General features: G+C 39.1%; 1 long non-coding RNA gene across 1 annotated transcript; it reads right to left on the bottom strand.

Moving 5' to 3' along the window:
* Positions 1-6,457: 6,457 nt before the first annotated feature.
* On the bottom strand, positions 6,458-49,319 carry LOC309838963. The gene is made up of 3 exons (XR_014298430.1): positions 49,260-49,319; positions 6,757-6,950; positions 6,458-6,482 (listed from the first exon to the last, which is right to left on the bottom strand). It is a non-coding gene; the product is annotated as an uncharacterized lncRNA (long non-coding RNA).
* Between the last annotated feature and the right edge of the window lie 16,879 nt (positions 49,320-66,198).

Genomic DNA, 66,198 nt, shown 5'->3' with positions numbered 1-66,198 from the left:
GACATTCTCTATTACCTCTTTTAGGGTATGTCTGAATACTGGAAAAATTAATACAATTGTTGGTGAGAAGCCTGGTTTACAAAATAGCGAAAAGTGGTGAATTTTATTCCGTTTGTCTTAGGAATGCCCACAATGCTTGTTTTTCTGACAGGTGACTAGCAACTTCCTCCACTAAAGACTAAATACCTCTTTATATGCTGTAAATCATTCTAAAATCATTTTAAAGTCTCTTAACCAAATGTGTGTCTTTCAGTGCTTTCTCTAAAAAAGTTCCTTGGTATTATATCTTTGTGTGATTCTTTTTTTTTTTTTTTAACATTGCCATTGAACGTTGAAAATGTTTGCATGGTTTATCTAGTGAGCATGCCTAGTGCCACGGAGTGGTAATTATTTAATTATTTTTCTAGGTCCACATTTGAATAATTATTGGGGGTAATAATAATCGATATGTGTTGGTGTGCATTTCCATTCACAGGCGCTCATATATTTTACTGTATGTGATCCTCAGTAATCTAATGAGGTAAGTAGTGCAAATGTTAGCTCTTTGCAGATAAAGAAACAGACCCAGAAGTTTGTGGAATTGCTTCAAGGTTATTACATAGCTAGCAAGGAAGGGTGTTAACCCTTGAACTCAGATCTGATTCTTTAAGCATATCCTTTTTTTATACCTCCGATTACAGACTAGTCAAAATTCACTTATATAATTTTTATTATATTTTTTATTACCCTGGATGCCCTTTCTATTACCTAGAAGAGATTTCCTATCCTGTGTGGAAATGACTAATTTTCAAGTTGCCAACAATTTATATACAGGTTAATATTCTCACTCATTCTCTGCAGAAGTTAATTATACTCATGTTAAAAGTATAAGAATCCAAATGTATGTAAAAATTATTTAGAGCTTGATTATATGATCATATTTAACATGATTCTTTTCTACAGTGGGCAAATAAGCGTCCTCAAGGGAAGCAACTGCAAATCAGTCCCCCTAAGAGCAAGACCACACACGTAGGTGCGTCATCAGCAGTAACCAAAAAGGGCTAATATCTTCTAAGAGTAGCTTACATTAGTGGCTTAACATTTGTTATACTTATTTCATATGAAATACATCTCCGTTTAATTGCATTGGTTGGAACAGCTCTTACCTGTAAGGGTGTGTGTTCTGTGAAGGTTAGTTGAAGGTCAGAAGTACAGTATCATGAATGCTAGACTGGGTTTGGATCCCAGCTTTTTCATTAAACTTTTCAGGGTCTCCGTTTCTTTATCTGTAAAATGCCAGAGTTGGACTAGTTAGCTTAAATAGTAGTTCTTTTATACCACACACGTCTGTAAAATTTGTTGGATCCGTTTGGCAGAGAGATTGAACAGAAAAGCACCTCAGTAATGTGACGGCAGCCAGATGATTGAAAGACAAGTCAACACATAATTCATATTGATCTGACTTTACTTCTGTTAGATTTTACACCTAGAAGATTTAACTTCTTACATAGTTTGTACAAACTTAAAATCTGTCGGCATCAAAGCTTAAAAGTTGGGTGTGTTCTCCTTGAGGCGGGTACACGTAAGAAGCGTGCAGCCTTAGCCAGACCCGGGGCTGGTTTAGGTGTTCATGGGCCTCTGCATGCGTGGATCTGTGTTTGCTAGAGATGAATGTGGAAATTTACTCCAGTTCCTGTTCAGTCCAGGCCCACCCACTTTTTGGAGTTCAGTGAGAAAGGGGAGTAGAAAGGCCCCCTAGCACAATGGATGCGTTTGCTTTTACTCACTAGCTAAGGGAAGCTGCTCAGGACAAGAATGCGCCAACACGGGAATAAGAAACCTCCCTCTCAGGAACTCACTTTTGGGTATGCACAGATTTGTAAGTTCACTGTAATTCTGCACGAAGAAGATGGACCTGTATTCAGTTGATAACCATATCATCAACCTCAGCGTCAGTGTTTTCAAGAAGTCTTAGAAAGTCTCCATAAAGACCCAAGGCTTCACACTTTTTTTTTTGTTTTTGCGGTACGCGGGCCTCTTACTGCTGTGGCCTCTTCCGTTGTGGAGCACAGGCTCCGGACGCGCAGGCTCAGCGGCCATGGCTCACGGGCCCAGCCGCTCCGCGGCATGTGGGATCTTCCCGGACCGGGGCACGAACCCGTGTCCCCTGCATCGGCAGGCGGACTCTCAACCACTGCGCCACCAGGGAAGCCCCCGGCTTTACACTTTTAATTAGAAACATCGGAGCCCAGGGATGATCCTAGGAAGAGAATAATTGCAAGACACTCATCTAAAGTAATTATGTTTAGAAATGAGTTAATTTTAAGATGTTGTGCTTACATGCTCCTTTTCTCTAGCAGTTTAACCTAGACAAGCAGCTGTATCAGTGATCTATTCCCCCAGTTGATTACATTTGGTTCCTTTATGCTGAAAGGAAGATAACAGAAAACTTCAGAAATTCCTTATGGTGTAATAGGAAAAGGGGGTTATTTTGAGCTTCTGATTTTGGAAGTATTTTACAGCTCTTTGGTGGGTCTGGCAACTAAGAGAGAGGCTTGAAGGCCGCAAGGAACGTTTGTTCACTGTTCTATCTAAAGCTTAATGAGCTAAAGCTTTGGGTCTTTGGGGGTATAGGTTAACGGAGGTGTTATTTTATAATGCTTTGACTTGACCTGAAATGAGTTTATGGGGGGGAAAAAACCATAAGCTGTGAATTTTGGTAGTAAACGTGTCCATTTCAGATGCTTCCCTTGCTTTTAGCAGGCAGTCTGTGTACCTTTTATGTGACTGCCAGTGGTTTAAAGAGATTTGTTTCAAAAAGTGGTTGCATGTTTTGATGCAATTTGGGAAACTACAAATACAGATTCATAAGAAAAAATCCATGAAGATACTGAAGATATGTTTGAGGATTTTCTTAATTGCAATAAATATTCAGCATTTTTCTAATGAAAGTGAATTTTGTTTATGAGTAAAAGTATGCATTTTACAAGGCTTTCCGATTGATGCTTGCTTTTATGTGAAGCTGCTGCACTCAGAGAAAATGGCTGAAACCAAGTCTAGTAACCTTGAGGTGGTTTTCTTCCCCCCCCCACCCCCTCTTTTTTTTTTGGTGGGGTGGGTCAGGGGAGGTCAATCACACCTAAAAGATCTTCTCCAGAGACTGCACTCCTATACTAGACTGTAAGCTCTCCGAGGGCAGTCTTGTGGGTTTATCTTTGTATCTTGCCCAGCGCCTAGCAGAGTGCTTTGCACATAACAGGTGCCCAATAAATGCTGATGGTGAACGAAGTCATTGTCTCTGTAATGTGGCCAGACGGTGGGGACTGCCCCGCAGTGAATGCTCTCTGTAAGGGCCGCCTTTGTCATTCTTGAGCTCCTGGTGACCTTAGATCTGATTCTTCTTCCTTCTTTTCACGCCTTGGGACAACCTGGGCCGGGCTAGTGCCGCTCTGGTTGCCAAGACCTGGGTTCTCCCAGTGCCAGGCTTCTGGTGAGAGCCAAGGGGTAGTGACTGGTTGAGAAGATGGATAAAGTAACACTAGAAAGTCACCACACAGACCTGAGTTTAAAAACTCTCAAGATGCCTGTGCAGCTCATGAAGAACCGGGTCAGAACAGACAGCTGGCTCCATTTGAAAGTGTGGCGGGCCCGGCCTCCCAGCCTCCCGGGCGTGTCGGCGGTTTTGGGTCGCTGCCCTCGCACTCCTGACCCCTGGGACGACCCTGTGAGCCCACTGAGTTGTGGGAACCCTGTTTTTTCTTTCTGTTTCTCAAAAGAATGTTTCCCAGTGAACTCAGACAACTGAAACGATAGAAATACTCCCTCAAAAGAACATGAATTTAGAGGGCAACTTAGTTATATTGAACCTCAGTGTATTTTATCTGGGACGACACAAGAGGTGAGCTGGGTTTTGGTTTTGTTCTCTCTGAACCTGGGCAATGCTGTGTCAGAACTTCAGTCCTTACACATATTCTCTCGGCTTGATGTGTTAAAGCGAGGATTCTGGCTCCTGTAGCCTGTTGCCTGATGAGTGCGTTATCCCTGTAGAAGGAAAGTGGCCCTGTCCGTAGGTGAGCCTCAGTCTAGCTGACCTCAAGTAGCTTTCAGCCAGGCCTTTCCTTCCCACTGGAGAGGGGCAGAGAGGTATTTCCTTGTTGGAATATGTGTGGTTGATGCATATCCCACTGGTACATCTGGTGAGTGTGCTTGGGAATAGGGACCTGGGTGTTGAAAGGTAGTTAGTGGTAAAACCCATATTCAGACCCTGGCGTCTGCACCGGAGCTGAATGCCCCTCCGTACAGGCTGTGCTGTTTCGCCAGAAACACGGGGTGATCATAACTTTCTTCCAGAAGTGCTGGGAGAAGTAAATACATGTGGGAACAGGACCTCCTGGGATTCCTGGCACATGGCAGGTTTTTATTACTTCTGCGAAATGTAGGGCATGTAGGGGAGTTGAGGGAACAGGGCCGAACAGTTCACAGACTTTAAAGTCTCTTAGCAAAGATGCAGGGTTTTTTTCTTTTACCTATAATGGTAGGACAACTTAGGTAGTTATTTCATTTGATGCAAAACACTGAGTCTTGCGCCAATGTTTTTCACCTAAGAATGGAAAAAGTCACTTAGCTTCATCATGAAGATTAGTTGATTAATGATTGTGAAAAGTATAGAAAACTTTACCCTCATTTTAACCATCTGGAATAAGAAAGGCCAGGGAAAAAACAAGGAATAAAGCTGACTGGAAGTTGGTGTGTGAGACAAAACGCACCGACGACGAAGGGGAGGTGGATTTATTCTGGCCCTTGCAATGGGGAGAACGTCCATTTCTGCAGAAGGGTTTCTCAGAAGAGGAAGGAGGCTTGGGTTTCTTAGAGACAGAGAGATAAGAGAGTCCTGCGGAGGTGGGGTGGATGCTGTTACTTCTCAGAACATGCGGGCTTGGTGGGCAAGGTTCTGCTCTCAGAAAGTCCAAGGTCGGGGGCTTCTTGACCACTGCTTCCTTCTGGGCGCACAGGGCGCAGGAAGGATTCCGCACTGTCATTGGTTTGGGGAGAGCTAAGAAAACTGCAGAGTCCTCTAGTGGAACAGCATCACCGTGTGTCAGTATCCAGGAGGTTACAGAGGTCAGGGTAACATGTCAGAGGCCTCATCAGGAGAGGAAGCACCCCCAAAGAGATGCGGAACCTGAATCAGGTCTATCTTCCATTATTTGTCACTTTCAACTTAAAGACTGACAGTTCACTGACCGCCAGCTCTTTACACTTGATTATGCTGTAGCAATCAAGAAATCAAACATGTATTTACTCAGCATCTTTTCTACCAAGTTCGAAGTATTTATTTTTATTTGAAATCAGTGCATTGTATATTCTTATTTCTCTCCATTAGTCATTTGTCTACTTAACAATCCCTGATCACCCTTCTGGTAATGAGCTACTCCTCTCATTATGTAGACTGCTCACAGGTTCTAAAAGTTGTCCTTTGCCTGCCCATCCCTGCTAATTAGAAATACATTTCTGGTAAGTAACCTAACAGTCATTCCAGTTTTGCAAAGGGTTAGGAAGGAGGCTAAATATATTGTTTAAAGGCCTTTATTAATCCTTCAAAAAATTATTACGGTTCACTGGAAGTTTCAAAAATAGCACAGACAAGTCCTCTGTACCCTTAATCTCAGCGCCCCCTTGTGGTGACATCTTACATAGCTATAGGTCCGTATCAGAGCCTGGGAACTGGCACAATCCGTAGACCTTACTCAGATTTCACCAGTTTTACTTCACTGATCTGTGTGCATTATGCAGCATCTGTAACGGCCAGACACCGCGCTTGCTTACACCCGGGGGTGGAGTGATGTGGTCATACAGACAGCATCTCAAACACTTTAAGTGTTCTTGGGAAGTTTGTTTTTGTTTTGTTTTTAGAGTAAAGCCGGGAGTCCTCAGCCCTGCCTTTAAAATTTTTCCGGTTGTAGAGTCAGGAGGTAAAATATTGTAATCGCAGTGATTACTCATGACAGAATAAACACACTAAAGTGGGTGGGAGGCGGGGGAGGGGTGTGGGGGGCACACGGCACACGTCACGTTGAATCACGCAGCCAAGATTCTCCTCCTGACGGTGCAGTGGGCCGGGAACCGCACTGCATCTGCGGAACCGTGTCCAGGCTCAGCGCAGCTGGCTGCAGTGCAGCGGCCGACCCTGGTAGGACCCCTCAACCAGAGACATGCTCGGACTCCAAGGGAAAACGTAAAGTCATCCACATAATTTCTGGAAAAACAGATGGTTTTATCCAACAGGTGATCTTACCTGTCTGTTTCTGTGACATAGTCTTGGAGCTGCATCAAGTGCTAAATCTGGTGATGCTGAAGGGCTTCCAGGATAAAATGTGAGCTGTATTATCTGGCTGGGATGACTCCAGGAGGCCAGAAGGACCGATCTTCCAAATCCAAGGCCTCCTGTTGGTCAGTCCCCTTCCAGGAAGGCACATTCCGTGAGAAAAGGTCTCCAGGGCAACCTATGAAAGGCAGTGGGTCTATATCGGTACCTGTGCTTTTATGACACACTCCTGCCACACACATAAAATTGCAAGTGAAGTTTCACAAAATAATACTTTGGGCTATAGGCATATGCTCACTTACCCTTCCATGTCATTAAAAGAAAACAAAAAGATGGTCATGACCTAGTTAATCAATTTCAAGACTCCTTGTTTAAAAAAAGTTCAAATTGTAATAGGAATCAAGAAATTGAGTCTACAATATAACAATTTCATAATAACAGCTACAGTTTACCTGTTATATGCTAGGTGATTTATAAACATCAGCAGCCGCCGTAACATTCCTGGGAGTCATTCATCACTCAGCAGACGTTTACTGTGCTCCTGTTGGCCACAGGCACTGCTCTAGTCGCTAGAGATGGAGCAGCGATCAAAGCAGAAAGAACAATGTCCGCTCTCATGGAGCTCACCGTCTAGTGGGGAGAGTCTCTAGGAAACACATGAAGTAAGATGCATTTTGTGTCATAATAAGTACTATGGAGAAGAAGAATCGGGGAAGGGGGATAAGTCTGATACCTGAAGGAGATGAGAGAATGGACTTCAGGGTGTCAGATAGAGGAGAAATCCTGACCCCGGGAGTAGCAAGGGCCAGACTCCGAGACAAGGATTCTTGGCTCATCCAAGGAACAGGACTGATGTGGGATACAGATGTGGAAAAACAGGTTCAGGAAACTTAGCTCAAGGTCAGACTAGGAGGGGTTCTGAACACAGGTCTAGCTGGCTCCAAAGTCCATTACAATGTCCATCACCAGGACATAGAGAACACTCGTTACTGCACATCTACTACGTGTCATCCATCCTCTTACTCAGCTTTATCTATGTGATGGTTGCCTCTCATTTTCTGGTGAACTACAGGAGTCAGGTACCCCTGGCTAGAAATCACACAATAAAGAGCTTGTTAATAGAAGACACTCAGGCCCAACAAGCTCTACGAAGATTAATAGGGGAAAGAAGCAAATATATATCCAGTGCATCACTGTTTTAATTATTTAGTGAGATGGCATAAGAGAATAATTTTCTATATATATTCATATATTTTCATATAAGAACTTAATATAACTCATTCATATAATTTCCTATATATTTATTCATCTTCTACGTGACATAGTTTTAAGTTCAGTGTAACCTATGAAATCACTAGAGAGGGAAGTAATTTTCATCAGTACAGTTTTCCCAATTTCTTGGTTTTAAAGTTAATTTTTTACAGTAAGAAGTTTTCATGTCCAGTAATTTCACAGACAGCTTTCAGCTGGGCACTGTGCTCTATGCGAGGTCTACACCTTGGTGCCTGGTTTTTCTCAAATGAGCCTCTTTTGCTGATTACTGGGGCTTTGGTGCCCCCTGGTGATAGAGCCGAGAAAAACAAGTACTAGGTCTCCCGCATTCCATGCTGCCTCGTGTTGCGGCCTGATGGGTACGAGATTTACAACACGGAAACGCATAAAGAAAAATGACCCACAGGAAAGTGCACTTGTGGGTTCCTTTAGTCTTGCGTCACACAGAACTTGCCAAAAGCTGTGAGAGGGTTAAGGTAAGAGAAAGCAATATCTAATCTCATGAACAGACGAGGCTCGAAACCAGTGGCGTGGAAAAAAATAACTCTTAAGAGTGGGACTAAGGGAAATAAATCAGTCTTATCGCAAATGTGTGCATACTGCCGATAAATCCACTCCTTCTGAAACAAGACAAGTAAATTTTTAAAAGTTATTGAAAACCAGATGAAAAACAAACCCACTAACAGGATGAAAAAATGGTATTTTCTGGGCAATCTGAACTACAAATTGTTTGGCAACAGTAGATGGTGTGGCTCCACAGTAGACAGTTTCCAGTCATTTTGCTTTCATCCTTATTATGTCCTTGTGTTTAACGATGTCTCTTTTAAATAGCATAAAGCTGGATTTTAAAATCCAATCTCATGCTCTACATCACGAATCATTAGAGAAATGCAAATCAAAACTGCAGTGAGGTATCAGCACACCAGTCAGAATGGCCATCATCAGAAAATCTACAAACAGTAAATGCCGGAGAGGGTGTGGAGAAAAGGGAACCCTCTTGCACTGTTGGTGGGAATGTAAATTGATGCAGCCACTAGGGAGAACAGTATGGAGGTTCCTTAAAAAGCTAAAAATAGAACTACCATAGGACCCAGCAATCCCACTACTGGGCATATACCCTGAGAAAACCATCATTCAAAGAGTCATGTACCACAATGTTCACTGCAGCTCTATTTACAATAGCCAGGACATGGAAGCAACCTAAGTGTCCATCGACAGATGAATGGATAAAGAAGATGTGGCACATATATACAATGGAATATTATTCAGCCATAGAAAGAAACGAAATTGAGCTATTTGTAATGAGGTGGATAGACTTAGAGTCTGTCATACAGAGTGAAGTAAGTCAGAAAGAGAAAGACAAATACCATATGCTAACACATATATGGAATTTAAGAAAAAAAAATGTCATGAAGAACCTAGGGGTAAAACAGGAATAAAGACACAGACCTACTAGAGAATGGACTTGAGGATATGGGGAGGGGGCAGGGTAAGCTGTGACAAAGCGAGAGAGTGGCATGGACATATATACACGACCAAACGTAAAGTAGATAGCTAGTGGGAAGCAGCCGCATAGCACAGGGAGATCAGCTCAGTGCTTTGTGACCACCTAGAGGGGTGGGATAGGGAGGGTGGGAGGGAGGGAGACGCAAGACGGAAGATATATGGGGACATATGTATATATATAACTGATTCACTTCGTTATAAAGCAGAAACTAACACACCACTGTAAAGCAATTATACTCCAATAAAGATGTAAAAAAAAAAACAAACAAACAAACAAAAAAGAAACGAAATTGAGTTATTTGTAGTGAGGTGGATGGACCTAGAGTCTGTCATATAGAGTGAAGTAAGTCAGAAAGAAAAACAAATACCGTATGCTAACACACATATATGGAATCTAAAAAAAAATGTTTCTGAAGAACCTAGGGGCAGGACAGGAATAAAGATGCAGACATAGAGAATGGACTTGAGGATACGGGGAGGGGGAAGCGTAAGCTGGGACGAAGTGAGAGAGTGGCATGGGCATATATACACTACTAAATGTAAAACAGATAGCTAGAGGGAAGCAGCTGCATAGCACAGGGAGATCAGCTCGATGCTTTGTGACCACCTAGAGGGGTGGGATAGGGAGGGTGGGAGGGAGATGAAAGAGGGAGGGGATATGGGGATATATGTATATGTATAGCTGATTCACTTTGTTATACAGCAGAAACTAACACACCATTGTAAAGCAACTATACTCCAATAAAGATGTTAAAAAAAAAAGCCAATCTGATAATCTCTATGTTTTAATTGGTGGTTATCATGAATATCAATTTATTTGGAATTATTCTCTCCTTTTTGTACTTTATATACAATCTTCTGTTTCTATGCTCATTTCTTGTTTTATTTTGAATTGATTGAGCCTTCTTGTTTGTTTTTATTTCATTTTTAATTCACTGATTTTTTTCTTAAAAACTTATGTAAACCTTGAAATATTGCCATACATGTGTAACACATTTTTAAGTTAATGATTCTTAAATTAATTCTTAAGAATGCAAGTTTCACGAGAGCTGGGATTTTTTGTCTTTGTCTACGGCTGGGCTGTATTTGAGTTCCAGGTGGCACACTTGGGCCATTTTCACCTGCTCATGACCTACATGCTACTGTGATCCATTACTTTAGCTTTTTTCAAATTAAATAGGACAAATCTGACATCACCCCTCATCATCATCATCATTATAAACGTCTATGTTTAGGTTTACTCATATATGTACCATTTTCCTGACTTGCCACTGCTTCCTGCTTTGCCCATCTTTCTGAAGTCCATCTCTTAGATGTTCCTTTGATGAAAAAATTATGGTGGTAATGCTCTTAGGTTTTGTTTATCAAAAAATATGTTGCTTTGTCCATGTTGTTGAAACGTTTTGCTGAGTGATTAATTCCGGATGGACCGTTATTTTCTCTCAACTCTTTGAAGATATTTGCTATAGGCTGAATGTTTCAGCACTGCTGCACCCAGCCCCCAATTCATATGATGAAACCTGAGTGCCCAGTGTGATGGGGTTACCTTACGAGGTAGGGCCTTTGGTCCTGAGATCAGGTCCTGAGAGCAGAGTCCTGCGAACGAGATCCATGCCCGTATAAACGAGGCCCCAGTGAAAGCTCCCTTACACCTGTGCAGAGGTATGGACACAAGAAGAAGTCTGCTACCTGGAAGACAGCCCTACCTGACCACGCCGGCACCCGGATCTCAGATTTCCAGGCTCCAGAACTCAGAGAAGTAAAAATTTTGTTCTTTATTAGCTACCCAGTCTGTGATGGTTTGTTGTAGCTGGCTGAATGGACGAAGGCATATTATTCCTCTATCTCCTGCCTCATCTTTTAGCTTCTGAGAATATGTATCAGTCTGATCATTTTATCTTATTCTGTATTTTCTCTGTTGGCTGCTGATAAATTCTTTTCTTTCCTGTTTGATATAAGTTGTATTTTCTGTGTCTGTGGATTGATTGCTTTTCACTCTGTCTTTCAAGGCTCTTTAACTTTTCTTTCAAATTTTGTTCTCTTTGTTCCCTCTGTATATTTTCTTCAGATCTATTTTCCAGGCCACTAATTCTTTTTTAAGGTGTGTCTAATCTGATATTTAACCCATTTATAGAATTATTATTTTTTTATTTCTTAAAGTTCTACTTTGTTCTTTTATAATTTCCATGACCCCCCCCCTTTTTTAAATAGATCTTTATTGGAGTAGAATTGCTTCACAGTACTGTGTTGGTTTCTGTTGCACAACAAATCGAATCAGCCGTATGCATACACATGTCCCCATATCCCCTCCCTCTTGAGCCTCCCTCCCTCCCACCCTCCCTATCCCACCCCTCTAGGTCATCGCAGAGCACTGAGCTGATCTCCCTGAGCTATGCGGCTGCTTCCCACTAGCTATTTTACATTCGGTAGTGTATGTATGCCGATGCTACTCTCACTTCGCCCCAGCTTCACCCACCCACCCCATGTCCTCAAGTCCATTCTCTATGCCTAACTCTTTACTCCTGCCCTGCAACTAGGTTCATCAGTACCATTTTTTTTTTTAGATTCCATATATATGTGTTAGCATATGGTATTTGTTTTTCTCTTTCTGACTTACTTCACTGTGTATGACAGACTCTAGGTCCATCCACCTCACTACAAATAACTCAATTTCGTTTCTTTTTATGGCTGAGTAATATTCCATTGTATATATGTGCCACATCTTCTTTATCCATTCATCTGTTGATGGACATGTAGGTTGATTCCATGTCATGGCTATTGTAAATAGAGCTGCAATGAACATTGTGGTGCATGTTCCTTTTTGAATTAATTATGGTTTTCTCAGGATATACGCCCAGTAGTGGGATTGCTGGGTCATATGGTAGTTCTATTTGTACTTTTTTACGGAACCTCCATAGTGTTTTCCATAGTAGTTGTATCAGTTTACATTCCCACCAACAGTGTAGGAGGGTTCCCTTTTCACCAAACCCTTTCCAGCATTTATTGTTTCTAGCTTTTCTGATAATGGCCATTCTGACTGGCATGAGGTGATACCTCATTGTAGTTTTGGTTTGCATTTCTCTGTTAGTGATGTTGAGCATCATTTCATGTACCTCTCGGCCATCTGTATGTCTTCCTTGGTAAAATGTCTATTTAGGTCTTCCGCACATTTTTTAACTGGATTGTTTGTTTTTTTGATATTGAGCTCCATGAGCTGTTTGTATATTTTGGAGATTAATCCTTTGTCTGTTGTTTCATTTGCACATATTTTCTCCCATTCTGAGGGTTGTCTTTTTGTCTTGTTTATGGTTTCCTTTGCTGTGCAAAAGCTTTTAAGTTTAACTAAGTCCCATTTGTTTATTTTTGTTTTTATTTCTGTTACTCTAGGAGGTGGGTCAAAAAAGATCTTGCTGTGGTTTATGTCAAAGAGTGTTTTTCCTATGTTTTCCTCTAAAAGTTTTATAGTGTCTGGTCTTACATTTAAGTACCATATTCTTGGACTGGAAGAATCAATATTGTGAAAATGACTATACCACCGAAAGCAATCTGCAGATTCAGTGCAATCCCTATCAAACTACCAATGACATTCTTCACAGAATTAGAACAAAAAATCTTACAATTCATATGGAAACACAAAAGACCCCGAATAGGCAAAGCAATCTTAAGAAAGGAAAACAGAGTTGGAGGAATCAGGCTCCCTGACTTCAGGCTATACTACAAAGCTACAGTAATCAAGACAGTGTGGTACTGGCACAAAAACAGAAATATAGATCAATGGAACAGGATAGAAAGCCCAGAGATAAACCCATGCACCTATGGTCAACTAATCTATGACAAAGGAGGCAAGGATATACAATGGAGAAAAGACATCCTCTTCAGTAAGTGGTGCTGGGAAAACTGGACAGCTACATGTAAAAGAATGAAATTAGAACACTTCCTAGCACCATACACAAACATAAACTCCACGACCCCTTTTTAAGTCTCTTGGTCCTTGTTCATTTATTAAGGTCCATCTTTTATTTTTAAACATTTCATATGTTGTCATCTTGGGCTTAGGAGGCAGCATGAACCCATTGTGGTGTCTGCTCCAACCCCAATGCTGAATAACCTGGTAACTCAAAGGCTGAGAGCCTGAATGGGGCCCAGAATAAAAGAAGATCCTTCTGTTCAACACGTTTGCTATGCAAGCAATTCTGACAATGTCCCGGTGGATCCAGTTGTGCTTCCAGAGTCTGCACCTGACTGGGCTGCTGTGTGGAGTCTGTGATGAGCTCTGATGGGTGAAACAGAGCGAATACCCTTAGGGTTTTGGAACAAAGCCATGCTCTCTTCAGAAAGTAAATATTGCTTTGAGAATAATTCTTGGTTCACTCTCGGGCTCTGAGATGCCAGTAATCGTGCAACTTGAGAGGCACGTCAAAAATAAGTTCTGTCTGATCCTCTAAGCCTCAAGTCATTACAACTCTCCAACATTTAATTGAAGGGATTATATGGGATCAGACAAGCCCTGAATGCACTGGTAAACTCATTGCCACCTGTCCCTTTCTCAATCCACATCTGCGACCTGACATGGAGTTATCTGAAGAAGAAAACAACTGCGTTTGGCTTATAGATGGCTCCCCGTGACATTCTGCATTAGGCAGGGGTGATGAACTGTAGAACTATAGTGACCTTCAGGATACTGGAGAAGGAAATCTCTGGGACCGGGTGTCTAAGTAGTATGTCTTAGGATTCACTTTTCCTGGAAAGAGAGATTGCAAGAAGTGTGGAGCGACACCAGTTCTTGGGAATTGCTTGTAGTTTGGGTGATTGGTCAGCACTTGGAAGAAGTAACCTTGGAGACAAGTAAGCTTGGGGAAGAGTACAGGACAGGATATCTAGGAACGGGCCCAGGATGTGAGAACATTAGTGACTCATGGAAGTTCTCACCAGAGGGCTCTCCCTGAGGAGGCAGCTCTTAATAACCAAGTGGAGAAGGTGACTTGTCCTGTAGATGTTAGCTTCTGTCTTTACCTCCTCTGGTTCTTGTTCACTGACTTCAGGACAGAGTGACCGTGTTAGCAGGGATGGCAGTTCTCCGTGGGCTCAACCATGAAGATCCCCGCACTGGCCAAATCACAGGTGGCATTTTTTAACACCTTATGACCAACCGGCACTTTTTGTCCTTGTCACCTCTGTTCTCGTGACTTGGGCTATGCTACTCTAAAGACCTTGCTTTCCAGGAGAAACAAAAATGGCTCCACTGACCTGAAAGTTGAAACAGCAGCCTGGCTCTTTTGAGAGTCTCTGCCATTAGACACACAAGCTAAGAGGAAGTTTCCTCTTTTGATAGAGATTATTTGTCTTAATTATCAAGCAGAAATGTGATGAAGCAAGGGAGGAATCTGAGGTCAGAGAGGGAAATGTGCATTGACTCGGGAGGCCTTTGTTCCGTGGATGTGCCAGCAAGTCTCATGTCACACATGACGTCTACAGTGTCCCAGGATATGACGTCTACAGTGTCCCAGGGTATGACATCTACAGTGTCCCAGGGTATGACATCTACAGTGTCCCAGGGTATGACATCTACAGTGTCCCAGGATATGACGTCTACAGTGTCCCAGGATATGACGTCTACAGTGTCCCAGGATATGACATCTACAGTGTCCCAGGGTATGACATCTACAGTGTCCCAGGGTATGACATCTACAGTGTCCCAGGATATGACGTCTACAGTGTCCCAGGATATGACGTCTACAGTGTCCCAGGATATGACATCTACAGTGTCCCAGGATATGACGTCTACAGTGTCCCAGGATATGACGTCTACAGTGTCCCAGGATATGACGTCTACAGTGTCCCAGGGAAAGTGGGAATTACACAACACAGAGAGATGGGCAAGACCTTCTGTACTTGCTTTCAGCCTGTAAAGATGTCTCTGTTCATCCAGGTGAGTGGATTTATGAGCTGCCTTATCTGTTTCACATTGAGCTAATCATTTGTTTCCCTCAAGATTGGCTGGGTTATGCTGCAAGCACAGGCAATCCCAGAATTTCAGTGGCTTAATAACAATGCATATTTATTTTTTGCTCGTGATCCAACAGGGTCCAAGGAGGTGGCAGGGGCTCTAGGTTTTGTAATCAGATTCTGTGACCTAGGCTGCTAGAGTCTCAGTGGCAGCACAGGCTTCTAGGATATCTGAGCTGGAAAATAAGAGGGGGAAAAGGGAACATAGTGAATCATGCAATGGCAGTCTTTCAGACGATCTCTGAGTAGGAGAATTACTTGTAATCAATACACAGATAACAGTGCAAAGTGACTGCAGCGTCAACCAGGTAGCCTGGATAATTCAGGAAGCAACAGTAGTAACAAGAGCAAGAAAGAGGAAGTTGGTGTAACATGGGGTTCAGTTTAACGTCTGTCACAGAAGTGTAAACAGAGCACGGGAGTTATGCAAGATTGCAGAAGTAGAAAATAAAAGAAACTACAAATTAAGTATGTCTGTTAATAAATGAGTGAATGAGTAATTTAAACACACACACACACACACACACACACGCACACACACACATAGCACTCAACTCCTTTTAAGATCATTTATCCGCATCTTTTATGATGTGAGATAGGTTGTTAAGAATAAGCTCATAATTAGATACTTACATTTTTAAAATAGTAAGGTAAATTGTTTGGTATATTTCATAAATGGGGCTTTAAGTTATTCTCAAGCAAATGACATTTTTGTTGCTAAGAAGTACCTGTTGCAGGGAGTCTCCCACCACCCTGAAGGCGAGGCTGAATTAGCTGTTGCTGGGCCCTGGGACCAACAGCCAAAGAAAACAAGCATTTCTGGTTTATCTTCACTAGATGGTGCTATTGAGTTCAAGATTCGACCTGCTGTATCTTAACGCAAGAATTTGACTAATTGTAGAAGACATTTATATTGTTACTTTCCCCTTCTACATTAGTATTTAAAACAATATTAAGATCACTTTTATTCATTTTGGAAGTAAAATAATAACAATTGTAACCTCAGGAAATTTGAAAACCCTGTCAACTACTTAAGGAGCTGGTATGCTATTATCTGATGTTTTTCCTGTAATTCATAGAAAGGATCTTTTTATTAAAAAATATAGTTTTGGGGTCATTTGTACATGTGTCGTGAATTTTGATCACAGCTATTTTCCTTTTTGGACGAAATAAAGTTTTCATTTTCAGATGACTGAAAGAGTAGGGGCTATACTTTTTCAATTTTTTAGTCGGGCAAGAAAATATCTTGAGCGGCCTTGTTTGTGAGTAAAAATAGACTACCTTTGAGTACATAGTTTCACTTGAGTTGTCATGAGATACTGTAAACAAAAATAAAAATTCTAAAAGGTAAAAAGCACTTCTTTCAACAACGGAATGAGGAGTACAATGTATATGTACTGACTCTGAGAGTGGGTGATTACAGAACAAGAAGGAAACCAGCAACTCGGTCTGGGTTTATTTTCTGTGTATACACAGCTGGAAGAGCTCTTAGGAATTACCTAATCCATGTCCATCACTGTAAAAATAAAGAAACTGAGGATCCAGACCATATTTAAAAATGCTCTTGAGAAAGAAAGATGCTGAGTGCAACCTAACTGGCCTGAGCGTCTTTGCAAAGCAATTGCTTACAGACAATGTCCAAAGCAGGACTAAGTTATGAGTAAAGAATGAAGGTCTTCGGTCAGTGTGTATGGACAATTATCTGTTGTCTTTAATAAAGGCTGTACAGTTAAAAAGTGGCATGAAATGGCATTGGCACTGGAAGATACGAATATACCATATCCCCAGAATCAGCTTGTAGAGTGAAAAGTGCAGACCTGGGGTCAGGTAGAACTGAAGAGTGAGTGGCAGATCCTTCCCTTCCAGCCTGTGTAACCTCTGACACTCAGCTTCTCTATAAAAGGAGTTAAGAATACCTACATCATGGAGGTGCAGGACAGCCTAAATGAAATAACAGGATAGGCTCTCAATAAAGAGTTATCCTGTTACCTCATTAAGAAATAGCTTTTAAAATTGAAAAAAGAAAGCGCAACTTAAGGGATGACTGAGCAATGTCTGATGCCGTGTGTCTGCCCATTTGGGGGCTGAGTTTTGTTTTGATCCTTCTAATGATTGGTTTGGGTGAATTTCTTGGTCCTAGATTTGCAAAGCTCATGTGATTGCTTGCACAGACCCAGCCAGAGTCAAGCCTATGGAAAGCCACAGATTACAGAAATCAACAATAAGATGTAGAAAATCACAGGCAACAGAAACACGGTATTTATAGAGGTCGCATGGCTGCTCGGGGGCTGAAGCTCCCTTGATTGGACCCACAGTACTACAACCTACACGTTGTACTCCTCCCATCACACCCCGTTACCCTTTTGTTCCTGAGGATTTATACCAACTTTGTTATGTTGTTACAGATTTCAGACATCAGTGGGTTCTAGGATGGTGAAATGTGAGCATTTACATACTTGAATTTTTTTCTTTTCATTTCTCTTATCATCCAGCAGATGTCACTCATTCTCTTTAGTTAGTCCCTGTTTATTCTCACCTGCCTCGGACCAGCTGAAGAGAAATCACCTTTAGTTATTATGTCAAAGTGATATGTTTGTTGAACTGTAACGATAATCATTCTCCCCATTAGCCTATTGGGGACTCGAGGATTCACTGTACTCAGGCAATGATGAATTTTTATTTTCTCATTTAATTAAAAAAAGAATCTCCATCTCAGTTTCCAAAATGTGTAACTGGGAGATAAATGAGAAAACAGAGAAGACATGCAGGGAATTTAAATTTGCATTTGTGGTAAAATAATTTGTGGTTTCATGAGAAAGGACAAATCCCTCGTTGATGCCGATGTAAGGTTGTGATTTCACTCTATAGTTTTGAATAAAAAGATGTCATGCGGTTTATGGTGTATATTTGTGCAGATGTGTGAAATAATGTGCTTTTTAATCATTCCTGTTGCAATAACAAATAATCATTATATCCAGCCATTGGTGCCGTCTTCGGGCTTGTTAGCTGGGGCAGATTTTATAAAAACAAGCTTAACTTATACAAGGTAAGTTTTCGTTAGTTTCTAAAAGTGAGGAAGTGCCTCTTTAAAAATATATATACTGCAAGCAAGAGTCTATGTATCCTTAGATGTTTCTCACACTGTCTTTGTGTTTTCAATCTATTGATACTTTCTCCTTTTAATAGGGATTAGTTGTTGACCCTCAGAGTATATTCATTAAAGGGAGCAACATTACCAGTCTTTCTTTGTCAGCAGATGCTGAATTTATTATGGGAGAATGGGTCATCTCTCTGCAAGGCTGTTTTTGACTCCTGTACTTTCAATTAGCTTGTTGAAACAGTTGGACTGGATGCTATACTTCAATATAGGCATTTATGTTCCTAGCTGGTGGCTCTTCCTGATGGACTCTTGAGGTCGAATGCTTCCCAGGGGATCTCAGCTTACCCTGCTTTTGCCCCTGACATAGATCCTGGTCTACAGGCCATTTGCAATCAGAAAAACAAAAAACACACAATTTCTCTCCATTTTACTTATTTAGAAATTTTTGGCTTCTGTTATTATTTATGCAGCTTTTGAATACAAAAAGCCAGTTTTAAAGTACATGTATCAAACAGCAGCTATTCATCAGGAACACAGAAACAATCAGTGAGAAAGAAATGCCAAACTAATAAAGTTCAGGAAAGAAGAACTGAGTTGGATACCGAACAACAATTGAATGGCTTTATGGAAAAAACAGCATACGGCTTAGTAATCTGAGTAGGAAAATAGGCGATCATTAAACTTTGAAAACCTGATATGCAAAGTTTTACAACATAACAGTAGTATGCAGAATAGATTTCTAAAGACTTTTTTATACCAGGCGGTTTCCTCATGGACCCCAATGATACCCTAAATGTTTCATTACTGATGCATGCATCAGTAGTTACGAGAACAACACTCTTGTCTCTCCTTGATTCACATTTCGTTCACTTTATTTATTTATTTAATTTTTGGCTGCGTTGGGTCTTCGCTACTGCACGCGGGCTTCCTCTACTTGCAGCGAGCTACTCTTCGTTGTGGTGTGCAGGCTTCTCACTGTGGTGGCTTCTCTTGTTGCAGAGCACGGGCTCTAGGAGCAGGGGCTTCAGTAGCAGTGGCACGTGGGCTCAGTAGTTGTGGCTCGTGGGCTCTAGAGCGCAGGCTCAGTAGTTGTGGCGCATGGGCTTATTTGCTCCGTGGCATGTGGGATCTTCCAGGACCAGGGCTTGAACCCATGTCCCCTGGATTGGCAGGCGGATTCTTAACCACTGCGCCACTAGGGAAGTCCCATGCTTTGTCCACTTTAGAAGTGACCAAGTACTCAGTTCTCTAACCTGTAGGCCAGGTGGGAAAGTGAACAGATCATAACAAAGGAAGAAGCAAGAAAAGATTGTGGAAATGACAATGTCGGCCCAGGACAAGATGCAACTTGCAGGATGAAGCAGGGGAGGGGGAGATGCATGCTCCCTGGGAGGACACTGTGCTAATGAGCTGCTAGCGTTTGAGAAACACTGATTGATGAGCTTTTCAGGCAGTTGCTCTGCAGCAATATTCCCATGAAAAGTCACAACTGCTATCACGGTATCAATGCCCAGTGAAGTAAGCACACTGCTTTCTGCATGAACTTGAATATTCAATGCCAGAGACGTACAACAGAGGTAAGTAAACCCCCTTCTTCCCAGGTTCCCACATCACTACTTTTAAAGAGATGTCAGGTATTCAATCAAGTTGTGGGAGACTTTAGGTCCCTATAGTTTATTATTTTTCAGGATTATTTTTAAAATACAATAATGTAGAGATCTCTTGACTTTTGAATTTACATTACAAATGCTAGTAATATGAAAGTTTTGTTCAAATGAGTCCATGCCATGAAATATGGGTTTTTGTGTATTGTATGTAAATGCGAAAGTTATTTTTCATTTGAAATACTACAATGATCATTTTTTAAAGAATTGAAAACAAAATTTTATATATTCATATGCTTTTTACAAGTGTTTTGCAAATACAGTGTATATTTCTGGTGACTTAGAAGGTAGGACATTTGCTCAAAACAAGAATGGCAATCAGAACTGGGGTCTCTTCTAAATTCAACAGTTTTTTTACTTCCCTCCGCCACCTGTCAATCACTTATAATAGCGCTTGAAAGAGTATAGATAGATTTTTAGTCAGAAGTGGAGTCTTTACTATCATCCCATTTTGGGCCACCCATCACGTCATTTTGGGATTACGGGATTCCTCTGCTCTCCGAAAGCAGAGTGTCCCTGTGAAACTTTTCCTAAGCCAACAAAGCATAAAGTTACGAAGCAATTACTTCAGGATCCACCTTGCTAACTATGCACAAAATAAAAGGAGATAAAGTGCAGATGCTCACAGACACAGGTCGAAGCTCTGGAGGCCTGCTGCTGAGAGGCCTAGGTGCTGAGCGTGGCCCCCGGGAAGGAGCTGGCGGGGGGTCCCGGGTCTACCTCCTCACCATGACCTTGTGTATCTACGTGCCCTCGTGGGCCTCATCCTTCTGTCAGAGAGGCTTTGATCTGACACCTAGCGTGACACTTTGGTTCCCGCTTTTCCATCATATGACTGAAAGTGACACAGTTTTTCCTCTCTTACGAGGTGCCAGTAAGGTATAGGTGTCTATATTTTAAAAGTTAACCCAAGCATCATTGTTGGTTTATTGATTTTTAAGTCAAAGCTGTCACAATTTGGGAGTCAAATAAACAAGTTATAGGGGCTACCCGTCTCTTCAAGTTCTGGACATATTTTTTAATGTACCAATGCTATCACTGCTATTGTGATTTTAAAAATATTCAACAGTTTTCTTCATAGCAGATATACAAAAAGACTCAAGCATATACATTCAGTAAGAGTAGAAATAAGAGAAAAATCTATAGTCCCTTTCCCAAGCCCTAGGAGAGGGGGAAAAAAATGAAAGTGTATTAATCATTTTATTGTGTGAATAATGTAATTCTGTACTTGAACATCAGTTATGTATGAATTTCAAAATATGTGCTAATGGAAAAGTCAAAGCAAAATTAGAGAATTTACCTTAGTCTATTTCTCACTATGTATTTAGTGTACGTTTTAAAGCAGTGATTTTTCTCATTACTGCTTTTTATTCTTGAGAAAAGGGAAACGATGCAGGACGAGATGGTGAGGAAAGTTAAAGGAAACAATAGTAATGAGTCACAGTGTGAATCTAGGTTTCATAGATTCCCATGTTTAGCAAAAGTGCTTGTCGAGGGAGATGAGAGGGGAAAAAAAATCCCAGCTGTTTCCAAAAAATATTACAGTAGCCAAGAAGAAAGTTCAAATTTATAAAGCAAAATGAATGTCCACGTCATTACCTACCGCCCCATTTCCTTGAATTATGGCCGTGTGAAATTGATTTCTGTGTAGATTGGACTCACTGGCAGTTTCCTTTCCTACCAGGTCCCACAGTTCCTTTTCCTTTTTTTTTTTAAAGAGCAAAAGTACCCCTCAGATTTATTATAAGTCAGAATGTCCATCCTTACAGCACGAACCGAACTGATACGGCATTTGCTTTGCTCAGCAGAGGTGGGCTTTTGAGATTTCCCATTTTCCTTTTTCCCTTGTCCGTTTCTGATAAGAGAGGCTGCCCCTGCTTTAAAACAATGTAGCCCCAGTTTACACTGGCAAGTGGCTTTTCCTTATTGGTGTGGAAACGCAGCCGCAGTCTCTGTTTACCAGGGTTTTCCACCAGGAATCTCTGCAAGTGCAACCTTGCTAACAAGCACTTCTACGGATGATAAAGAGAAAATTTCCTTGTGCTACAAAATGAAAGCAGGCTTTCCTTCTGAGAACCTGGACCTTGACAAGTAGATTTCTTCTTTCTGTGGCTAACCTTTCTGCATGTGGATCTTGTTAGGAAGAAGCATAGCATTGAAGACGTTTATTTTCTAATAAATATGATAGCTGTCATGCTAAAAAGTAGAGTTTTGAAAAATTATCTTCTCATGTTAGTCATTTCCTAGTGCTTACAAAGACATATGAGCAAGGCTGCCCTTCTACATTGGCTAAATCTACCGTCAAGTAGGATACAGATCTACCCGCCATTTTCCTATTAATGCATCACTACTCTCTCACAGTCTTACTAAGCAACTTGATTCTTTTAAGAAGAGAGAAACGACTCTGGTTTTAGCTGTAGGCATATTACTGCTTGCAGGCCTGACTCTAACATTGGCAGGGTCTGGGGCAAAAGTACAGAGGTAGGCCCACATAATATTTGGCTAAATATCTAGAAATTGTAAATTAAGCTAATAGCATGTTACATCAAATATGTTCTATTCTCCTGTCTCAACAAATTTACCTTTATTATAACTGGGACATGCAAGTTTGAATTTAAATGTCTTGGACCATTGCAAGTTCTTGCATGGAGATCGTTGGCAGGAGTTCGAGCTGGCCTCTGGCTAGTGACTGGGCATTTCTTTTCTCATCTTCAGCTCTGTCCCCCACCTGAGAGGCCTCAGTATGGATACTTCAGCCCAGATGCATTTCCAAGCTCCATCCAAACGTTACACATCCAACAAACAGATGGCCCTTGACCACCCCCAGGACCTAGGAGTGTAGATACCAATGGCTTATTGACCCTTGCGGGGTCCAAACGAATCCTTGAAGCGGGTTTAGAGCCTTTAAGACGGGGTTTTGGAGCTGGTATATCTGGAGCATTATTGTGAAGGGTTAGTGTGGGCTCAGTTGGAAGAGAGGGTAATGTCTTTCTTCAGTCCTTAGGAGGTCATAGACTGGGAGACACAGGGTCCAGGAAAGAGTACTGGTTACGCGAATCTTTTTTGCACAGATTTTATGAAATTCTGTATTGAGAAGAGTTGGTAACATACAATAACAACCATAAGGTAAGCATACTGCTTAAATTTACTTTGATAAGGGGAGTAGATATAATAAGTAGCTACACACATGATATTATATAGAAACAAGATATCCTGTCCTAAATATGAATCCCGTCTCTATGACAGATTCAGCTTTCTAATCAATTGCTATTTTTGAGACTGGCATACAAAGAACAGAACTTTTTTGGATATTGCCTCTACATCCTCAATAACCAATTAGCCATCTGTAAAAGACAATGACTGAACATCTGTGCTGTGCCTGACACTGCTGGGTGTGAGTACCCTGAGTGCTTTAAACATGGAAATGATATCAGGTGACTTCCTGGCTAATGTGATAATTTGTCATTGATAATGAAAGATAATTTGAATGACCTGCAACTCATGTATAGGGGACCCATTTAATTCTAAATGTTGAGGGTAGTGGTTGTACTCCAGAAATCAACCTTCCCCTAGCAGGAAAACAAAGGCGTCAGCTGATATGTAGGTTGCATCCCCTGTGATCCCGTGGCTATAATGAAAGTGTGCCATGTTTATTTTGCCGCCTGAGTATCATCTCCTAACGCATGGCTTCTTTCTATTGTAATCCCCAAATTCGGATGGTATCCTGAGGATGAACTTCCATGTTTATGGCTGTTTGGAGTTTTATCCTTTCCCATAGGGAAGTAGATGAAAATAAATTCCATGTAGTTCTTACAGTGGACTTGCTCTAAGTACACAAGAATGCACTTCTTGATATAACATCTTCCTCAGATATTTCTGAGGGTATTTTAAGTGCAAGTTAGTGAGCTAGGTAGTATGCAGGGGAAAAAGATATAAATATAAAAGGTTGTAAGTAAACTAACCATTTCATGCAGTTACACAATTTTTCTAATTCACATGGGTCCTGTGTACTCTATTTCATCCTTAGCTCAGACTCTTTCTTGTAATAATTCTGTAAAATAATTTCCCAGTCTTTCCAAGTATCTGTTACTTCCCCCACTTCCCATGTCTAATGTAAAGCTAAGTTGTTTATTTAACAATTATGAGTGGATTCGATGGATTAGTACAACAGTGTAAGGCTGGCCCAACTATTTCCCTAAGGGTGTGTATCATAACATGAACATTTTGGCAGTCAGTGTAGTGCTACTGTTTTTAAAGACCATGTTTTGATTTTTAGAACACTGTATTTCAGAAATCTTGGTATATCACAGAATGGTTTAAAAAAATTTCTACATGTGAAATTTCTCACTGAAATCGATCTAATTAAAAGCCTAAATTTATGTGCTTCAAATCGTAAACGTGTGTAACGTCCACACATGCGTACACTGCGCGTTTACGTGCATGATTGTGGCCGACAAGGTGGAAAAACTGGTTTAGCAACTTTGACTGAATTGTCCTAAGTAGTTGGTTTGGGTTTCTTTATGACGTCCATTATTCTTTAACTGAATTAATTTTATAGACTAAATATTGTGGTGTTGTGAAGGCTATGGCCATACCACCCTGAGCGCGCCCGATCTCGTCTGTAGTGCTGTGAATAAACTCTTGTCATATATTTTTATACTTCTTGTCCAGAGTAGAGACAACGAAAACTCTATCACAGCCATCCGAATAGGGCTCTGCCACACCTTTACAATTTTCCTTCTGCTAGACAGACTTCTGAGTATCTTTCTTCTCGCCAGTGCTATAGCTGTGACCCAAATCTAGTTATCATATGAGGTAATTTCTTAGTAATCCCCTTAGTAATCATATCCCTTACTTTTCCAGCAAGACCAGTTTGCAGGTACAGTTTACAAAGTCTTATGGGTATGGGACTTGAATAAAACTTAAGGAAGACTTAACCAGTTTAGAATTTAGAAATAGCCGGTGGCTGTCATATTAAAAGCAGCTGATAAACCATAATGGGAAAGAATATAAAAAAGAGTGTGTATGTTTTACATATGAGACACAGACAGGTTAATTAACTTGGCTATGTCCACTTAGTCACCATGAAAGATGCCCACATGCGATATTACTTCTGCTGTTTATATGCCTCTGTGATGGTGAATTGATCAGTCATGATTCTAGAGATCGAATTTCACATGATTTTCTTAGAGCAAAAATAAGCTATATCGTCCCCTTTGGATGCTATAACATATAAAATCCAAAGAGCAAACGCAGATTACATTAAGCATACATAACAGCAGTGCACGGCTTACCGGGAGTCACTCCTTAATTTTGATTATTTAACTGAATAAGAAAGAGTAATATTTTGGCCAAAACTGTGCTGAACACTGTTATTACTAAGACTTTAAAGGTTAGGTTATATTTTGTTTAAAGCTGTTTGTGAAATTCAGCAGTCTTGAGGTTTTGTAATCCTCAAATCAGCTTTAATTAATTTACCAAATCCTTTTAGCAGAATTTGTTTCAGTGTTTTTGTGCACCTACCAAAAATAGAGCCATATTAGTTTTCTGTAATCTTTAAATTAGGTTTGCTCATGTGACCTAATACTCCATGTGAATAATCTAATTTACAGCACCACCAACTGAAAGGGGAAACTTCAATCCTTTATTTTAGTTTCTAGTGTGACCCATCTCCTCTGAAATATGTTATATTCATACACATTTTCTCTCACTAGTAAATGAAAACCATTGATGCCATAAATTTATATGAATAACGTAAGATATAACCTACAAATATGCCAAGATTAAGATCTGATTGCCACTTCACCCAAGGACATGCCCAATAAACATTGATAAAAGCTGATGCTTTTGCTTTAAGATGGAGTCCGCTTAGGGTTGTTTTAATATCCCAGATTAATTCACCCAACCCTGGGGGTAAGTTTCTTATAATGCCTTAAAAAAAATTTCTGATTTCAGTTCTGTGATTATGCTGATCAACTTTTTCTTCATATAAAAGAACAGAGAATGCTAGATTATATTTACAGTCAGATACATCACCCCTAAAAATTCACAAAAGTTAAATAGAAAGACAAATACAAGGCAACAAACAGTTTATTTTAGACTTTTCTTCTGACATCGTAGACTCACTAGTCAAAATTTAGTTAGAACTAAACTTTTAAAAGATCGTATACCTACAGTCAAATAATACTTTTCATGAGTTGATTAAACTTCAAAGGAAAGTGGTATTTGCCATATAAAGAAAAAAAGTTATTTCAGATAAACAATATGCTGAAATGTTGATTTGATCATATTGAAAGATTATGGCTCATTCAAGAATTATTTATGTGTGTATTTGAAATAATGGGTTATGGCTTCTAGGCTGAAAAAGAATGGAGTGATGACTAGAGGCCGATCTCTTGAGAGAACAGGAAAGCATTGAAGAACTTATGGTTGTGGGAGCTTTAAGAACATCTTTAGAGGGAGCAAGGGGGGGTCTAAGAATTAGGAAAGGAAGTTATTTTAAAAGAGTTTAATTTCAGAATATGCCATTGTAGATGGAGACACTGAAGAAGATGACATGATATACCATGTGACATGTGAGGGTTATAGAAGTGATGGCAACTCATGTAGAGGAGGACAAGAAAGTATGACATCAAGGTTTGTGTGGTTCATTCACATGGATGTGAAAATCACCAAGAAGGATTGTAGGAAAGGAAAATGATAAACAGGGAGTCAGAGCCCAAAAGAAATCTAGGAGTGCTTCAACGAAGTGTTATTGATCCAGTGTGCTGAAAATGGCAGAGCATAAGGGAAAACACTGAGCTTTTGGAGGATGTGGGTAAGTTTGCAACTTCTGTCTGAGAGAGGAAAAGGAAAGTAGTCAACAGGTGAAAGTTATGTTTCAGAAAAATGAACTGGAGGGAAGGTATATCGATTAATAAATAAAAGTTTTAAAATTAAAGGGTTTTCGTGGGATATAGCTGTTATGAGACAAGATTCTTGACCATGTAAATCTTGCATCCAGTGAATTTGTTGATTGTTTCCTTTTCTGTGTAGAAGCTTTTTAGTTTGATGTAATCCCACTTGTCTGTTTTTACTTTTGATGTCATGTCCAAAAAATAATCGTGCACAACCATGTCAAGATTTTCTCCTATGTTTTCTTCTAGTAGTTTTATCGTTGCAGGTCTTACATTTAAGTCTTCAATCCATTTTGAGTTCATTTTTGTATATGGTGTGAGATAAGGGTCTAATCTCATTTTTCTGCATGTGGACATCCAGTTTCTCAACACTGTTTATTAAAGAGACTATCTTTCCCCCACTGTGTGTTCTTAGCACCCTTGTCAAAGATCAGTTGACCATATATGTCTGGATTTATTTCTAGGCTCTCTGATCTATCCCATTGGTCTACATGTCTGTTTTAATGTCAGAACCATACTGTTTTTATCAGTATAGATTTGTAATATAATTTGAAATCATGAAGTGTTTTGCCTATAGCTTTGTTCTTATTCAAGATGGCTTTGAATATTTGGAATCTTTTTTGGTTCCATATGAATTTTAGAATTTTTTAATATTTCTGTGAAAATGCCATTGGAATTTTGATGATGATTGCATTAATCTATAGACCACTTTGGGTATTATAGGCATTTTAACAATATTAATTCTTCCATTCCATGAGCATGGGATAACTTTCCATTTATTTGTGTTTTTAATTTCTATCTTCAGTGTTTCATAGTTTTGAGTGTACAGATCTTTTACCTTCTTGGTTAAATATATTCCTAAGTATTTTATTCTTTCTGATGCGATTTTAATAGAATTTTTTTTTAGCTTTTCTTTCTGATAGTTTGATGTTAGTGTATAGAAATGCAACCGATTTTTGTATGTTGATTTTGTATCCTGCAACTTTACTGAATTCATTTCTTAGTTCTAACAGCTTTTTTGGTAGAGTATTTTTTGTTTTCTATGTACAAGATCATGTCATCTGCAAACAGAGACAATTTTACTTCTTCCTTTCCAATTTGACCTGATTTTTATTTCCTTCTCTTGCCTAATTGCTCTGGCTAACACTTCCAGTACTATGTTGAATAGACCTGAAAAGAGTGAGCATCTTTGTCTTGTTACTTACTGACCTTAGAGGAAACGCTTTCAGCTTTGCTGCTGAGTATGATGTCAGCTGTGGGTTTGTCATATATGGCCTTAATTATGTTGAGGTACATTCTCTCTATACCTAATTTGTTGAGAGCTTTGTTTCAAAAATCATGGAAGTATGTTGAATTTGTCAAATACTCTTTCTATATCTATTGGGATGATCATATGATTTTTATACTTAATTTTGTTAATGTGGTATTTCATATTTATTGATTTGCATATGTTAAACTATCCTTGCATCCCAGGGATAAATCCCAGTTGATCATCATGTATGATCCTTTTAATGTGCTGTTGAATTCAGTCTGCTAGTATTTTGTTGAAGATTTTTGCATCTATATTCACTAGGGGTATTGGCCTTTAGTTTTCAATTCTTGTAGTGTCTTCATCTGGCTTTGGTATCAGGGTAATGGTTGCCTTGTAAAATGAGTGTGGAATTTTTTGGAAGAGTTTAAGCATGGACATTCATCATTAAAATGCTTGGTAGAAGTCATCTATCAAACCGACTGGTCCTAGGCTTTTTGTTGGGAGGTGTTTTTTTTTTTTTCTTTGCCGTACGCGGGCCTCTCACCGCTGTGGCCTCTCCCATTGTGGAGCACAGGCTCCAGACGCGCAGGCTCAGTGGCCATGGCTCACGGGCCCAGCCGCTCCGTGGCATGTGGGATCTTCCCGGACCGGGGCACGAACCCGTGTCCCCTGCATCGGCAGGCGGACTCTCAACCACTGCGCCACCAGGGAAGCCCCTTGGGAGGTGTTTTGATTACTGAGTCAATGTCCTTTCTCATTTTGGTCTGTTCAGACATTCTGTTTCTTCATGATTCAGTATGGTAGGTTGTATGTTTCTTGGAATTTATCCATTTATTCTAGGTTATACAATTTGTTGGCATATAATTGTTCATAGTATGGTCTTATGATCCTCTATATTTCTGTGATTGATATCAGTTGAAATGTCTTCTCTTTCATTTATAATTTTATTTATTTCTGTCTTCTCTTTTCTTTTCAAGCAATATTTACATTTTTATTTTCTCTTCCTTTGTCGATAAACATAATTCCACATAGCTTCAATATAATTTGCCATTCTTATCTTTTCATACTAAATTTAAATTTTATTATTCATAGTTATACTTTTTAACATTGTATTCACAAGGTTTCACTGAGTTGGTCCGTTTTTTTTTTTTTTTTCCTAAACATCCCCATTGGACTACAACTGCCCCACAATGGTGTATCAGCTTCTGCTCCACAACAAAGTGAACCAGCTATACCTGTACATACATCCCCATATACCCTCCCTCTTGAGCCTCCCTCGCACCCTCCCCATCACACTGCTCCAGGCGGTCACAAAGCACTGAGCTGATCTCCCTGTGCTATGCTGCTACTTCCCACTAGCTATCTATTTTACATTTGGTAGTGTATATATGCCCATGCCACTCTCTCACTTCATCCCAGCTTACCCTTCCCCTTCCCCATGTCCTCAAGTCCATTCTCTAGTAGGTCTGAGTCTTTATTCCCATCTTGCCCCTAGGTTCTTTACGACCTTTTGTTTTTTGGTTTTTTTAGATTCCATATATATGTGTTAGCATACGGTATTTGTTTTTCTCTTTCGGACTTACTTCACTCTGTATGACAGTCTCTAGGTCTATCCACCTCACTAAAAATAACTCAATTTCGTTCCTTTTTATGGCTGAGTAATATTCCATTGTATATATGTGCCACATCTTCTTTATCCACTCAGCTGTTGATGGACACTTAGGTTGCTTCCATGTCCTGGCTATTGTAAATAGAGCTGCAATGAACATTGTGGCACATGACTCTTTTTGAATGATGGTTTTCTCAGAGTATATGCCCAGTAGTGGGATTGCTGGGTTGTATGGTAGTTCTACTTTTAGTTTTTTAAGGAACCTCCACACTGCTCTCCATAGTGGCTGTATCAATTTACATTCCCACCAACAGTGCAAGAGGGTTCCCTTTTCTCCACACTCTCTCCAGCATTTATTGTTTGTAGAGTTTTTGATGATGGCCATTCTGACCGGTGTGAGATGATATCTCATTGCAGTTTTGATTTGCATTTCTCTAATGATTAATGATGTTGAGCATCCTTTCATGTGTTTGTTGGCAAGCTGTATATGTTCTTTGGAGAAATGTCTATTTAGGTCTTCTGCCCATTTCTGGACTGGGTTGTTTGTTTTTTGGATATTGAGTTGCTTGTAAATTTTGGAGATTAATCCTTTGTCAGTTGCTTCATTTGCAAATATCTTCTCCCATTCTGAGGGTTGTCTTTTTGTCTTGTTTATGGTTTCCTTTGCTGTGCAAAAGCTTTTAAGTTTCATTAGGTCCCATTTGTTTATTTTTGTTTTTATTTCCATTTCTCTAGGAGGTGGGTCAAAAAGGATCTTGCTGTGATTTATGTCATAGAGTGTTCTGCCTATGTTTTCCTCTAAGAGTTTGATGGTGTCTGGCCTTACATTTAGGTCTTTAATCCACTTTGAGTTTATTTTTGTGTATGGTGTTAGGGAGTGTTCTAATTTCATTCTTTTACATGTAGCTGTCCAGTTTTCCCAGCACCACTTATTGAAGAGGCTGTCCTTTCTCCACTGTATATTCTTGCCTCCTTTATCAAAGATAAGGTGACCATATGTGCATGGGTTTATCTCTGGGCTTTCTATCCTGTTCCATTGATCTATATTTCTGTTTTTGTGCCAGTACCATACTGTCTTGATTACTGTAGCTTTGTAGTATAGTCTGAAGTCAGAGAGCCTGATTCCTCCAGCTCCATTTTTCTTTCTCAAGATTGCTTTGGCTATTCGGGGTCTTTTGTGTTTCCATACACATTGTGAAATTTTTTGTTCTAGTTCTGTGAAAAATGCCAGTGGTAGTTTGACAGTGATTGCATTCAATCTGTAGATTGCTTTGGGTAGTAGAGTCATTTTCACAATGTTGATTCTTCCAATCCAAGAACATGGTATATCTCTCCATGTATTTGTATCATCTTTAATTTCTTTCATCAGTGTCTTACAATTTTCTGCATACAGGTCTTTTGTCTCCTTAGGTAGGTTTATTCCTAGATATTTTATTCTTTTTGTTGCAATGGTAAATAGGAGTGTTTCCTTAATTTCACTTTCAGATTTTTCATCATTAGTGTATAGGAATGCCAGAGATTTCTTTGCATTAATTTTGTATCCTGCTACTTTACCAAATTCATTGGTTAGCTCTAGTAGTTTTCTGGTAGCATCTTTAGGATTCTCTATGTATAGTATCATGTCATCTGCAAACAGTGGCAGCTTTACTTCTTCTTTTCTCATTTGGATTCCTTTTGTTTCTTTTCCTTCTCTGATTGCTGTGGCTATCCAAGTCTTCCAAGTCTTTCTCTCTTTTTTTCTTGGTGAGCCTAGCTAAAGATTTGTCAATTTTGTTTATCTTTTTATAAAAGCAACTTTCAGTTTCATTGATTTTTTTTCTATTGTTTTCTAGTTTTTATTTTGGGTCTAATCTTTATATTTTCTTCCTGTTGAGAATTTTGTGTTTAATTTCCTTTTCTTTTTCTAGTTCCTTATGATTGAATTGAACTATTATCCAAATAAAGTTTATGTATTACTTTTGTTTATATCTCTTTTGATCTAGAACATTTCCCCCACACTTTTAAATTTCTTTATAACATTAATGGAGAGGATATCAGGATTTTTTTTTTTGGTAAAATATCATAAATTTGGAATATATATAATTGATTCTTTGAACTCTAGCATTTTCTGTTAATTGGAAATTAGTATGAAAAGCTTATTAATATTCAGGTTAAGTATTTTTGACATATATTGAATCATATAATTAGACACAACATCAGAATGTTCCACAATGCAAAGATTGGCCCCTTTATTAAGATGTCACTACTAGATCTCTCCGATATAAAGATTATTTTTCCCTTTCCAGCTAGTAAATAATTTTGGGCTGATACTTAGCACTTTACAAATATCCTATTCCCCAATATCTCTCAACCTAATGGCTTTAATATGCATTGCTTGACTAAATTATCGATCAATAATAACTTGATTATTTTCACTAAATTTTTTGTTCTTTGTAGTCTGAATGTTATTATACAAGTGAGAGGACACCAAATAAAATAAAAATCTAGGAGGTGTTTTTCTTTCTTTCTATTATTTATTAACATTCAAACAATCATTTCAAGTAGGGTCTATCTTTTCTTCTATGTTTTTTCCTTAGCATTTAATAGTGTAAGTCCTTAGCTGTTTTGAGGATTTCACCTTAACTTGGCTGAGCCAGAATCTTACATTTGTCCTCGGCTATGTGCTTAATCATCCTGCTATTGTACACATCTCTTATGACCTGAATTTACTGAGAACAGCCTGTGAAACTCAAGTATTTTTTCATTTACCTGTCACTTTTCTACCTCATCAGAATAATTAGTTATTGCCTAGATAATTACATTTTTAGAGCTTTCAAACCCTCTTAATCCATCTTTCTTAAGAAAGATCCAGAACAAAGAATCAAATTCTCTCCTTTGTATCTGAGGTCTGTCTCAAAGAATTACACAAAGGAAGCTTTCTCCATTCCTCTAACACCACTCACCTATTTTTTGCCCATAATTTTCCCATTGCCAATATATTTCTCCCTGTTGGTGGGGATTAATTCTGGTGTGACAGTGTCCCTCCATGCTTCTTCTGACTTCAGATCAATGAAAATATAAGCAAGGTCAGACCTTGACAGGTGCTCTGCTTTGAACAATGAGTCATCGTCAGCTCTCTGAATGGATGCAGTTTCTCATCACTGCTATATATTAATTCCATGGCAGCTTTTTGTTTGTGTCTCCCTTCTTTCAGCTTTACCCAAATGTACTTTAGTAATTTTCTTTCTCCCATAAGTTTATCGCTTTCTAATTGGCATCCTCTGTCACTCAACACATCTTTTTAAAAAAATTCTTTACCCTTAAAACCATGAGAAATCTTTTAAATTTAATATTTAGTTCCAATAAAAGCATATCAAAATAGTGAGGAGCTATTCCTATATATTGCCGATGAGATTTTGTTAATGCTACAATCTTATTGGCAATCTCTCTCTATATCTGTATCAAGATCTATATCTTATCTATACTATATATCACATTTATTAAAATGGTTAATACACTTCACTTCCAGAATATATCCAAAGCATGTTATGAGAGATGCAGACACAGACATATGTAAAATTATTTCTCTCTTTAGTATCATTTATAATTATGAAATTATAACTTAAACATTCAATGACAGGATAATTGGTTATGCCATTGCAATATGTCCAAATAATGGCACACTATAATTACAGTTATATTCTTACAAGTTATTTTGCCTTGACAAAATAACTCCTGGTATAATGTTAGTAAAAACAAGAGGATATTGAAGACATTCAAAATGATCTCAGTTTTAACTTTTAACCAGCTTACCTATCCTGTGATCTAGGTTGCACAGGAGAAACATTTTTTTACCCCTTTTCCTTAATGCATAGAGTATAATATTTCTAAGCAGTCCATTTCCCATTTTTCTTCCACACTTCACCCTAGGTCTGTTTGGAGTTGTGGAAATGAGGGCCTACAGAACTGAAGCAATACTCCAAACCACTTTATTTTCTAAAGAGGACAAAGAAAGCAACCTATCAGGAAGTAAAAGAGGATGTTGACCTTCCGACATTGTTGTGTGTCCTTAATGATCATAGCTGCATGCCATGGTTCTTTCTCTGAGAAAGACCACTAAATGAGTCCAAGTGGATAATTTTTCTGGGCCATCTTCAGAGTACAGAATTGTCAATAACTGGGGTATAATATATCTTTCTTTTCTTTTCTTTTTTAAATAGAGACTTACTTCTACTGTCATAGCTGCCAGGAGGTATCCACAGGATTCCATGTGTGTGGATATGCCACTGACATGGCAGAAGAGGAAACCCATGGAGCTGTGCCAGCCCCATAACAACATTCTCTGTAGGTCCTCATACAATGAGCAGGGCAGCCAAAGGATTCCACAGATTCTTCTTGCGCTTACTCTCAGATTCCTCTCTGCCAGCCTCAGGCCTGCCCTACGTATCACAGAAGAGAAATGGACTCTCATGTCCTTGATCTCCAAAAATCTATTTATCCATCCTTGCTCAATACCCAATTTCATGGTCATACTCTAGAATTTGTTATTACCAACATCTCTGTCGTTCTTCATAATCTTAACTTCAAGGATCTCATTCTCTGAAAACTACCTCTTATGTTTCCCATTCATTTTCCCCAAATGTCTGAGACACCAAGAACTCATTGACCTCACAGGGAACTCTGATTGACCCTAGTGCTCTCCCAGAAAACTCTCAATCTTTCCTTAAATCTTACTCTGAATGTTCTTATCTAGGAAGCAGACCAAGGTTGGAGAAAAGCACACAATTGTGACAACTTAAAGAAAAACATAATAATGACCACTAATCTCAAGTGGACTCTTAGCGTTTCCAGGAAATACATTACATCTCTCTAATTCCTTTGTTCTCTTATTTTGTTAGGCCATTGTTCTACAACTTTCCCCTAGACTCCCAAACCTCCTTCTCAATTGTTCTCAATTAATGATCTTGCTAGGTATTTCCCTGAGGAAACCGAAGCAGTCAGAAGAGATGTTCCACGTGTTCTCAGCACCACATCTACCAAACTACCTCTATCTGTACCATGTAATCTTCCTTCTTATTACCATTACTGTACAATCTGTCCTCTCGGCTAAGGCAACCCTTCTTGTGCACTGTACGCAGCCACTATAATCTGCTTCAGGATCACTCTCTTCTAATCTCTGCACCTTGCTCCTGCTTCAGTATTTTTTCTGTACAACCATATTTAATATCTTCCATCTTAAAAGAACCTTCCCTTGATGCCACAATTCCTTCCACCTATGACCTTAATTCTCTGTGCAGCAACTCTCAAAAGTGACAACTATACTTATGGTTCCCACATCTTTTACTTTTCTTCTCTCTCGAACCAGCTCCAATCAAATTCTTGTCCTTTACTGGATTGAAAGAGCTCGTTTGAAGGTTGTCAGAAACTTTTGCCAACCCGGTGTCATGTTTATAGTTCTTTTCTTACTCAACCCGTAAGCTGTATTCAACACAGCTCTTAAAACATTTCCTTCACCCGGCTTCCAGAATACTGCTTTCTCTCACTCCTCCTCCTGTATGCGTCATTGTTTCTTTTCAGCCTCCTTTTTGCGGACTCCACAGGAGTGAATTCAAATTTTTTCTCTAGCTAACTCTACTTCCCAGTTGGACTACTATCCCAAGGACTTCTGCCAAACTCGGATCTCATATATCCGAATGCCTAATTAGCATCTCCGTCTGGATGCTAACCAGGCTTCCCAGATTCAACCTGTCCGAAATCTAACTCTTGATTTGCACACTCCCCGCCACTTGGATGTACTCACACCGTCCCATCTTTTTGAGCGGTACATTCATCTTCCAGCTTCTCAGGCCAAAATTCTCAGTTATTGTTGACTCTCCTCACTCCTGCAGGCAAACTGTCAGTAACTTCCGACAGCTCTTCCTTTCACCTGACTCAAACCATCTGACCAACACTGACAGCTTCCTCTACTACGATCTTTTCTCAACTCATCATAAATTCTCACTTGGACTTCTGCAATTGTTTCTTGTTATCCTTGCATCTGACCTGGCCCCTTTATAGCATATGCTTCACGCAGAGCCAGAAGGATCCTTTTAAAGCCTAAGTCAGATCATGACACTACTCTGCAAAAGAGACTTCCAGGGTCTCCATCTCAAGCAGAGGAAACCCTGTCTGACCTCATTTCCCATCACTTGCCTCTTTGCTCTCTTTACTCCTGCTAAGCTGAGGATACCTCAGGGCCTTTTTATGTGCTGTTCTCTCTGCCTGACCTCTATGAGCAACACTCATTCCATCAGTTCTCTCCCTCTTTTGTTCTTCTCCATAGCCCTTTTTAGCACCTGGAAATCATATATTCTTTTGTTTATCTGTCTCCCTGAACAAAATGTAAGCTTCCCAAGGAGAGAAGTTGTGTTTTGCTCATTATTATACCCTCAAGGCCTAGTACAGTACTTGGCATACAATAGGTATTCAAAATGACTTCTGAATGAACGTACATAATTCACAAAAATTAAATTATCTGTACTTCAGATCAGAGAATTAAGATGTTATTGGCTTATTTTCCTTCAATTTATTCTACATTCTCACCTCAAATAATTATAAACACTTTATAAACTTCTTTTATTCATAGGAGATGGTGGTTAAACCAAGGCCCACAGAGTATTTGTAACTTTTTGAAGGTCAAGGAATTGGTCAAGGATGAAGAAAAGGCCTAAAATAAAGATTTTCTTTAGTCAACCCAGTATAACATTCTTAGAGATTTGATATTTCTGTTTAGTGATGATACCATCTTTACATAAAGAACATAGACCATTATGTTGATAGGCAAATTGAAAATAGGCATTGAATTTACGAGGGTATAAAAATAAATGTAATGCTTATTACCTTGAAATGTAAGTGTCAGCTACCAGTGTCTCAGTTTTACAAGAAATGTAGAAGAGACACAGATGTGCTATTACATATTCCAGTTAATTTCTTCTCTCTCTCTTTCGACATCATTGTCTTCCCAGAACTATAGAGTGTATCTTGGGGAAGATAAGACAAGAGTAGTAATTTCGATTGAATGCTCTGCAGTTAGTTTCTCAAGGTGATCAAAATATTGAAAACATGAGGATTCAGGGAGAATGGGGTGCCTGGAGAAGTGTGTCCTTTCCTTATACCTTGTGCTATGCAGCTCAACCACCTGGCTGCTCTGAATTTTACCCTTGTTAAACCAGTGATCTAGTGGGATATATATATTTGCTGTGCCAGAAATGTCCTGAGAACTTGACATGGTCTGATAATCTGGGTTCAAGATGAGAGTTTGGGGGCTTCCCTGGTGGCGCAGTGGTTGAGAATCTGCCTGCCAATGCAGGGGACATGGGTTTGAGCCCTGGTCTGGGAGGATCCCACATGCAGCGGAGCAACTGGGCCCGTGAGCCACAACTACTGAGCCTGCGCGTCTGGAGCCTGTGCTCCGCAACAAGAGAGGCCGTGATAGTGAGAGGCCCGCGCACCGCGATGAAGAGTGGTCCCCGCTCGCCGCAACTGGAGAGAGCCCTCGCACAGAAACGAAGACCCAACACAGCCAAAAATAAATAAATAAAGAAGCTTTCATTTAAAAAAAAAAAGAAGAGAGTTTGTTACTGCTCACTGTGTGTGGCCTTAGGATTATTTCTTAAACATTCAATTTCCTTTTTGAAAAAGTTGGTAAAATTATACCATCTCACAGAAAATTTTGAGGAGGAAATAAGATAAGACACACAGGCAGTTCGCAAACTACAAAACACCATTCCATATCTTCTCAATAACAGTTATTAAATATCAACTAGGGGATGATGATCTCACTAAAATCCCTAGATATTAAACTGAAAGGGACTTCTCAACTCTCCCATTCTGTAGACGAGGGGGCTGAGGCCCACGGAGGTGACCTCACTGGGCGGCAGAGTGGAGAGCTCAGGAGAGCTCCAGCTTAGAGTCGCGGTTTGGTTTACTTAATGTTCTTTGCACTCCCTAGGCCTGCAGCTCGTTTTTGTTACCTAAGAATAGTTTTTATATTTTCTAATAGTAGGAAAAAAATCAAAAGAATGATATGTCATCATATGAGAAGACTGTTTGAAATTCAAATCTCAGTGGCCATGAGCAACATGTGTGCTCACTGGTGATGTGCTGTCTCTGGCTGCTTTTGGGTGAAGATGGCAAAGTTGAGCAGTTGTGACAGAGACCATATGGTCTGCAAAAGTAAAATATTTATGGTGTGTCCTTATACAGAAAAAGTTTGCTAACCTCTGCAGGACACCATTCAACCTTCACATTGACACCTGTTGACCACTTACCATCATTATCCTGTTAACTAACAACTTTAGAAAGTAAGAGGATGATACATGCTTTTTACATCTTGCACCAATCTTTTGAAATAAATGGTCATAATTAAATCTATGACCATAATTAAATGGTCATAATTTCAGACCAAAGCCTCAGTAGATTAAATTGTTTTGTCAGAGTGAAAACTAAAACCAAATATCATTAACCTAAAGGTTTATTTATATTATTTTATATTAATTCTTTTATTTATTTATTGCCCATTTGATTCCTTGCTTTTTGTCTGTGTATATTTACACACATAACACACACACACACACACACACACACGTAAAGCAACCAAAGTCTCATTTTCGGCTACAATATATCTAGCCCAGTCTGTGCAAAAACGAAAACAAAGAAACAAATATACAAAAACACACAAAATGTTTTTTAACTTCAAAGGAAGAAAAAGGGAGACATCAGATTTTGAGCTGACATTGCCAGAAAATATTTTTTCTGCTATAATATTTAGAAATGAATCAGTCTAATGTTTCACAAATTGTGATACTCTAAAATCGCTTAAAAATATTTTTCCTCTATACAGTTTCTATGCAAATGGTATTTTTGCAGGAAGCTTTCAAGTAATAATGCAACTGATTTAGTTCATTGAAATTGCTAATATTATAGGAATTGTAACTATGTCATTTGGTTTTTGTGAAGACAGTGTTTGCCATAAATCGGTTACTTCCAACTTTACATTGGTGCCTGGGTTATAACATTAGGGTGATCCAGACAAAGTTTTGTCTATGAAAATATGCATTCTTAGCTTTCTAAACAACGGGATGAAATAAGGGAACACACAACACTAACAAACACTATGTTTGCTCTCTGAGGGCCTATTATTAGAATTGAATGAAATTGTGACTTTTAGAGAACTGGTATACAATTAATCCTTGAAGCCTTTGACAGTTTTAAGATTTAGAAATTAAAAATTGCCAGGCATTGCCCCCAAAGAGCCAGCTCTAATACTTGTGAGCCTACCATGTCATGTTAGTGCCTGAAAGGCCACAGAATACAACATTCATGGGGCTTCCCTGGTGGCGCAGTGGTTAAGAATCCGCCTGCCAATACAGGGGATACGGGTTCGAGCCCTGGTCTGGGAAGATCCCACATGCCGCGGAGCAACTAAGCCCGTGCGCCACACTGCTGAGCCTGCACTCTAGAGCCCACGAGCCACAACTACTGAGCCCACGTGCCACAACTACTGAGCCCGCGAGCCACAACTTCTGAAGCCCGTGCGCCTACAGCCCGTGCTCCTCAACAAGAGAAGCCACCGCAATGAGAAGCCCGCGCACCGCAATGAAGAGCAGCCCCCGTTCGCTGCAACTAGAGAAAGCCCAGGTGCGCAGCAACAAAGACCCAATGCAACCAAAAATCAATCAATAAATTTATATATTAAAAAAAGACAACATTCATAAAGCAACACAAAAGGGCTTCAGCTCTTGAAACTCCCAATCAGCTCTTGAAGTTCAAAAATGTTTGTTTGCTGTCTGTGAAAGTGTTAAGTGCTACCAAAGAATCTATTTATCTGGGTAAATTTCCCATTTATGGTATAATATATCAGCTCTTCTCAGTTCATGAGGGTCACCATTGTGACCATAATACTGTTGGCAAAAAAGAAAAAAATTAAATTTACCTAAGGCTTCTTTAGCTGCATTCCATATTATAGGTTGTTTGCTTGTTTGTCCTGAAATAGCCCTTATATTATTTTATATGCTATTTAGTGTTAGTTAGTTTTGAACCTAACTTTAGGCAACCAATTAGTTTTGATTAATTAATATTTTTCAGACCTGAAGTCCCTTTTTCCTAGTACTGTTTATCAGAGGAATACACCATAATATCTAAGAATAAACAAAGACATAACATGTTTAACTAAGCTTTGCCTCATTTTGACATTACCTCTATTGGCTTAGCAATTGAAAGAGTTTGGTAAAGACTGGCTTGTATACACATACAGTTTTACTTGTTTTTTATTTAAAAAAACATTAAATCAAATATGTGGAGGGTTTATGTACTAGACAGCAAATAATTTACTTGATTGGATATTTGGATAAAAATCTATTTGGATAGAAATTAAACTAGATCTTTTCTGGGATACGTAAATGTTTATAAGGATTTCCTTGCAATTTAAAAGTACTGTGATTATTGGCAACCCTGAAGAGGATGTAGTTAAAGGTATTTTCGTAGGAGGCCTGTAAACATGCTATAAAGGATTGACCCTACAAGACCTTAAACTTTTTTTTCTGCGAAATAATTCTTTACAGTAGGCAAAGTGATTTTCCAAAAACTTTAAAGTGACTGGCTTAGAGTGAAATTTCAACTCAAAACTAAAGATGTAAAATTTAAAAGTTCACCCATTTTGGATTTCAAGAACTGATTCTGGGCTTCAGGAACTGATTCTTCAAGATTTGAAGCCCTACTGGTGTTTTCCACCTCCTGGTGAAGGTCACACTGTTGAGTTATGACATTAGAAGTTGCCGTCTATTTCTCCAGAAGAAATTTCCCCTGGGACCACATGAATAGTCATTAGCCATTTTTCTGTGAGCCTGAAAAACTAAGAAAGTGAAAATAAGCTCCGTGGATAAATGACAAGCAAACTGACAACCAAATTTAATGAACACCTGTGCTCACAGCCACTTGTGAGGGGATTTTAAAAGGTCTTTCCAAGGGATCCTGTGCTTTTTTTTTTGCTGTAGAGTAAGATTTTGGGGAAAGACAGTGAGTAGCAGCGCTGCTCTGTTAACACCAGTGACAGAAGCAGGACCGGGTCACTACAGTTACCACAGCTGATAAGTATTTGTTGATTTAAGTATCCTTAGGGTTTATTGAAAATTCCTTCTCAGCAGATAAATAATATTCAAAGCAAATTCTGGGTTTCAAGTTATAATATCTTCCTGGAGCAATCCTTCCAGGCTTTTGGGTATTATATTAAATACTTAAGTACTGATGAAAATGAGCTTGTCATTCTCCTGGAGTATGTCAACGTTTTCAAGGATGGCACTTTAATAGGTTGTCATAGTACAGAAATTGGAACGATTTAATTGAAATTTAGAACCAGGAGGTAGAATTGTCTAAGTTAAGAAAGTCTTTTAGAATTCAGATTTGGGGACTTCCCTGGGGGCACAGTGGTTAAGAATCCGCCTGCCAATGCAGGGGACATGGGTTCGAGCCCTGGTCCGGGAAGATCCCACATGCCACGGAGCAATTAAGCCCGTGTGCCACAACTACTGAGCCCGTGTGCCACAACTACTGAAGCCCGCGCGCCTAGAGCCCATGCTCCACAACAAGAGAAGCCACCACAATGAGAAGCCCGCGCACCACAACGAAGAGCAGTCCCTGCTCGCCGCAACTAGAGAAAGCCCATGCGCAGCAACGAAGACCCAATGCAGCAAAAGTAAAAAATAAATAGAATTCAGATTTGGAAAAATTAGTAATTAAAAAATATACTTTTCTTTGTAAGGCCTTTGTTTTTAGGTCAGTGAAGCTGAATAAGGTAACTCTGTAATCTCATAAGAGACATAGAATTTCTCAAATTCGATTTAATTTAGGTTGGAGAATCAGATATCAGGACCATAGATGGGATCTTTGTTGGTAAGATGGTAAACATTCAGTATTTATGTTCAGAAGTAACAGCAAAATGAAAATAACAAACCATTAAAAATAACTATCTACTAAAAGTGAGGCAATATGTCACAGTCACATCCAACCAAGCCTAACATTGGAAGGCAGACCCTCCATATTCCAGTCCTGGCCTCATGACTCATCACCTTCTGCTGACTCATTTTCTTTTCGTTCTTTTTTTTTTAATGTATTTTTTAAAGTCTTTATTGAATTTGTTACAGTATTGCTTCTGTTTTGTGTTTTGGTTTTTTGGCCGCAAGGCATATGGGATCTTAGCTCCCGGACCAGGGATCGGACCCGCAATCCCTGCACTGGCAGGTGAAGTCTTAACCGCTGGACCGCCAGGGAGGTCCCTGACTCATTTTCTTAACTGTAAAATGGGCCTAATACAAATCAGCTTCGCACCCTTCACGTCGTCCCCTTCCAGAGAGGATGATTAGCCCCGCGTCATCCCACTCGAGTCCACTTCAGCCTGTGGAATATGACAGGGTTCCCATGGTAAACTAGCGACCTAGCCCTCCAGCTCAATTCCCACCTGTGCCATTTCTAGACGCCTCCCTCATACCTCTCCAAAGGAGTCCAGGACCTCTCCCAACAGCACCCCACTTGCTTTCCTGTGCCAACCCCCTTCCCGCTCCTGTGGCGTTTGTGAGTCACTGGTGGTATCCACAGTCACTCCTGATCAACAGTGCCCAGCGTGTGATTCTGTGGAAACCTTCATACACACGAACTTTGGAAGAGCCCCCGACACTACGGCAAAACATTATTTGCCGCTTTGTTTCTCTCTTAAACTCCCTTTCCCACTATCAGTGATGACTTGTCATGTCCTCTTCCATCTCTTGAAACCCTCTCCAACTCATATTTTCATCTAATGACCTCCTTTTATACTCCCTTGAAATCAGAACGGTGTTAGAAAACAGAAAGCTTTAGAAAGAAAAACGCTTAGAAAACAGAAACCGTCATGCAGCTACTCCCTCACCCTTCCTACCACCAAATCCACGGACCTCTCTGCAATAGGACCCTGTTCTTTAGGATGAATCTTTTATAGTTAGTTATTTCAAGTTTGAGGCTTTTCTATCGATTTCTCAGGAAGACCATATAGAATAATACCCCCGAGTTCTTGCATGTTTGTAACTATTTCTCTCTGGCATTTACGTTCCAGGGTCAATTAGCTATATGTAAAATCCTAGGCTCACTTTTCTTTCCTTGAGAATTTAAAAACGTTTCTTTATTGTCATTTGGCACAAGGTATGGATGTGAAACAGTCTGAGGCTATTCTGATTTTCTTTCTTTTGCAAGTTTTATGGTTCTTTTGTTTGGTTGTCCATAGAGTTGTTTTCTTTCTCTAAAAGGTCAGCTGATTTACGTGGATATGTCTTGGTGCTGACTATCCTGAGTGGCCCTCCTGGGTACAGAGTGTCTCTTTCCGGGCTTATCCCATTGTTTTGGTTTTATTCTCCAGTTTCCATTGTTACACATGCTGCATCTTCATGGCCTCTTTTCCATATTTACCTTTTCCAACAAACCCATTTCTATACCTTTCCATATATTTTGATTTTTTAAAAAATTTCCCCTTTCTTAACTTTTTTTCTCACCATGTTCTCTGTAGTCTTTCTTTGTGTGTTTCTTCTAGTTTGAATTTTTTCCTTTCCTGATCTCTCTCTGCTGTACATCCTCCTGTTCTCTAGTCATCCATTTTCACAGTTTTCTTTTTGTGATTTCTGCTGCTTATTCACGGCTTCTGCCATTTTCTTAATTCCTCTGAGCTAATTTTGAAATACTGTTATATATTGTTTTCGGTGTGCTCCTTTGTTGGTACATTTTTCGAGCAGTTTTTTCTTACACTTTCTTTGACGAGCCATCAATCAGGGCCCTTTCCTGTGGCTCATGTGTGATGGGTCTGGATGGAGCAGGATGGTTTTCTACCTTCAGTGTTTGGGTATCCCCCCACCTGTGGGTCCTGTGAAGTGTGAAAAATAGTGTTCATCTTTGAAGTTGCCACTAAAAAATACTCTCCGAGATCAGCTTCCGCGGGCCCCTGCTCACTGATGTGAGGGCTCCCTCTCTACTGCATCAACTGTGTTCCTGCCTGCTCCACTGGGATTCTGCTTCCAGCAGCATTTCCTCAGAGTGGGCTCTGTCCTACTCAAAGGGCGGTTTTTTCCTTGTGAGCTCCTAATTCCTGGGAACTTAGGCTGACCCAGAATCCTCCGATCTCGTGGCAGCCCTTCAGCCTGTGCCTGTGGTCTCTCGGCACTCTCCACAATTCCGAAGTCTGCAAACTTCTGCTCTTTTCACCATTTGTCCCCCGAATCTGCTTGCTGATATGTTTTTACTAAGATGTGGTCCTCCTCTTTTAGAGATGAATATTTGTAAGCAATTTCTAAGTCTGGCTCGTAGGATCATCAAAACTCCTCTTACTTCTACCTCTGCACAGCTGCCGGTCCCAATATATGATCACATATCTATCTATCTATATATATCCATACCTATATCTCCACACAGGACTGAGTCTTGTCCTACCTACTCAGCTTCTGGGGTTTTGGGTGGTATCTTGTCACCTGCTTTTGTTGAAAATATTGTCCCCTGAGATCTGTTTTTTGTCTATTTCATTGTCCCTCTCTGTAAGGGAACTTTGTGATGCTCAAAGCTATGCTGCTGCCACTGCTTTATTGATTCACTATTTAAAAAAATACGACTATAGACCAAGAAGTACATTTCTCATGAACTCTTTTCCCTGGTTCGCTTATTTTCAGCCAAAGTGAAATATGTCCATTTGGACTCTGCTAGTCAAAAGCACTGGCAAATCCACAAAGCCCTCTGCTTCTCTGTTCATCTGCTTATGGGGCTCGTTTTCCTTACAGTCTGTCAGTTTCTCTTCACACCCCATCCTTGTATGGGTCCCACGAGTGAAGGTGGTTCTCTCTGTGTTTCTCTGTGCAGCACCTGCCTACCAGCTTGATTTTTAGGAATACAAACTCCAGCATCACAAATGAAAGGGTACCTGTGTGTGAGCACAAGCATCACAGAGTGGTATGAAAACATGGCTGTATTTTTCCTCACAGGGATATAAAGATACCCAGTTGGATAGTCTTATGCACTGAGTTGTCATCTGCAGAAGGGTCTGCGCAGGTACAATTAAGACTCAGGGTAATGTTACGGGAGGCTGACCAGAGAAATCCTGGTACTTCACATTTTCTTTCAGCCAGATGACATTTCAACCCTGAGGTTGACAAATGTTTCAAAGGAGTGGTTTATTTGCTGTTAATACTTTTTGGCAGTGAAAAACAATTTCCTGCTTTTAATTTGAAATAGCAAATATCAGTGATTGGAAAGATAGAAAATCAAGAAAATATTTAAGCAGGTGAAAGAAAGATAATGAGACTATATAGGTATATACTCTTAGACAAAAAGAAAAGGAGATAGAAATTTTGGTAAGTTTGACTTTTAGACTTGAGTGTCTCAAAACTGAATAGCCTATTTGCAAGGGATAAGGAAATTTGGATATCAACTAGACCACCCTTATTACACTCATTATAAAACTGTCTGAAAGCACTCCTCCAGCATGTGGAGGACATAAAACAAAATGAAACACAGCAGCTTGAGGGAAGTGACTTCCTAACCAAGAAAACACAGAATCAATGTGCCCAGAGTCCAGGAGTACACACATGTTAAGTCCCAAATTGGGATTGTTTGAAAAGGTTCTAGGGGCACTCAGCTTCTTATTCATTGCAGAGAAAATATGGTCTTCTTAGTGGTAAACTGCTTTTACCTCAAAGCATAGTCATGTTCCGTGTGTTCTTTTTCTACGTGTGAAAATGATAGTAATTAAGGAACAGTGCATTTTATACACATTGGGAAACATGAAGTGATCCTATCAGTTTGATGTATTAACATTATACTTTAATAAATCTTAATGATTGAACATTTTAAGCTTACTTCCTGAGATAAATCTGACTTTTTGGCAAGTGTGGAAACCTATTCAAGTAGCTCTCAGGAAGTGCAGGAAAGTGGGCTGTGTCTTCAAAGGTTTCCTTGACTCAGCCTGAGTTTCTGTGATGAGAGCTAGTTTTCCAAGCATCAGTTAAGGTCTCTTCAGTTTTCATGATAAAATGGAAACAACAAGGTGCCCAGAATCAATGACTGGTTTCCATTGCTTTTGGTTTGGATGTTAGGTAATAAGACAGGACAGAGTGGGAAACTGTGTAATTTGTTATTGCTTAATTGAGCAATATTTTTTAAGTAGTGTTAAATGAAAAATAAAAGAGTATAAAATACAGAGAACAGTGATTCCTTCTGTTTGACTGACAAACTTGTGAAGATATACAACCACACATGTTGTTCCTATTCAACATTTTTTCAACGTAGTAACAATTAATTAAATGATACTTTAAAAATTTCTCTATTGCTGATTTTTACTCTAAAAACTAGAACTTTCTGTTTTGGTTTTCCCATATTTGCGAAAACCAGGTTGGTCTCTATGTTTATGAGATTATGCTGTGTGAATAAAAACAACTTCTACAGATAGTGAGCTGGTGGAAAATTATTTCTGAACAATGAGTACCATATTATAATCACAAATGACAATCTCTTAACAAAAAATTTGGCTAAGATCAACGTGAGAACATGAAGATGAGTAATTTAAAAATTATTAAGTCCAAGCAGGCCAGTGTATAACAAATTCTTGAGACGGTATTTAATCATTATTTGAACTTTCTGCTTTTAAATTATACTTCCATTTAATACTGCCAAGGAGCATTTGGGGAATAGTTTTCATTTTAATTGAAAAATGTCATGTATATCCATGAACAAGCTATGTGAAATAAAACAATCCATTTAATTCCATAAAATTAATACCATGCAGAACATTTTTATTTGCTTAAAGTTTGATGTCAAATATATTACTTAAACAAAAAATAGTTTGTTTGAAAAGAATCTCATAAAGGAAGTTTTAGGTACTATGAAGGAGAAGGCTCTTGCTTCAAAGGCAATGAGATTATGAAAAAAGTTAGGGAAGAATCTGCTACGTAAGATAAATAGATGGAATAACAAGAGATGAGATATAAAAGATCTGAGAGGTAGGCTGGGTAGAACAATAGCTGAATGTGTATGTATATGCACGCTCCTGTGTGTGTGTGTGTGTGTGTGTGAGTGCATGTGTGTGTTTAAGTGTAAAGAGATGTCCTAAAGTCCAGGAAGCACTGAAGATGCAATTTGGTACATTCAATGTCTAACTGTTCTTAGATAGCTTTACTGACGTGTCTTTTATTTACTATAAATTAACTGAATTATAGAGCTGTGCAGGTGTCACCACAAGACACTTAAATTTTCCTCCTCACAGAAAGTTTCCTGGTGCCCATTAAATACAACTCCTTACAGATCTGGTCTTGAAATCCTCACCCCCCACCCAGCCCCAGAAAGTACTGATCTGCTTCCTGTCTCTGTAAATTTGTCTTTTTTAGACTCTACATTAAACGGTATCATAAAATATGTAGTCTTCTGTGTCTCACTTTTTTCACTTAGTATAACGGTTTTGAGGTTCTTCTATTTTGTACCGTGTACCAGTAGTTTGTTTCTTTCAGTTGCTGGTTTTCCGTTGTATAGATATATCACGTTTTGTTCATCCATTCATCAGGTGATTGTAATTTTGGAGCATTTCCAGTTTATTTTTTGGCTATTATGAATAATGCCCCAATCGACATTCACGTGTGAGTGTCTACGTGGACATATGTTAGCATTTTCCTGAATAGACAGGGGTGGAGTTTCGAGTCCTGGGGCATAGGTTTAACATTTGGAGCAACTGCCAAACTCTTTTCCAAAGTGGCTGCACCTTTTTACATCCCTACCGGCAATGAATGAAGGTCCAGGTTCTCTACATCCTTGCCAAGGCTTGTTACTGTCCATCCTTTTTTCCGTCCTGGAGGATATGCAATGGTATCTCATTGTTGCTTTAATTTGCATTTCCCTAAAGATTAATGATGCTGAGCATTTTTTCATGTGCTTTTTGGCCACTTGTGTATGTTGTTCGATGAAATATCTATTCAAATCTTTTGCCCGTATTTAATTGCTTTTGTCATTATTATTGAGTTGTATTTTTTATATTTCACATGTTAGTCCTTTACCAGATGTATAATTTGCAAATATTTTCTCCTAGTCTGAGACTTGCCTTTCTTGATAATGTCTTTTGACACTATTTTAAGTGTCTTTTAAGATCGCTGATGAATTCCAATTTGTCAAGTTTTTAAACAAATGGATTGTGCTTTTGGCATGATGTCTAAGAATTCTTTGCTCAACCAAAGGACATGGAGATTGTCTCCTACATTTTATTTTAGAAATTTTATAGTTTTTCTCTTCCAGTTGTATTGAGATATACCTGACGTACAGCACTGTATAAGCTTAAGGGGTCTGGCATAAGGATTTGACTTGCATACATCCTGAAACGATTATCACAATAAGTTTAGTGATCATCCATCAGCTCATGTATTAATTAAAGAAGTAGAAAAGTTTCTTTGTGACGAGAACTCTTAGGATTTCCTCTCTTAACAACTTTCAAGCATAACAGACAGCGTGTTAATTACACGGATCATGCTGCAAGTTACTCCCTACTATTTGTTTATCTTATAACAACTTTCCTACATAACAGACAGTGTGTTAATCACACTGATGATGCTGCACATTACTCCCTAGTATTTATTTATCGTATAACTTGGAGTTTGCAGTGCCTTTTGATGGGCTTCGTCCAGTTGCCCTCCCTCCACCCTCCATCTCTGGTAACCACAAATCCGATAGCTTTCTCTCTCTCTCTCTTTTTTTAAGGGTCTGTTCAAATCTTTTTCTCATTTTTAATTTGTTTTCTTATTATTGAGCTTTTAGGGCTCTTTATATATTCTGATATGTCCTTTATCAAATATGTATTTTTCAAATATTTTTCCCAGTATGTGTTTTTTTGCCTTTTTCTTCTTTTTCTTTTTTATTTGTTGAAACTCTTACATTTAGGTCTGTGGTTCATCTTAGAGGTAATTTTTGTATGACGGAAGGCCCTTAAGTTCTGTTTGTTGTTGCTGTGGTGGTGGTTGATGATGTCACAGAGTTCTATGGTTTTTATCTGAAGTTCAGGAGTTGGGCAAGCAAAAATGCTGTATGTCAATTATATCTCAATAAAACTGGGCGGGGGGGACCCTGCCAGCTGAGCCAGGCCAAATTACTGACCCACATAATTCTAAGCAAAGAAAACAACTGCTGCTTTAAGCCACTTAATTTGTGGTGGTTTGTTATGTAGTGATTGATAGCTGAAACAATATATCATATTCACTTTATATTTTCTCTGTAAATAGTTATGCCTGAACAGGACATCTTGTAACAAATGTTACAGGAATTTTTACTCTACTTCAAAATTCTTAAGCATATCTCATATCAGAAAGTATAGGCTTTCTGATCTTTTGTACAGATACATGTCTTTTGTATGCTTTTTTGGTACAGTAGTCCCTCCTTAACCACAGGGGATATATTCCAAGACTCCCAGTGACGCCTGAAATCAGAGCACCAAGCCCTGTATATACTATGTGTTTTTCTATACACACGCACCTACAATAAAGTTTAATTTATATATTAGGCACAGTGAAAGACTAACAATAACTAATAGCAAATTATGACAATTATGATTGTGAGTACTGCCTCTCTCTCTCACAAAATATCTTATTGTTCTGTACTCACCCTTCTTCTTCTTGCGACAACGGGAGAGGAAATGAGGTGAATGACACAGGCATTGTGATGCGGCATTAGGCTAGTACTGACTTTGATGATACGTCAGGAGAACTAGCTGCTTCCAGTGATGCTGGATCATCAGCTGTGACCAAGTGGATGGTTGGATCGACGAGGTCGATGGCTGGGGATCCCAGGCAGGTCAGAGCTGGATGGAGAGAGATTTTATCATGTGACTCAGAACAGACATGCAATTTAAAACCTATGCACTGTTTACTTCTGGAATTTTCCACTTAATATTTTAGGACCACAGTTGACTGCGGGTAACTGAAACCTTGGAAATCAAAATTGCAGATAAGTGGGGAGGACTACTGTATAGATATATAACTTTTGTATACTTTTGTATAGATCTTTTGAACTTGTGCTTATCAAGTTTGACATTTATGTCAAAGTTAGTGAAATCAGTATTGCTCTTGTGGGATTGCATATGACTTTTAAAGCTGTTGGCTGTAAATATATTAGATTTGTGTCTCAAGTTAATGTCTACCAAAGTGGCATTTTTTGCTTCTGTTGCCTGCAGTACCTCTTTGAGAAAAATGCAACTTTTTGGAAGAAGGGAAAAACTACTTTTCATTACAGATTCTTTAATCAACAGCAATCAACTCTGCCTTTTATAACCACTTGCAAAGAAAATGATTCTTAATTTCCCATTTCCAAAATTCCCTAATGTAATAGATTTCTAATTATGTAACCGAAAAAGTAAACACCTTCTAATGGTTGCTCAGACATTAGGGTATATAGGTGTGATTACCAAATGTGTCTGTTTTCCTGGACACCAAATGCTAAATCTATTAGGATTGCCTGCTGTTCTTCTGAATGTTGAAGACTGTTTATGTAAATTGAAAAGCTCAATGTATAGACACATTTCTGTGACTTTCTCCCTCTTAAAAGTATAGACCTGATAAAAAAAAATGGAGCAAAAATGAAATTTTTAAATAAAATTCATGCACAGTTCAAATCTGTAATTTCTTCTTACACTGAATACAAGTTATTTTTGCTATGGTTACCTAAATAAAAATATGTCCATATAACTGTTAACAGAACATCATATTTTTAAGTTGTTTGAGGAACTATATCAAAGTTAAATTATCAAAGTCCAAAGTTAAATTATCTACCGTAGTGCTTTACTATATAGCCACTTAGATTCTAGGAGCCCAACACCTATATACAAGCTTGAAGAAGATTTGACAATTGATTATAAGAACACATTTTAAAAATAGTGTAGCCCAATGAATATTACTTTTGTATTTAAAGTAGCAAGAATCTGAAAAGGCCATCCAATGGAAAATATGTGAAGTAAATGTTTCTGATATTAATTCCTACTGGGAAACAGCTTTGGAGTAGGATTTGTTCAGTTATAATTTTGTTTCATCTTAGCATGTTTCTGGCCCGAGAAAATTTTTTATCTTGACAGATCACAGAGTAGAAAGATTCCTTTTGTATATAATGCAAATATTAGACACTTAGGGAAGCGGGTGGAGGAGGAGGGTTCAGACTCCAAGTTTCTTCATAATATTTCTCCCAAGTGGACTCTGTAGAAACTGAAGAAGATTGAGTCTAAACCTGAGGTGCGGTCTTATTTGTCCTCAAAGATGTGATGGCTATATTTCTAGGCAGGCAATTTCACTGAAAAGGTTGGCTATCCTTTTATCTTAATCTGAATGAGTCTGCTTTGTTTTTTTTTTTAAAATAAATATTCATTCTCCTTTTAGCGATCCCTCCGAAGTCAATCTAATTCTTCCTTTCAAAGGTTTTTCTGTGTTTGGGCTATTGTGAAGTTGTGGCTTTACTGACCTGCTGCTCTGCGGTAAGCGAGCTGGGAAATTGAAGGAAACTTGTAAAAAGGAAAGAGAATTTCCTCTTCCTTTCACCTGGAAGGTAGCCGTTAAAGTGTGTTCCACAGACCAAGGGCATCTGCATCATTTGGAAGATTTCTCAAAATGCAGAATCTAGGGCCTCACCTAAGACCCACTGAATTTGAATCTGTACAATGACAAGATCCCCCGTGTGACCCTAAAATTGACATGCACTACCCTAGCAGAAAGCACTAGATAAAACCCACCAGCCTTCCCCTCCCCAGCGGCCCTCAGAAGGACCTCCCTCTTCTCTGGGGTACCACTAAGAAAAAAACACAGAGGCAAGAAGCTCCGGCAGTTTGCTTCCACTAGGTCTGGCTTTGGGGAAATAGTTTGATTTCCAGGCTTCTGTTTGCTCTTTGTCAAATGATCTAGTATTCTGTGACATACCTCTTGTGGGTTAGCATGCTATGCTATGACTTACTCTTATTTGTTAACACTGAGCCCAGATCATTATTTAGGAAGAAAAAGTCTCCTTTACCCAGGGGACAAACATTCACTTCACCAGCACATACTTATCCTCGTTTAACCCATGCCAATTAAATTAATTTAATTTGTTTCAGTGTAAGCTACCATACACTAGACTGATACAAATACAGTTGCCACTGAAACATATTCTTAGGTAAAAATAACCAATCATTAATATATTAGTTGATTTACATATATTTTCCAAAGGAAAAATTGTAATGAACTGCTATTCATTATAGTTAGAATACATCATGTCTTTAGTTAGTTAGCTTCTAGGAAACTACTTGAGATTATAGTATACTATAAACTTTCTCCTGCAGATATATAAAGATGTACATACTTAAATTTATCTTTCAAACTCAAGGAAGAATACTAAAAACAAATATAAAATATATTTTGATTTACAAATTTACAAAGCTCTTCACCCACATAAGTTCATTAAAATATGAAATCTATGCAACTTTCCATTTTATCCTTCTATCCTTATCCTTGTATCCTTATCTTCCTTTCCATGCTATCCTTCGTAAACTGGCTCTTATTGTAGATTTTGTAAATTTGAGATCTTTCATTTAAAGCATCATAAAAGTGGGTTTATTGTCATTTATTATGCCATAGATATATCTAGGATAATTGTTTCATAATTGTTCCTGTATGTTGGTGTTCTAAGGGTTCAGGTTAAGGAAATAGCTGTGTTTCCCCATAATTCCTTCTCACTACATATGTTAAGTCCAGTATGTTCAGCCTGAGTTGACATAAGGTGCAGACACCGAGGCACCAGTTTACCAGGGCTGATAATACTTAAGACTGATATTCTTATCTGATATCTCACTTTCAAGATGTATGAGACATTGTAGCCTTTGGCATAAGAGCTCCAGATTACCTCTTAGCATCTAACATGATTTTAAATAGCTTAGTGACAAAAGGTGATAAATGATTGAGGATAAACATTGTAAAAGAGCTAAAATTGGTCCTGGGAATAACGTGAAAGGCATTTAAATACAAAGAAGTGTCACTTCTTTCAGAATAAAATCAAGGAAAGTTGAACACTCTTTTCCATGAAGTACCCTTTTATTTGATTGTGAGACGTATCTCAATCCCTGAACATACACATTTTTCCAATATTGGGAGTTAAAAACCCACCAAAACCAAAAGCTTAGGTATAATGACCAATCATTATTAAATATCTAATAATAAATAAATAATATAATAAATGTATACGTAATAAATATTTAATAATGACTAATCATTATTAAATATTATTTTTAATGATGAATTTTTAAATAATCAATAGGGCACTGAAATAAAAAGTGCTTTAATACTATGCCTCTATTAAATGAAGAACAACTAAAAGCCTCCTTAGCTGTATTTCTTTTTTCTCCTTTTTAAAATAAATATTTCTTGCATAGCTATTACATGTTAGATGCTGCATCAAGCTTTGAAAGGATAAAGACAAATAAAATGTAGTTTATGTCATTGAAAATCCTAGAGTTCAGGAAGGTTGAAGAAAAACCTTAGGAACTATAGATTTATTGTTTCGTTGATGATGGAACTGCCTTACCAGTGAGCATGTCAAATTAATCTATAAGAAGTTGAAAGCATAGTGATTAATATGGAATAATCATGATTCCATGTGAAAGAATGTCAAATCTTTATTTTAATGTCAAAATCCTATGAGATTAATATTTTTTCAACAAATATGTATGTTACCAAGTGCTATACTCTGTGCTGGGCTTCAGGGATATAGGGGAAACACGACAGACCTGGTTCCTGTTCTTATGGATCTTATGTTCTAGCAACAGAGTCAGATGGAAACTAACAAAACAGAAAAATAAGCACAGTAATCACAACTAGCAATAAGGCTGTATGCCACCGACAAGGAGCCACGATATTGGGGTAAGTGAAGGAAAGATTCACTGAAGATTTGAAATTTTAGCTGGGACTTACGCCTAAGTATACACGCCCTCCTACATCTGGACTACGCTTACGTGAGATCACAAGCTCTTGTTTGTATCTGTTATTATCAGCTGAACTGAATTTGTGATGGGTATAGAAATCCTGTCTTTTCTCTTTTTTATCTTACCCTCTGGAAACATCTCTTTGTTACATACCAAACATTCTGTATATGTATAGCATTTAAGTTGAATGCATTCTTTATATATATTTTTAAATTTCTTAGTGTGGGCGGCAGAGTGAAAAAATTCTCCAATAAAGAGACAGTTCATTCCCCTCTAATTCCATGATATGTGTTCTATATCACTATGTAACTTTAGGCAATCAAACAACTTCCAACTTGCATTATGTATGTATGTATCTATCTATCTATGTATCTATCTATCTAATCTCCTGATCCAGAGAAAGATGGTGGACTCTGACGATTTAGGGAGCACTTCTCACACCTCGTTTTCCCCCAGAACCTAGCACTGTGCTTACACATGATGCCAGTAACGGCTGAAGTTCACAGGACTTGGTTTCTTTCTGAAACCTCATTCAATAGACTCTCTGTCTCTATAACCAGCAGCCCAGTGTTAACTATCAAAACAAGACATTCCATAAGATATTAGGACATAAGGCAAGGAATTTGTTGATGAGACCATCCATAATTACATGACTTTAATCCTTTAAAAGTACTTTAGATGCCAAAATGTATGATTTTTTTTTCATATCTGAACAGGTATTGTGTTGGAGATTTGAGCATCTGAAGGTCTGATGGAATGATGGAAAGATCATCATGACCAATGATTAGTACTGAGACTATGAGAAACAAGCAAAAAGTGAGGATGAGGGAAAAAATATTTATTGTGAGGAACTTTGTCCTTATGAAATTGGCTATAGTTACTATGATAATTAACTATTAATGTGTTCGGCTCTAACAATAGTAAAGACTTGGCAATTTCTCTAAATCCTATCTATATTTTCTAAAGGTGCTTCTAATAAGCCTCACTTTGTAGTGCTTTTTTGATCTCTTGATCAACTTCCTGCCGCAGAAATTTGCTCTTTCTCCAATATTTACTATCTCACTGGACGGCACCACCATCCGCATTGTAGCCCAGGAAACGTTATGGAGCTCCATCCTTGAATCTTCCTTCTCTATTACCCCGATGTCCAGATAATCTGAAATGCTGTCAATTCCGAGCATCTTTATCTTAAATTGGCTCATTCTTGATATCTTCCTCCATCACTACCTTTCTCTAGCTGAGCCCTTCTCTCTCTTCTAGGGGTTTTCTAATGGTGTCCCAGCCAAGACAAATCATTCCTTATATGGCCTCTAGAATTATCGTTCTAAATGCAGATGCGGCCATCCTTTCCTCCTCAAATACTTTCAATGACCTCACTTCCCCGAAGACAGTTAGGACCCCTCCCCATGTAACTCGCAAGGCTCTCAGTGCTGTGGCTCCCTGATTCCACCCCAGTGTTTCCATCATCCCCTCTCCTCCTGCCTCCCCTCCACCTCCCAACATGCACACCACACACAGCACATGACCCTCTAGCGTCTGTCAAACCACTTTCCGTTCTATGCTCTCTCTTAACCTAGACCTTCTCTTATTCTGCTACTTTTCCATGGAATGCTCCATTCACTGCTCCCATTTACCCCTCCCTGTCCCTAGAGCCAGAACTGGAGAACTTGTTTCTTTTTATTGGAATTACCGAGTTACTCTTAAATTTACATCTTCTCCCCTGAGGCTCACTTTATCCCCGCATGGTAAGGCTGCCTGAGGGTTGAACACTGCCTAGGTCACTGTTACAACCTGTAAAACGAGGATGTTTGACGATGGCTAAGTTAATCAGTATGAGAAACTTCTCACTGCAGATGGATTTAGAATTCCTTCCACACACATAACCCTGTGAAAACCAAGCAGAGTGCGTGTGATTGGGGGCAGACTCGGAGAGGTAAAGCATGTTAATTTCTAGTGAGATGGGTATCCTGATTTCCATGCAGTCTGCTCTGCATCAGGATGACTTGAAGACCTAGTATAGAAACCAAGGTCTAGCTCCTGGGCTGTTATTCTAGCTGACGGCAGTGATCATACTGTTGCACTTTTGTGGATATTTAATAAAAACTCAGAGAACAGCTTGCAAAAGGCAGTACTCATTCCTGCTGAGAGAAAAAGGGAAACAAGGGAATCATCTACTAAGCAACTTCAAATGTTTCCGCTGTAACCTTAAGAGCATAATTTTAACTTTTTGGCACTGGGTGAGGTCGGCCTTAGTGTACTTTGAATTACGCATTATAACTGGAAAATTGGATGCAGAGGTAAAGGGGAGTTTCCTTTTCTCAAAAGTTGTTTAGCCAAGATACACAATCTGTGAACAAGAGTAATCTGGTGAGAACACTAGTGAAGTGTATACCTGGATAAATACTTGTTTTCCCATGTTCTAAAATACCAAAAGCTTACTTCCTTTAGGTTCCCATTTATATTTATTATTAATTTTATGTCATATTATTTTCATGTATTTTAAACTGCAGACTGGGTAATTTATTTTATTCAGGATATTTAGAAATCTAGGGGGCACCATTTAAAATGAGTATCTCTTGCCATGAATAGAATTTTAAAAATTACATTTGATTGTGAGGAAATTAGGGTGTACTCAAAGCTTCTAGCGTCTAAAAAACATGTTTAATTTCTAGTTTTAAGAAAGCGATGACAAATTTTCCTTTTTCATACTTCCAGATTCTTCCAGGGCCATTCAAGTCAATTGTTTGCTAATAATTGCATTGGCATTGTGCTGGCTTGAAGTGTGACCAAAGAGAAGCATGTTTCAGTGTAGATTACCAATCACACTATTAGCAATTTAGGCAAGTTAATGACTAATACTGCATTGGTATGATGGTAATCACGTTCAGGTCATCCAATAAGAACTGACTCCTAACCAAGACAAGAGTATAGTTAAAGAAAGATCATACGAAAGGATGATAGATACAGATTTACAGCAAATAGTTTTTAACTGAAATCCAACTACCAGTAAGAGATTATCGGAAGGGATTTACTTGGGTAACCTCCCCCCCCCCATAATTTAGTGCTATTTTCCTTCTGAATACTAGCTAACACATTTCAACTTCTGGAGTATGTAACCTGGGCTAGAAATCTCTCGGGAACCAGCTCCCTCACGATCTTTGTGGTATTTCCTGTTTGAGTCAGACTGGAAATATCCCTAACAGGCTCCGCTTTAGGGATTTAGCCCTTCGCTTCCACAAGTAAGAGAAACCAAGAGACAAAAGAGGCTGAAACAAGAGAAAGGCAGCCAAACCGTGGTTTTGGTTGTTCAGAATCTCCTGCTTCGTTTAAGGAGAAAGGTTTATGGACTGTCGTCCTCAACCAGCCATTATATATAAAACAGTTTTTAGATCCTTTCTTTGCCTACTAACTTAATGCATCACGGACTGTAGCTCCATTCCAAAGTGCTTGAGTCAGTCAAGGTTTGGGAGATTTAGACAGAGACAAGTCTGGAGCTTCGTAAGCAGAACAAGGGTGACACAGCATCATAGTTACATGAGCTATAAATCTGTGAAGAGAAGATGTCGACTGTCACGGGTTCATTTTTATCTTGCTGCAGAGGGCATTGATGGTCAGTGATCTACTTTATTTTGCAGGGCTATTAAAGGAATTCTTAACCATGTGTTGCCATTTTATTTAACAAGTAATGGTGCCCCTTTGAAGAGGACTTGTACATCCTGTTTGATACCTGAACAAGTTAAGCCAGAACTGAAATATATTCTAATTTCTCACCTGGGCATAAAAATAAATAAATAAATAAAAATAAATAGAAGGCCAGAAAAGGAGGGGGAGAAGAAAGCAGTCGCCATTCAGGATTTATGAAGAACAGTTACATTTGACAGCTAAGATATACAATCACTTATCTTCGCTGCTGGTCAAAGATAATTTCCTCTGGTTCTTTCTATTTGAATCCACCCAATAATGTATAAGGTGTTTTTCTATTAAGATAAAATGGTAGTCTCTGAAATTATACAAAATTTAAATGATTTACATCCTAATTAGAAAATTTAGCTTGAAATGTAATGGTGATCATCACCTTATATTTCAATAATATTTCATTTCCCACACCTGCCTTCAAGGGATGTTTCAATCATGAATAACAGTTGGGGAGAAAAACGATAAACATTATGTGTGCAGCAAAGGTCTTAGTAGTTATGATCCAAGCTGGAAAGAGGAACAACCGTCACTGCAGGGCTGGACCCGGTGGGGAGCCTGGAGTTCTGCCCTAACAATCCCAAACTCTGCAACTTTATATGCTCTTTGTGGTTTTAAAAAGACTTGATCTTTCTAATATTACATTCTGAAAGCCAACCTAATAGATACTCTATTTCTGGAGAGCTCTGTAGCCAAAATGATGGAAAATTCTTGTGGCTGTTGCCGTGTTTCTCAGTGAAAGAGCAAAGCACAGCGTAGGTGTGGCTGCTCTGCGTGAAGTGTGCATATCCACTGACAGTGGTGCCGGCGTGGAGCCTCCTCTATGCTGTAGGAGAGAAGCATTCTTTCCAGCAGCTGGAAGGTGGCTCCAGGCTTTGCCAGTGTGCTTGGTGTGAACCTGGGAAAGTCAGTGCAGAGTTTGGGGAAGGAAGGAGAGGGAGCTAGCACTTTCCAGTTGAAGCAGGTGTGGCCCCGTGTGATGTGATGCGATGTGAGAGGAGCCAGGAGGCTTCATGGTCAAATCCATCACCTTATCGTAGAGACTTAAGCACATCCTGTCCTCCTTCATTCTCTTTCCATGTATCACTGATCATCTGATGTTTAGCACAAAGAGCTGGGGGTGCTCGGCCTCCTTGCTCTATATCCCCAGCATTCCTTCACCCCAACTTAATTCTCCTCACTTATTTTCCAAGAAATCAATCACTTTCCACCCCCTCCTCGGTTCTACTGCTACCTGAGCACCTTTGAAGGCTCATGATCGATCTCTGCTGCACAAAGGGCTATAGGTCCCCTCCTTTAAAGGTATAGGAAGTGGAGGATTTTAAAGTCAATTCTTTTTATTTTCCTTTCCCACGCATTTCAGATAGTAACTGAGAGGGGTGTAGACACTTCAACTGCTAGAGCAATTTCCCTTCCTTAACAGCCCCACCCAATGCAGGCAGCAGCTACAATGAGCTCGGCTCTAATCATCCCCCCTTGTCTTTGTTTCAGAATTGTGTTCTTTAACACGATTCAGTTCAGCAAAAGTAAACCATCACGTGTTTTTGAGAGGCTATGACAAGGATCTCTGCAAGATAATGCTCTCTCAGGTCAAGTCCCTGAGATCATGAGTTTACAGTCCACCCAGAAAGGTTAGACACTTATCAGAAGCAGGGGAATTCATTACCCATAGAAAGCAAGGAAGTGTTGAATGCTAAGTGATGAATCGGTGATATAGAATATACGAACTGCGCTTTCTCAGTGTCCTGCACTTCTTCATAGCCTTTATCGCAATTGTCATGAAAGGACTTATCTGGATATCGTTTGTTTAATATCTTGTCTTCACCCTGCACCAACCCCTTGGTTCAGGGTCCTTGCTGGATTTTTGGTTGCCAGGGTATCCCAAGTGGAGAACCATGAATCCAGAAATTCAGAGAAGGAAGCACCCCTGTCATCTGGGCCGATTCCCAGCCGTGGCCATCAGGGAAGGCTTCTCAGAGGTGCTTCAGATCCAGCAGAGGGAAAGTCCAAAAATTGCCATGGATTAGTCATGTCGGCCTAAACCTTTGTCTACACCACAAGCTTGTAACGACATACTTCTTTATCTGGGAATCCCCAACCTGTTGTTGGAATCAGGAAGTGGTGGATGCCTTCCATCCCGGTGTGGCTTGGACAGACTGCCAGTATCATCTGGCTTGTTCCCATGTGTGGCCCAGATTCAGCTCACCCCAGAGACGTATCAAGTGTCCACGGGTTTGGCATGGGTGATGGCAGCCTGGGCTCCCAGGCAGCCCCCCAATCCCGGGTGGTTATGATTGTTTATATTTTGAACGGAGCCCCGGGCAGCACCATTCCACTGAAAGTCCTTACGCTCTTGAGTGTAACAGTCCTCTGTCTTCCGTTGTTGTTTCCAACTCTCCTAGGATTCAGGAGAGCATGAAAAAGAGAACTATAATCAGCCTTTCTGTGGGATTCATAACTTTGTGTATGGCGTAGGCTGCATAGGAAGAAATCGTTGAACCGTAAACAGGCTTTTTAACCTCCTCTGCTGCTCCCAGAGAAGAGACACGGGCTGCCGGTAGAGCATCTTGGCGTTGTTCCCTACGACCTGCCCTCTCTCGCTCTGCAGGAAGAGAATGCCATCTCCACCCAGCTGTGCTGTGGCCACCATGCATTAAGATGCACAAATAGCAGTCTAGCCTATGAGTCTTTCTTTTCATATTTCTCCAGGCAGCTTCAGTCCAACTAAGGTTCTCACTCCTCCTGAGATAATTCCTAACATTTCTAAATAGGTTCCCCATTCCCCACTAATTCCACTATCAGTAATGAGCACCACATTTCACAAATGGGCCAGGGGGTCATACAGATGCACATTTTATAACTGTATTTCATTTCGCTTGAAATACTTTTAGGAACTATGGAAAAGGAGTGGTTGATTTAGAAATCAGGGGTAAACACAACCTTACAATTATCACGTGAAAATGGGGCATTAAGAAAGATGAAAAACACCACCACTAGCAACATTCAAGTTACTCCACTCTTCCTTCATGCCTTGAAATACTATGCATTTCGTTCCGCTCATGTGATTTGGGGCTCCATTTAAAAAGTCACTTTAAGAGTCTTTTGAATATTTTCTGTGGTGATAGAAATTTGTTCTTTGAGGATTGACTTTAACTTAGGGAACCAAAAGATAGAACTAGCCCAGAGAAGAAGGTGGATGATCATGGCAGGTGATACCAATTTAGTTTTAAAAATAAAGGGAGGGCTTCCCTGGTGGTGCAGTGGTTGAGAGTCCGCCTGCCGATGCAGGGGGCGCGGGTTCGTGCCCCGGTCCAGGAAGATCCCACATGCCGCGGAGCGGCTGGGCCTGTGAGCCATGGCCGCTGAGCCTGCACGTCCGGAGCCTGTGCTCCGCAACGGGAGAGGCCACAACAGTGAAAGGCTCGTGTACCGCCCCCAAAAAATTAATAAATAAAAATAAATAAATAAAGGGAAATGGAAAAGATTTTCTCCACAAGGTTTTTGACACTATAGCATCTGTGGGCTCATACTGTAACCTTACCAAATGCCTCTTTTAAGAGGCTGACCCTAGATTGGTAGGTTTTTTTCCTCTTTTCACACAAGTTCTATGTATTGTGGTTTTATTTATGCTCCAGTTTGTATGGAATTATGTCCCTAAATAATGCTGCTGCAGCTTGGTCTTATAAGATTCCTGGAATTCTAGTCCACTTCAGACAAGTACTTAATAGATCAAATTAAGATAATTAAATTGTGCTTTTGCTTCGCAGAACACTAAAAGCAAAATCGCTCCTATATTGCTAAAACCATTTTAAATGCTTTTGGAAATGTTAAATTATCTGTAGGTGTGCACATTAAAGTCCTCGTTCAAGTCCAGTTGGTACCTTACCTTGTTGTGGTCACTCTTAGAACATGGGTTCAATTAAAGTTGCCTGACGGGAAAATCAACATTCTCCAAATATGCAGGCAAAGCTTTCATCCACAGGGCAGAAGAATCAATTGCTCTCTTTCTTGGCTTCAGCCGTTCCTTTGTTTTCACTTTTCTTCCCCCCAAGTTCACACTTAAGGCCCCTTTTAATGCTGTGTGTCCCCCACCTTTTTCCTGTTATTGTGTTTCTTATTATAGGCTCAGCCCTCCTTAGAACTCTTATCTTTTCATCATCTCCTCATCCTTTTCATTGAGATGAACTTACCAGAGGCAGAGAAGGACTGAATGGACTCTGTTCCTACCTGAAAGGGGACCACATCATAATCTGTTAAAATAAAGGATGACTGTCCAATGCATTTACCCTTGTGTTGTGGCTTTATCATTGTTGTTTGATCTGCAACCCAGAATGGAACTTTTTTTTAATTTCAAAGACTTTTTTCTTTTCTAACCTCCAAGTCTTTTTTAAAAAAAAAATTTTAAGTTTGGACCTTAATATGTTGACAGGTCTCTTTTACATTATTTTTGGCTAAAGCCAAAAACAAATTGTGTTGAAAAGTATTATGAGAACACCTCTCCTTCTAAGATTTCTAGCTCAGTAGAGTAGACTCCAGAGGTCTGGATTAATCAGGTAAGCCTTAGAAAAACATCCACTGTTTTAGACGATCTGCTTCACCAAATCCCAATGCTGAACTGCTAGACGTTTTCTTATCTCAAATGAACTGTGTGTTAGGGGAGTGACCTGATGAACTACTACTTATATATGAAGGGAATCTGAAACCTCACAGTTATACTTTTAATAATGTGGCCAAAAAAGTCACATTCATACATGTTTCTAAGACCAATATATATTTTGCAAGATGCCCGTCTCTGACATGATTAAAATATGAACTATGTGACTGAATTAACCTAATTATTCCATAATTTAAAAAATACTATTTTTTATCAAAATAGTCATTTTGAGATTACTTAAAAATATATTTTACGAGAGAGGAGCTTCAAGATGGCGGAAGGGTAAGACATGGAGATCACCTTCCTCCCCACAAATAGATCAGAAATACATCTACATGTGGAACAACTCTTACAGAACACCTACTGGACGCTGGCAGAAGACCTCAGACCTCCCAAAAGGCAAGAAATTCCCCCACGTACCTGGGTAGGGCAAAAGAAAAAAGGAAAAACAGAGACAAAAGAATAGGGAGGAGACCTGCACCAGTGGGAGGGAGCTGTGAAGGAGGAAAGGTTTCCACACACTAGAAGCCCCTTCGCAGGTGGAGACTGCAGGTGGCGGAAGGGGGGAGCTTCGGAGCCGTGGAGGAGAGCGCAGCAACAGGGGTGTGGAGGAAAAAGCGGAGAGATTCCCGCACAGGCACTAGTCCCCTCCACCAGGAAGCCTACACAACCCACTGAACCAAAATTAGCCACTGGGGACAGACACCAAAAACAACGGAAACTATGAACCAGCAGCCTGCGAAAAGAGGACCCCAAACACAGTAGGTAAAGCAAAATGAGAAGACAGGGAAACACACAGCAGATGAAGGAGCAAGACAAAAACCCACCAGACCTAACAAATGAAGAGGAAATAGGCAGTCTACCTGAAAAAGAATTCAGAATAATCATCGTAAAGATGATTCAAAATCTTGAAAATAGAATGGAGAAAATACAAGAAAGGTTTAACAAGGACCTAGAAGAACTAAAGAGCAAACAAACAGTGATGAACAACACAATAAATGAAATTAAAAATTCTCTAGACAGAATCAATAGCAGAATAACTGAGGCAGAAGAACAGATAAGTGACCTGGAAGATAAAATAGTGGAAATAATTACTGCAGAGCAGAATAAAGAAAAAACAATGAAAAGAATTGAGGACAGTCTCAGAGATCTCTGGGACAACAGTAAAGGCACCAACATTTGAATCATAGGGGTCCCAGAAGAAGAAGAGAAAAAGAAAGGGACTGAGAAAATATTTGAAGAGATTATAGTTGAAAACTTCCCTAATATGGGAAAGGAAATAGTTAATCAAGTCCAGGAAGCACAGAGAGTCCCATACAGGATAAATCCAAGGAGAAATATGCCAAGACACATACTAATCAAACTATTGAAAATTAAATACAAAGAACAAATATTAAAAACAGCAAAGGAAAAACAAGAAATAACACATAAGGGAATCCCCATAAGGTTAACAGCTGATCTTTCAGCAGAAACTCTGCAAGCCAGAAGGGAGTGGCAGGACATATTTAAAGTGATGAAGGAGAAAAACCTACAACCAAGATTACTCTACCCAGCAAGGATCTCATTCAGATTTGACGGAGAAATTAAAAGCTTTACAGACAAGCAAAAGCTAAGCGAGTTCAGCACCACCAAAACAGCTTTACAACAAGTACTAAAGGAATTTCTCTAGGCAGGAAACACAAGAGAAGGAAAAGACCTACAATAACAAACCCAAAACAATTAAGAAAATGGTAATAGGAACATACATATAGATAATTACCTTAAATGTAAAGGGATTAAATGCTCCAACCAAAAGACATAGACAGGCTGAATGGATACAAAAACAAGACCTGTATATATGCTGTCTACAAGAGACCCACTTCAGACCTAGGGACACATACAGACTGAAAGTAAGGGGATGGAAAAAGATATTCCATGCAAATGGAAATCAAAAGAAAGCTGGAGTAGCAATTCTCATATCAGACAAAATAGACTTTAAAACAAAGGCTATTACAAGAGACAAAGAAGGACACTATGTAATGATCAAGGGATCAATCCAAGAAGAAGATATAATAATTGTAAATATTTATGCACCCAACATAGGAGGACCTCAATACATAAGGCAAATACTAACAGCCATAAAAGGGGAAATCAACAGTAATACAATCATAGTAGGGGACTTTAACACCCCACTTTCACCAATGGACAGATGATCCAAAATGAAAATAAATAAGGAAACACAAGCTTTAAATGATACAATAAACAAGATGGATTTAATTGATATTTATAGGACATTCCATCAAAAAACAACAGAATAGACTTTCTTTTCAAGTGCTTATGGAACATTCTCCAGGATAGACCGTACCTTGGGTCACAAATCAAGCCTTGGTAAATTTAAGAAAATTGAAATCATATCAAGTATCTTTTCCGACCACAATGCTATGAGACTAGATATCAATTACAGGAAAAAATCTGTAAGAAATACAAACACATGGAGGCTAAACAACACACTACTTAATAACCAAGAGATCACTGAAGAAATAAAAGAGGAAATCAAAAAATACCTAGAAACAAATGACAATGAAAACACAACAACCCAAAACCTATGGGATGCAGCAAAAGCAGTCCTAAGAGGGAAATTTATAGCAATCCAACCCTACCTTAAGAAACAAAAAACATCTCAAGTAAACAACCTAACCTTATACCTAAAACAATTAGATAAAGAAGAACAAAAAACCCCCAAAGTTAGCAGAAGGAAAGAAATCATAAAGATCAGATCAGAAATAAATGAAATAGAAATGATAACAAAGATCAATAAAACTGAAAGCTGGTTCTTTGAGAAGATAAACAAAATTGATAAACCACTAGCCAGACTCACCAAGAAAAAAAGGGAGAAGTCTCAAATCAATAGAATTAGAAATGAAAAAGAAGTAACAACTGACATTGCAGAAATACAAAGGATCATGAGAGATTACTACAAGCAACTATATGCCAATAAAATGGACAACCTGGAAGAAATGGACAAATTCTTAGAAATGCACAACCTTCCGAGACTGAACCAGGAAGAAATAGAAAGTATGAACAGACCAATCACAAGCACTGAAATTGAAACTGTGATTAAAAATCTTCCAACAAACAAAAGTCAAGGACCAGATGGCTTCACAGGCGAACTCTATCAAACATTTAGAGAAGAGCTAACACCTATCCTTCTCAAACTCTTCCAAAAGATAGCAGAGGGAGGAACACTCCCAAACTCATTCTACGAGGCCACTGCGAAACCAAAACCAGAAAAAGATGTCACAAAGAAAGAAAACTACAGGCCAATATCACTGATGAACATACATGCAAAAATCCTCAACAAAATACTAGCAAACAGAATCCAACCGCACATTAAAAGTATCATACACTATGATCAAGTGGGGTTTATCCCAGGAATGCAAGGATTCTTCAGTATATGCTAATCAATCAACCTGATACACAATATTAACAAACTGAAGGAGAAAAACTGTATGATCATCTCAATAGATGCAGAGAAAGCTTTTGACAAAATTCAACACCCATTTATGATAAAAACCCTGCAGAAAGTAGGCACAGAGGGAACTTTCCTCAACATAATAAAGGCCATATATGACAAACCCACAGCCAACATCTCCTCAATGGTGAAAAACTGAAACCATTTCCACTAAGATCAGGAACAAGACAAGGTTGCCCACTGTCACCACTATTATTCAACATGGTTTTGGAAGTTTTAGCCACAGCAATTAGAGAAGAAAAAGAAATAAAAGGAATCTAAATCAGAAAAGAAAAAGTAAAGCTGTCACTGTTTGCAGATGACATGATACTCTACATAGAGAATCCTAAAGATGCTACCAGAAAACTACTAGAGCTAATCAATGAATTTGTTAAAGTAGCAGGATACAAAATTAATGCACAGAAATCTCTGGCATTCCTATACATTAATGATGAAAAATTTGAAAGTGAAATTAAGAAAACACTCTCATTTACCATTGCAACAAAAAGAATAAAATATCTAGGAATAAACCTACCTAAGGAGACAAAAGACCTGTATGCAGAAAATTATAAGACATTGATGAAAGAAATTAAAGATGATACAAATAGATGGAGAGATATACCATGTTCTTGGATTGGAAGAATCAACATTGTGAAAATGACTCTACTACCCAAAGCAATCTACAATTTCAGTGCAATCCCTATCAAACTACCACTGGCATTTTTCACAGAACTAGAACAAAAAATTTCACAATCTGTGTGGAAACACAAAAGAC

The sequence above is a fragment of the Grampus griseus genome, assembly GCF_964374135.1.
Source record: "Grampus griseus genome assembly, chromosome: 21".
NCBI classification, from domain to species: Eukaryota; Metazoa; Chordata; class Mammalia; order Artiodactyla; family Delphinidae; genus Grampus; species Grampus griseus.
The sequence above is the reverse complement of the archived record's forward strand: the minus strand, read 5'-3'. Positions and strand labels throughout refer to the sequence as shown.